Source organism: Gouania willdenowi, chromosome 14, assembly GCF_900634775.1.
Source record: "Gouania willdenowi chromosome 14, fGouWil2.1, whole genome shotgun sequence".
Taxonomy (NCBI): Eukaryota; Metazoa; Chordata; class Actinopteri; order Blenniiformes; family Gobiesocidae; genus Gouania; species Gouania willdenowi.
Genome location: NC_041057.1, coordinates 27793173 through 27848659, shown reverse-complemented (window position 1 = coordinate 27848659; position 55487 = coordinate 27793173). Strand labels below are relative to the sequence as shown.

At 37.7% G+C, this 55487-nt stretch overlaps 2 protein-coding genes and 1 long non-coding RNA gene across 3 annotated transcripts; 2 read left to right on the top strand and 1 right to left on the bottom strand.

Annotated features, from left to right (window-relative positions):
• The first annotated feature begins 2846 nt into the window (after positions 1 to 2846).
• On the top strand, positions 2847 to 24184 carry mogat2 (monoacylglycerol O-acyltransferase 2). The gene is made up of 6 exons (XM_028466096.1): positions 2847 to 3075; positions 6984 to 7162; positions 20163 to 20367; positions 22535 to 22709; positions 23502 to 23701; positions 23806 to 24184. The coding sequence occupies exons 1-6, from the start codon at positions 2982 to 2984 to the stop codon at positions 23958 to 23960; spliced, it is 1008 nt and encodes a 335-aa protein (XP_028321897.1). The 5' UTR covers positions 2847 to 2981; the 3' UTR covers positions 23961 to 24184.
• LOC114475369 (uncharacterized) lies at positions 18471 to 33342 on the bottom strand. Its single transcript, XR_003675463.1, has 2 exons — positions 33123 to 33342; positions 18471 to 20409 (listed from the first exon to the last, which is right to left on the bottom strand). It is a non-coding gene; the product is annotated as an uncharacterized LOC114475369 (long non-coding RNA).
• Positions 33222 to 54048, top strand: dgat2 (diacylglycerol O-acyltransferase 2). Its single transcript, XM_028466095.1, has 8 exons — positions 33222 to 33523; positions 34768 to 34896; positions 35053 to 35160; positions 37912 to 37982; positions 47891 to 48095; positions 49956 to 50130; positions 50881 to 51083; positions 52793 to 54048. The coding sequence occupies exons 1-8, from the start codon at positions 33484 to 33486 to the stop codon at positions 52945 to 52947; spliced, it is 1086 nt and encodes a 361-aa protein (XP_028321896.1). The 5' UTR covers positions 33222 to 33483; the 3' UTR covers positions 52948 to 54048.
• Positions 54049 to 55487: the final 1439 nt, after the last annotated feature.

Below are 55487 nucleotides of genomic sequence, written 5' to 3'. Positions count from 1 at the left end.
TAAAGCACATGTATCCAGTGTTGTATCATAAATCATGTAGAACATCATAAATAATAACACTGCTTAATTTGAGCTACTTTACTCTCTCATTCTTTAAGTAACAGGAGGTTCTGAACATTTCAAGCTGCATTTTGGATTTCATCAGTTCATGTTTTGGTACTGCAGCAAAAATGAAGCAGAAAGCGGCCGCCGGCCTCATTTTATCATCAATTTACAAAAATAAACGATGCATCGACACAGTTTTTTGTAGTCAACATTACCAATTATGTTACTATTCGTTTTTGCATTATTGTATATGTTACACACATTGTGGTTGGTGTGAATCTGGAGACGTTCTATATTTTAATTAGTCACAAGTATTTAAGTTAAAAAGAATACTTGATGAGTCAAACCACCACTAGGAGGCACTTTAAATGTATCTCTCTTTTTTGTAGCAAAATTACAGTGTGCACTTAAATCTTCAAGGTGCAGCTATTTCAGTTCAGTTATTTACTTGTTTGTGTTCTATTTGTTCATGTAAAACCCTTTTATCAAAATAAGAAAAAATGTCAAAAGTAATTTTGCTCATGTTTACTCCTTTATACATGTATAAAGTGTCTTTGTCGGTATTAGGGATGTAACGGTGTGAAATTTTCACACCACGGTTATAGTGACCAAAATTATCACAGTTACTGGTATACCGCTGTATTTTTAAAATTTCTTCAAAATGTTGAAAAAACACTGATAAATTGAAATAATTTCAACAAAATGTATATTTAAATAGATTTGTTATATATTAAAGTCTTAACAATAACAACCTGAACAAAACACTGCAAAGTTAACATTAACTAAGTATAAAAACTGTTCAAGATAAACATTAAATACAGTAAATAAAAAAGACTTATCAAAACTGTGCAACATTAACAATAGTCACATCAAAATCTATAAAGAATGCAACATTAACAATAACCACAGTTAAAAAAATTGTTTTTTTTTTTATATAAAAACAGCTCAAAATAAACAATATAGTAAAAATAAAACTAGATTAAAAAAAATCTCAAAACTGCAATAATGACCACAGTAAAATAAATTAATAAATAAAATTAAAAAACAGATCCAAAAAGTGCAGGTGTAATTTTACATGAAGTAAACTTGAATAAGTTTATACCACTACTACCTTTATTTATTAATGAAATACAGCAAGAAAGTGTCAGACACTCAGTGAAGTCACTGACGGTGGAAAAAAACAAAAAAAAAAACATCTCCGACAGGCAGAGACATAACGTTCTCTACCAAACACCACGTCTGAACGAACCCACGTTTACCACAACTCTGGTTAATAAGTACAAAGTGTAAACCCAACTAGAATATTTGCATTTCCTGAAGAAAATGCAAGTGAGGATGCATGTGCTGAATTGCTTCGCATTGCATTAATCTATTGTTAGCATTCGCCTAACGTTTGAACTAACCAAGAATTAGCAATTAGTTTGAAAAAGTAGAAATGGGTTGGAAAAATTGAAAAAAAAGTTGAAATGAGTTAATGAAGTTGAAATGGTTTGAAAAGAAAGTTAAAATGGACTGAAAAAGTGGAAAAACGTTGAAAAAAGGTTGAAAGAAGTTTAAAAGGGGTTGAAAATTTTGAGGAAAGTTCAAATGGAATGAAAAAGTTGGAAACCCCTAACCTTTAGCATTAGCCAAACAATTGCATTACCCTAGAATTCGCATCAGTCTAGCAATAGCATTAGCCTAACATTAACATTAGCCTAGCGTTAACAGTAGCCAAGCATTAGCATTAGCATAGCATAGCATAGCATAGCATAGCATTCGCAAACCAGTAAAACCAGTTAAAATCCCAGTATGGAAGGAAAAACCAGTTAAACCAGTTAGACGTCCAGTTTATACAGAAATATGTGTTAAAATTCCAGTATGGAAGGAAAAAGTAGTTTTTGGAAGTTATGACAATGTGTTTGCAGATTTTGTAGGATTAAAACAAGGGCTGCTACACTCTGAGTTAACGAGCACTCCACTCTAATTTCAGGAATATGAAGAGTTGGTGGGTGTGCTTGAAGCTTTATAGGTCAAAAACAGTTAAAAATGGAGAAAATGTGATGATAGAAGTTAAAAGAAAACAAATTTGTGAACATCTAGAGGGTTAGGAGACCCCACTATAAGAGCTGGACCCTCTGAATTTAATTCCATGGGGTGAAGCAATGCAGAAGCTAAGTTGGTTATGTTACTGTTACTTAATTCAAGTACAGCATTTCTGCAAATTAAAAAAACAGAATTCATGTAACCTGTTGTTATGCTTTGCTGTTATTTGAAAAACATTTTGTTACGTCTTCTTTTAAAGTTATATATAAAAGAAATTACCTGTTATTTCAGCCACTGCTTATATTATAATATATAATTAGCACTATATAAATAAAGTTGAATTGAATTGAAAAAAGCCTCATAATGAATTGTAACACCTTATTTGTCAGATCACAATGTGGCTTGTTACACTTCCTGTGAATATCCATCAATAGGGTAACCCTGCATACTTTGAAGAGTCCTTTTAATGTGGCCGAGCCTCAGACACACCTGTGTAAATAATCCTGCTGTCTAATCAACATCTTGATATGGTTCACAGGAAAGATTATCTCATTAGAGGAAAGTTTTTTACAAACAATAATATTTGAGAGAAATGGGCCTTTTGTGTTCTAGAACTTTGAGTTCACCTCTTTAAAAACTAAAGTGTTGCATTTCTATTTTAGTTCAGTGTAAACGTGCAATAATGCTTTTTAAATCCCATGCCTATACACTCTGTGTGTTAACACTCCTGCAGGTCAAAGGTCTGCCACAGCAGATATGGAATGACAAATCAGATCGGTCGCTGAGTGTCTGAGATAAGACAGTCAGGAGGAGGTGATGGTGGAGAGCCTGCAGGGTCAGACTTTGGACTCGGTTCGCTCGCTCTGCTCCTTCTGCACTGTCCAAGTCCTCTCTGCTTTCTTTAGGGAAACATGAAGGTACAATTTGCGCCTCTGGAGGTTCCTCTGCAGAGGAGGCTACAGACGGCCTCAGTGCTGCAGTGGGTCTTCTCCTTCCTTGCTCTAGGTAAGTCCCAATGTGTTTGCATTACTTTTTTTGGGAGCTGAAGAAAGATTTGGATGCAAATGCATATTTACTACAGTCCCCTTTTTTCAGTCTTGATGTAGAAACATGTTGTAGTTGCTCTCTGTGAAGCAGAACTTTGTATGATAAACCATGTGTTGCTTCATGTTGCTTAAATGATGTTTCACCAGAAGAAGGAGCCAGAGAGCATCTAAACAAGCACCAGGTCAAAGAACCCTATCCTCATACATTAACAGCTCAACTGAAGGAATATTGTATACAGTACAAGCTTTACTAGTAGGAATGAGAGGTGATTTAAAAGCTGCGTTTGCAATAAAAATCAATGTAAACACATTTTTGGAGGTTGACATGTTTGACCAACTGTGACAAATATGGTCTTGATTTGCAACGTGCCTACCAAACCCAAGTGGTCATGGCACGTCACTGATGTTTAGAAATAAAGAACTGTGAAATATTAAATTGGATTAATATCATACTTTCACAAACTTAATCACATGCGAGATTCCTTAATAATGTCATCTCTAGAACTGAGCATTCATTTCATAACTCATAAAACTGGTATTTTCACTCCAAAACACGAACGCCTCTTTTCCATCCCTCTCATTTAGTCATAGCCATTTCCATTAATGCAATTTGTTTTTGCCCTCTTAACTTGAACATTATGAACATATTTTACCAACGTAGCCGGGCCAGAGTAACAGAAGGTAAAATTATAAACGCATCAAGCATCTTCCACACATAAAGGCCAGTGGCCTCATTTTGAACACATTGTGTCAGATATCTGTGAAGGTTCTCAGTCATCCAAGATAGAAAAAGAAAGGATCTCTGGTCGTAGTTGACACAGGCAGATTATTGTTAGGTCATCAAAAGATGATGGGATTATACAGATCAGAGAGGTGAAATCCTCGGTTCAAAGTTGATTCTATTGCTTCTCAGGTCTTTCTTTTCTTTCCTGTCTGTTCTGGGTGACTTGGTGGGTTTGATGAAGATCCATCTGTGATATCTACAAGTTTTAAGGGCTTCACTGATGTGCTTCTGTTCTTTCACGTTCCCACCTTCACTTGCAATAACCCTCCAGTAAAGAATGGTGTAGGGTCCTGAAAACTCCCTCAATGCTCACTGCACAGTCCAAGAAGGCTGGTTCTGTTCTCCTTGGTATCCTCCTGAATGATGACTTGATATCTTGGTACTTGATGTGAACTCAGATGTCCGAATCCATACTAAAAGTGAAAAAGGCGTGCACGTCCACATATCTCTCAGCACTTTTTCACTTAGAAACCACAATCCATCTAGAAGTTTACTCAGGTCAATTCACTTCATATCTGCCCCTGACACACCCCTCATTCCACCATGAAAGGTCAATACAAAGCATGTCATAAATGATTATTGCATCTTAATGAGCTTGCTAACAATTGGTATTTAATTGTACACTCGTCATACTTTTCAAAGAAAAGGAAAATTAATTTTAGAACATAGCAGAGGGGCTTGTGGATAATGGGGGCCAGAAAAAAGTAAAGTATTTGGTGGTCACAGTAGTGACATCACTAACAAAATTAAAACGCAGCTAGCATGTCTTCACTGCTGTAAATAGTGTGAGTTTCACTCACTGAAATGTGGCAGGGGTGAAGGCCATGAAAGTTTTCCTGCTCCAGACAGACCTAAGTCCACGCGAGTCAAGATGAGTAAAGTGCAAATGTAGGTTGATTAAATGAATCAGACAAATATTTCAGCATAATCACCTTTGAGCATATTGAAATTCAAAAAGTAAACTGGACCTCTGCTCCGTCTCTTGGCTCTGTATTTGAGCTTTAGAAATCCAGGAGCGTGATGCAACTTTTTAACCATTATTTTTGGGACATTACTTTTGGCTGCCCAACTAAAGTCACTGCGCAATCATGTCCTATCTTGTAGTAAAGTGCAATGGCGGACCTTATAAAGCTGTGGATTTTTATAGCACCTTATTTTTGGTCACTCAAAGTACTTTGCATGGCATTATTCTTTCACTCCACACTGGTGGTAAGCTACTATTCTAACCACAGCTGCCCTGGGGCAGACTGAGGGAGGACCTTACACAGGAAAAGTCCCCATTGCGGCGTTAGGCACAAGGATTAAAAGGCAAAGCAAGCAGAAAATGGAAGGCCGACATGGTGAAGCAACAGTTTAAAGGCCCAAACATACTTGGGGGGAATGGACACCACGGAAGTCTGTGCAAACTCAAAGTGGACATCCGTGACCCAGTGCTGTCCAACCCACAAACTGGTGTCAGAAGGAGAGTAATAACAGATGGGATAAATCATGTGTAAACCTAAAAGGAGCGTATCCACGGTGGAGAGGACATGCACAATTTATTTTCAGACTGGACGTGGAGTGGTGTGAGTCTACCTATCAGACAGAACCTTCTTTGTTCTTGTTAAAAATCTCTCCTCTCCTTTTGATACTGATTTATCTTTTAACTCTCATATGAAACAAATCACAAGGACAGCCTTTTTCCACCTCCGTAATATCTTTAAAATCAGGAATATCTTGGCCCAGAGTGATGCTTATAAACTAATCCATGCATTTCTTACATATAGACTATATTATTGTAACTCCCTACTGTCAGGATGTCCTAGTAACTCACGAAAAAGTCTCCAGTTAATTCAGAATGCTGCAACTAAAATACTAACAGGTACTAACAGGAGAGAGCATATTAGTGCCCTATCATCCAGGCAGAATACTCCGCTCTCAGTCTGCTGGTCTTCTTGAAGTTCCTAAAGTATCTAGAAGTAGAACAGGAGGCAAAACGTTTAGCTACCAGGTTCCTTGCCTTTGGAACCAGCTCCCAGTCTTAGTATGGGAGGCTGCTACTCTCTCCACCTTTAAAAGTAAACTCAAAACCTACCCTATTTGCTAAAGCGTATACAGTATAATAGCATTAATCTAAAACGGACTTGGTCTCGTTGTTTTGATCACATTCACAGACCATTACACGCAATGGTCAGTACCTCAGACCATTACGAGAGATGATTACATTCAAAACCGACTTTTTTACTAAAACGTACACCGTATAATTGCGATGATTTAAAGCAAACAAGGTCCCCTCTGTAGTGATTGCTGAGATCACTACGTGCTCCCACGACAAGACAAAAACTCGTCTGTAGTTTTAGCATTTCAGAGCATGGTGGAGGCTGCAAGACGTCCAATATTAATATTAACCTAACCACTAGGAACAAGTGTATCATACTATATCATGTTTTTCCTGCAGTCTGTGCCTTCTCCTCGCCCTCCGAGGGCTCTCTTTTCTGTTTCAGGTGTCTTGACGTTGGAGTTGGCAGTTCCTGATCGATGGTTCGCAGCTCAACTAGTCTGGGACCCTCGGATGGTCTATCCTTCTATCCCTTCTGTTCACTAACTCCAACCAGTCGAAGCGGATGGCTGCCACCTCTGAACCTGGTTCCGCTGGAGATTTCTTCCTATAAAATAGAGTTTTTTCTTCCCACTGTCGCTAAATGCTTGTTCATGTGGATCTTGTTGGGTTCTTTTTCTTACTATGGACTTCATATTTTGTTATAGCACAACTTTGTTGTAATTTGCGCTATATAAATAAAGTTGTGTTGAGTTGAGTTGAGTCTGCTCTGCCCTGCAGCTAGGAGTGCTAGGAGATAACGAGGATGCCTGTGAATTCAAAACAGAGAGGGGATGGGGTAGCATGGTTAATTCCAATAGGTAGAATCTCACGATTCTACATAATTGAGCTTTAAGGGGTAGCCACTGTCACATGCAAGGTATAACAGAAGAGTGATTATAAATCAGGCTCTAAAAGCTGTAATAAAGCCATAGTATCTAATACAGCACTAAGCAGCTAACAGTTTACTCATTCTTACACATATTTTTCCTTTTCTCCTCCTCAGCACCAACATGCATTTTTTTGTTCATCTACCTGCTTTTCACGCGGTTCTGGCTCATCAGCGTGTTGTACGCCATCTGGTGGTACTACGACTACGACACTCCAGCACGTGGAGGCCGCCGGGTCCCCTACCTGTGTGGCCTTAAACTTTGGGACTACATGCGCGATTACTTCCCCATCAAGGTGAGAGAGACAGCTGTTTGTATTGGCACCAATACTTCACAAGCAGTATTTGGAATAACGGCGTTTAGAATAACGGCGTTTAAAATAACGACGTTAGTAACGGGGTAATCTAACGAATTACTTTTTACGCTGTTACAACGCAGTTAACGTTAAATGCTGTGTGTTACATGCATTGATTGAATAAACTGTGGCTTCATACGCAGCTGCAGTGAGGAGGTGGGTTAAAAACAAGGTGAGCAATTATGATTGGCTTAAGGCGGCGTCATGTTTCATGGTAGCCAATCAGAGCCAGTGTTTTTACACATGTGCCAGCACACACACACATACACACACACACACACACACACACACAACCACTATAGATTTGATGAAGCAGCAGAGATGGTGAGCGTTGAAAAGTCCGATGAAAATTTGGCATTTTTAAGGTGGCGATACAAACACTACATTAAATTAATTATGGTCAAAGGCAAGGCATGTGAAGTGTACATTATATCCAGGAGTGAAGACTTTGTCGGCATCCGTTGTAAGCAACTCAAATTTAATGAAGCACCTCACGACGACACATGCATCTAAAAAAATCTGAATTCTTTGACATATAGCAACTTTTTTAAAAATTTTTTAACAGTAACGCAAATAGTTACTTTCCTTGGTAATGAGTTACTTTTATTATAGAGTAACTTAATTACTAACTCAGTTACTTTTTGGAACAAGTAGTGAGTAACTATAACTAATTACTTTTTTAAAGTAACGTTCCCAACCCTGTTCACATGTAAGTGCTGCTAAAGGTATTCCAGTAACTACACAGTGCATGTCCTCCTCTGTGGGCCAGGTCATAGGAGCTCAAGACGTGAGCACATTGACAGTATACTCACCTCTGATCAGGAACCTTAAGAATTGGATGGTCAATATGAAAGGCTTGAATTTGCAACTACAGGGTGAGAAGTTTATTAATTTGACAGGGACCAGTATAAGTCAAAGGTGGTGGTTGAGGCCGGTTAGCTTTGTCTTTCTTTGGATTTGTATCAGGCACTACCTGCTGTGTTGACCTTATATAAGGAATCCATAGTCAACCCAGGGGTCATATACGTACATCTATATCAATAAACAGCTAATGAATACTGTTTGACAGGAAACACAAAAAAACATGTGCACAAATGTTGTACAGCTCCATTGGTTGCCTAGTAACCACTAAGTGAGTCATTAGAAAGTAATTATCTGACATATAATTTACATCTGTATGCATTAAACATCTTTATGCTGCTAAATTGGTCACAGCGGGGGCCACAAAAGTGTGATTTTCTGATCTGAGGGCCACATTATAAACATGTATGTCAGCATTTAGAATAACGACCAATCTAAGCATTAATATTGTAAAGAACAAAGTGTCTGTGTGTTTCTTGGGGTCATTTTTGTGGTTTTATTCATTTTTGTATTTGTGTTTGTATTCGTATTTTGTACTTTTTTGTTGTTGTTTGGGTTTTTTGAGTAACTTGGTTGTATTTTGCTATCTTTTTGTGTATTTTCCTGTCTTTTTGTGTGTTTTGCAGTCGTTTTGTGTATTTCTATTGTTTCATTTCTTCTGTCATTATGTGTGCTTTTGAAGTCTTTTTGTGCATTTACTTTGAGAGCCAAACAACATTAGACCGAGGGCTACATGTTGCTGATGTCTGTTCCACACCTTAAATTCAAAGATGAACTGATATCAGATAATGTATGTACTACTTTACACAAAGGTATAGTGGTCATTTTCTGGGAGCCAACAGCAGCTACGTGCTGTACCTGTACCTGTACGTTTTCCACACAGTTTCCTTGGTCCCAGACCTAAACTGAGTAAATACTCAGAATTGTGGGTGGATTATAATAGGATTCATTCAAATTTTTAGTACAAAACTCATTTTAGGATGAAGAACACAATATTTTATCATTTGGCTCTTAGTGTTGGTCATGCTTTACGTAGGAGAGCAGCCAAGCTTATCTGCACTGAAAGAATACTTTATAAAGAGATAACCTCTGCTCATTTACTTTATGATAAATGACTAAAGTACACTGGCCCTGACCCTGCTAAACTCTCACTTAACAGCACGCACACCTGACCCGTGCACTGTCACCTGTATCCCTCTTGTGGTTATGCAGAGTAGTTACTGGGAGATGGAATTGCTCCAAAGGCTCTAATCAGTAAAGACAAGCAGCCTTGTCGATAACATCTGCCAAATTACACAGAAATACTTATTTTCTGTGCAACACTTAATCCTTTAACTGCACTAATTAGATGGCACAAAAACAACAACAAAAACATATATTTAATTTTTCTTCTTTGACTCATTCATCTCAGAGTATTGGGACTCCTCCCCCTGAAAGACACAAACCCATGCTTCAGATCATCATAATGACGTAAATAGATGTTGTGAGACAAGTTACATAAAAACCTGAATGCAATTCCCGTTGAATATTTCTAAATCAGTCTAGTCTGTGCACAAATAAAGTTTGTTAACTTCTCAACTACAGCCAAACACGTAATCAGATTTCATAATCTCAAAACAGCCTTTATCCTTTCAATATTGGACTCAAATAGAACTTTAAACTTTATCTGTCCTCGAGCTATTACAGTAGAAGAGTTTCAATATCCAGTAGGTTTGAAGGATGCAAACATCTGCCTTTCTTGTCATTCCTTGGACCACTTTTGATACACACTGACCTGCAGTTTTAAAGTAACCTTCACCCAGTATCCATCTAGACTTCCCAGTTTGACCATTCAACTTTCTCAAATATATTCATAGTTCCTGCATCTACCTCAGCTTTCATAGCATCCATTCAGTTTATGTATCCATTCAGTTACATAGTTTGTTCATTTAAACTGACAATCTCTCTGTTTTCTCCTGTTGCTATGGTGTTGCTATGGACGCAGTTCAATATTAAACGTGTTAAACGATGTAAGGAATCATCCCACGAGTTAAGGGTATATAATATTTAATCTTTTTTATTATTATCTTTAGCCTTTGGAGCTATCGGCAAACACAAATATCTCTTCCGTAATTTTAGCAAAAATAGAAGAATTTTTTTAAAAATATAGTTACTTTTATAATCTAAAAATAATCATTGTTAAAAAAAGATGGAAATACATTCAAATGTCAATAAATAGAAATAAGAATGATATTAATGAATAAATAAATAATATAAACAGTATGGCTTTCATCTTAACACGGTCCATCATTCAACTTCCTTTCCGGTTCGTTCTCGTAGCATCCTTAGCAACACCATAGCAACAGGAGAAAGCAGGAAGAATGTACTTTATGTTGAACTGAACAAACTACAGATTGTATACATAAACTGAATGAGGATTATAAAAGTGATGAAGTGCCATTGTTAAATCCAAGCACCGTACCTTGGGGGATAGAGCCTTCGCCACAGCTGCCCCCACCTACGGTGGCTGGGAAGTGTCAGGTGAATGCATTTACAGAAACGAACACAAATGCAAACAGGTCACAACACGAATGCAAACCGGCCACAACGGAAGTGTTTCCGACGGACCGGTATTACAGTCGGACAGGTATTATGATATGAAAAATATAAGAGTATCCTAATCAACTTTCACTTACTTTCATACGCGTTTCGATGTCTTCTTCTTGTTCTTACCTGTTCTGGTGGGTTAAAAACATCCACCAGAAACGTGTCCGTCTGTAATACCGGTCCGTCGGAAACACTTCCGTTGCGGAAACCCGGTGGCCGGGAAGTGTCTGGTGAATGCATTTAAAGAAATGAACACAAATGCAAAAAGGTCACAACACGAATGCAAAATGGCCACAACGGAAGTGTTTCCGACGAACGGTATTACAGACGGACACGTTTCTGGCAGATGTTTTTAACCCACCAGAACAGAGAAGAACAAGAAGAAGACATCGAAACGCGTATGAAAGTAAGTGAAAGTTGATTAGGATACTCTTATATTTTTCATATCAGGCTATCATATCATAATACCCGTCCGACTGTAATACCGGTCCGTCGGAAACACTTCCGTTGTGGCCGGTTTGCATTCGTGTTGTGACCTGTTTGCATTTGTGTTCGTTTCTGTAAATGCATTCACCTGACACTTCCCAGCCACCGTACCCACCCTCTATGGTTATTAAAAATTGCCAAATACATTGCAACTTTTCCGCAACTCCTTCGTCGCATGTACGTCATCTCATAGGGACAATGTCAAGGGTGTGCAGTCGACCTTTTTTGGCACCAAAATGTCAAGGTTAAGGTTGCACAAATTTAGATACGGTGCTACATTGAGCAACATTTCCTTTCAATGTGTGAACTTGACCTTTGCTCAATGTCATATTGAAGGTCAAGGTCAGTCTTCTGTGTGACTGGCACCATTTAGCATGCCATATTAGAAAAACTACTATAACTCTCATATACAAAGTTCAAACTGCCTCATATTCAGTGTTGGGAACGTTACTTTTCATCGGACTGCTCCACGCTCACCATCTCTGCTGCTTCATCAAATCTGTAGTTGTTGTGTGTGTGTGTGTGCTGGCACATGTGTAAAAACACTGGCTCTGATTGGCTACCATGAAACATGACACCGCCTTAAGCCAATCATAATCGCTCACCTTGTTTTTAACCCACCTTCTCACTGCAGCTGAGTAAAAAGCCGGGGATATTTTCGGATAACAGTTTATTCAATCAATACATGTAACGCACCGCATTTAACGTTCAGTAGCGATAACAGCATTGTAACAGCGTAAAAAGTAATTAGTTACTGAAAAAAAAAAAAACGCCGTTACATAACGCCGTTATACCAAACACTGCTCATATTTAATACACATGTTGACTGTCCATCCCTGAACAAAAATCAATGTCAAAAATCAAACCCTTTCTATTTCCTACCTCAAGTCTCTCCTCCCTGCTCCCCCCTCCCCCTCCACCTAGGTCAGGGGTCAGCAATCTTTACTCTCAAAGGAGCCATTTTGCCCAATCTCACCAGGATTAAAGTCCTTCTGGAGCCAAAAAAAAAAAAAAAAAAAAACCTTCTCAATGCAAACAATACAGTGTATAAAATTCTATAAAGTTGAAATAATATCAAATAATTCTATGAGTTAATGAATTTAATTTCTTGCAACATATCAAGCAATCTATTTTCTTCCAGAATAGTCTTTTTGTTAGTTTTGTTATCTTACCAGGGATTTCATTACAACTTAAGGTTAGCCACAGGTGCAAGTTATTGCACAGTGTGATTTATTTTTAGGTTAACAAATTGTTTTTATCCTAATTTTATTTGAAGTTAATGTCATTATTCATCAATACCCTCTGTAAGAAATAATAATTAATTATTTTATTAAGTTTTTGAAAGCTATCTAGAGCCATTGCAAAAGAGTCAAAGAGCCACATGTGGCTCCAGAGCCGCAGGTTGCAGACCCCTGACCTAGGTGTAACACTGCTCTCCCTTTTTATATCCTCCCTATAATAAAATATTTCTTACCCTTCCTTAGGGAGGGCTGGTGATGGTCACAATTAAGCAATAAAATAAATCAATTTATTCTATTGCAATAACAAAACATGCATTGCTGTCTCATAATGATTGCACTTCTTGTAGCGTTGGCCTTTGACAGCATGTGCAGACAAGATAAAAAAATAAAAAAGAATAAATAAAAAGATCAAAAAATTACCCATCATGCTTTGCGTTCTCAGATGGCGCCACTTTTAGTGGCGTCTGACGCTAACAGCTCTAGCGGAAAGACGATATGTCGTGTTGACTTCAAAATAGTGTTGGATGAATCTTATAAGATGGAAGCAGGTCACTGATGAAGAAAAAACAGGCTGTGATCAGTGGGAGGGGCCTATAATGTCACTGGAAAATCCTTTGCCATCACATTCTAAATTCTGTATCTTGGCTATTTTTTAATGGATTTGCATCAAATTCACTGGTTTTCCCTTTATACTGGTTTTTTTTTTTTCAACTGGCGCTGTTTAGCACGCCATAATAGAAAAACTGCTATAACTCTCATATACAACGGTCAAACAGCCTCATATTTGATACACATGATGACTGTCCAGCTCAAAACAAGAATCAATGTGAATATATATATATATATATATATATATATATATATACTATATATATATATATAATACAGTATATATATACTTTTTTCCGCCTATAACTTGGCCACAAATTGAGATACAGTGCTCAGACTAGTACCATTATTTCCTTTCAATGTGTGACCTTGACCTTCATTCAAGGTCATATTTCAAGGTCAGTCTTTTGTTTTTCCTGCATTATTGTTTTCAATTTAATTAGTAAAAAGAACAACATTAAGGAACATTGCTCAATAAGATGTCTTTCACATGAACAATTCTTACCGGTACTTTTAACCAGTTTTATGATATTGAATTTTTTTCCATAAATTTTGCAGTTTCAATTTTCAATTGCCAAATACATATTCGTCTTGTGAATACAGGTCATGCCTAGTTATTATTATCATTATTATTATGATAGCATTTTTTAAATTTAGGGAACGTTTACCATGTTTTCCGTTTCTCAATGGGACTGACTCGGCAATCACGTCACCTGCAGTATGACCCATAGAACAGACTGGGCAGATGATGCGTAGTCATTTTACGCTTTCAGAGGCGTTTGCGTGAAATGGCTACACATTGCGCAGCGTACAAGTGTAATTACTACATGATTTGATTGAGACTGGCGTGGCACAATGATAGCACAAAACATTATTTTTTTTTTTATTTACTCAAAACCTGCTTTGTTTTTTTTTTACATAGAGCCTATTAGATTCAACAGGTTTACCTGGCTTCCATTTTCACTGCTGATCAAATAGTTTGTGACTACATTATTATTAGTTTGAGTTTTCAAAACAAAGAAAGGGTTTTATTAGCTCAGACAAAAGTTGTCAAGTCAGCGATGAATATTGTTTCCAACATTCTGTAGAAACACGGCAGAAAAAATGGAAAGGTTAAAAATTACTGATCTGATTCAAGCGATATTTGATCTAACAAGAAAACACAAAAACATTCATTCATTTATCTGTATTTTATTTGGTTTCCAAGTATTTTAAAGGCTAATGTCAACTTTTTCCAGATCATCACTGAACTTCTGAATCAGCCTGTCTAAAGGTCTAATTAATCATCTGTCGATCATTGTTGAACCAATGCTGAAAAGGAGAACACATACAGCATTTTGGTGTGAGAAAACAGATTAATACAGACATTAAAAAGTACAGTTACTGTAAGTATTGATTGTTTTGGTATTTTGGGCCATTTGTGGCTCAGATAGTATAGAGAAGTCCAGTGTCCATGTGTCCCTGGGCAGAACAGTGAACACTCAGTGGCTACTTCAGTGGTAATTAAAGCGCAACAATAAAATACAAATCAGGTATATTTACCATTTCATTACATCATGGACACCCGTTAGAAGTGTTTTCTGTTTCTGAGAAAAAAGGCTTTAAAAATCTATGTTTCAGACCTATTCAGTTCAAAGTAAATCACTACTGGCATCATCTGACTGTATGGCACATTAGGCCTGAAACAAAGAGTCCATGTACGGGTGAAGTAAACCAGTGTCCTTTGAGGAGCCTCATTGGTTTCATTGGTGTGTATTTTACCACCGTTTCAAATTACACCCTCTTCTAATGGATATTCACCAGCTGATCGATGTGCGCTAGGCTTGGTTTAGAGAGAGGACAGAGTGACTCCGACAAGAGGGCGGGGCAATGCATATTCACATACAACTATATGTAAACAACAAAAACACACACAACTGCTCACATTAGCCCAATGTTTGTGACAACCTAGTCGAAAAGCAAGAAGTATTCTGAGGTCCTCCCAAAGTCACTTTCCAATGGTAGAATAGACAAACCATCACAAACCACCCACAATGACTCATATTTGGAAAGTCCAATGGATCCATGCATGCATTAGGCCTGTGTGAGGAGGCAGAGTAAAAGATAAAGGTAGAACATGCAATCTCCACACAAAAAGGCCAGGGATGGGGTTCAATGCTAAATACTGCACCAAAGAGTGACCCAGGCTTGGGCAACAGGCGGCCTGGGGGCCACATGTGGCCCTCAGTCTAATTTTTTGTGGCCCTGTTAGAGCCCGATTTGTAACAACAACCCAAAATGTAACAAGATCTGAATTGTTGTAAAAAAAAAAAAATTTAATAAAACTCAAAATGTAATAACTGATCAACAATGTAATAAGATGCTGAGCAACATGGACACACGTACATATTTAAGCATACGCATTTGTGTCTGATACTACTCTATACAAAAAATATAAAAATAAACTCATGAACATAATCAGAATGTGTAAAAAAAGAACATTATATAAATAAACTAGAATACAACAAAAAAATAACACAAGGTATATGGAAAATATTAAATGGTATCATTAGAAATAAAAAATGATAACCGATACACCCCATACTTTATGGAAAACAACAGTATGATTAAGGATAAGGAGGAGATAGTAAATAAATTCAATCATTATTTTATAAATATTGGACCAAAACTAGGCAGAAGGGACGAAAATAAACGCAGCAGATTATGTCAGTTCAAACCCCAACACAATGTATCTGAAACCAGTAGAAAGAACAAAACAAGCAAAGACGTTGATGATGTAGACATGCAAACTTTAAAGTATGTGATTGATAGAATCAGTGCACCAATAGTAGATATATTTAACTAGATCTACTTAACTTTCAAACGGTTTTTGAAAGTGTTTCCTCAGCTGATGAAAATGGCACCTATTCACAATCTACAGGCCAATCTCAATATTACCGCAGTTCTCTAAAATATTAGAAAAAATATTTATAAATAGATTTGATAGTTTTGTAGAAATGAATAATTAACAGATAGGCAGTATGGTTTCAGGAATAATCGGTCAACAGCACAAGCACTAACATAATTAAGTGAAGAAAAAAGCGACAGTATTGATAAAACTGAATATACAATTGGAGTGTTCTTAGATCTTAAGAAGGCATTTGATACAGTTGACCACGGTATACTTATAAGAAAAATGGAAAAGTATGGTTTCAGGGGTATTGTTTTGGACTGGATAAAAAAGTTATTTATGCAACAGAAAACAGTTTGTACAGATATTCCAGAATAAATCATGCTGTTTAAATATTAAATGTAGGATACCACAGGTGTCAGTTTTGCGGCCGAAAATGTTGATAATGTATATCAATGATATTTGCAAAGTAACTGAAAAACTAAAATATGCTTTATTTGCAGATGATACCAATATGCTTTGTACTGATGGGGACTTGCAGCAGCTCTTGAGGATAGTCACTATGGAGATGTGTAAATTTAAAAAAAAAAATGGTTTGATATTAATACATTATCATTAAACCTAAATAAAACACATCTTATGTTTTTTTGGAAATCAGAAAAAATATATAGATGTAAAATTAAATATAGACAATGTTAACATAAAAAGAGGGAACAAAGTCAAATTTTTGGGTGTGATCTTGGACCACAGGATCTGAAATACATTGAAGGGAAGTTGGTGAGGAGTATTTCTATTGCTATCCTGGGCAACACAAGGCACATTCTTAATCAAAAAATCTTAATTTTACACTTGTTTTACCATATTTGAGTTACTGTCTATAGAAGTTTGGGGAGATACATACATGACGGACATCCAAACATTATTATTAATCCAAAAAAGAGCCATCAGACTGATACATAAAGCAGGATTATTGTTAAAAACACCAGATTTAAAACTCACACATCTCATCAAACTCAAAACTGTCCAAATGATTTATAAAGCAAGTAAAGGTGCACTTCTAAAAGGGTTACAGAAAAGATTTTTAGAGAGAGAAGGGGAATATCATGCAAAACTACATTTCAAGATCAAATATGCTAGAACAACATTGAAAAAGATGAGTTTAACAATATCAGGGGTTAAATTATGGAACTGTCTAAAAGATGAAATAAAACAAAGCACCAACATAAATTCACTTTTTAATAATAATAATAATATAATAATATTATTATTATTATTAATAATAATAATAATAATAATAATAATAATAATAATAATAATAATAATAATAAGCGGAACAATTTTACCAAGGACAGCAATAATATATCATATGTATATAATGGTATAAAATATATTAATACTTAAACATAATAAAAGGTTTTTGTTGATTTATATATTGCCACTCAAATTTTAATTGATGAAATTTGTGTCGTAAATAGTATTATTAATATTATGTACACGTAATATACATTTATACATGTATCTGTGTGTACGTATGTATTTATGTTTGATGTAAATGTTTATACCATACATATAACACAGCAGAATATATATTGTGATAATAGTAATATAAGTTAAATATTTTTTGTGCGTCAAGAACCTTGTTTTATTTTGTTGTGATGGGGTAGGAATGTATACGCTTTGCTTCAACCTACATCCTTTTGGCTAAAGAACTGGACTATTGAGTGTAGTTTTTTCTGTACTTTTTTTTTGTTTGTGAAGAGTTCTGAAAAAAAAAAAAGGCAATAAGCCCCATAAATAATTGACTTACTCTATAATGTAATAAAATTGTTACGGTATTCAGGGGAAATGTTTTGCCTGCCCCATAATGTAAAAATGAACCTTAGTTTTGGGCTCAGCACTTTTGTTACATTGTTGTCCAGTTATTACATTTTGGGTTTTATTACATTTCAGGGAAATCAGGGAGCGCAACCCTGCAGCAAATGCCAAATCTCCTCTTTGCCAGATATTGTCTGTTATCTGGATCAATGATCCTGATTATGGTACCGTGATCATTCACACTTTAAAGACATTCCAAGACATTTCTATCCCTATTAATAACCATACAGTAAGTCAAAATGTAAGGAATCTCCCATTTTCTTTGAAAGATTGATTGCGCAATCCGTATCCGATCTGGATGAAACTTGGAAACCGATCTTTGTTTAAAGTTTTGTCAAAATCCTTTAAGCACTTTTGATATAATCCTGCTAACAAAATAACAAACAAACTGCGGTGAAAATATGACCTCCTTGGCAGACGTAATTATTCCAAAAACACACAAGATGACGACATTAATAACAAAAACATAAATCACTACCCCAATATTACTCCAAAAACACACAAACCTTTTCTTCTTTCCTGTATTAATGCTCAGGTTGATCGTTATTTGTGGCCTCTTGCTGTGATAAAAGTTGCACATGTATGGAGTAAATCTTTGTTTTTTTATGGTTGCAAAAAAAGAGAAGAGAATTTGTTATATTTGAGGAATATTAGGATAATTAGGGTGTACACAAGTCAGAAGTGGAAGCCATACATTACAGATGGGGAAAAAAATTGGATTTATTAGCAGAGAAAGTGATGGATGCCATTATGGTTATGGATGCAGCTGAAGATCTAAACCACTACAGGTTTGATTCTACCACAGAGGTTAGAGGGAGTACACGGTGGAGCTTTTGTAGTGATTTTTCTAATTGAAAGTATATCACCTTAAAGACCAGCAGTTTAAGAGCGTAACATCAACGTTAAAAATCAAGATTTTAGGGAAAGTGAAAAAGCCAGTGTTCACCAGTGGGAGGAGATTATATTGGACAATTGATTACTTTTTTGTTTCCATTACCTTCTTTTTGTTTTGTTTTTAACAGTTGCAGGGCATATGAGTGAAAATCGAGCCAATGATTAACAATATGACCCTGGGTTCACCAGCCACAAGGTGCACAGACACAAAACAACGAATTTTCTTGTTTCTACGCAACAACACACTGGCTTTATGTGGGTCGACTCACAAACCATAAAAATAAGCATCAGAAAACATCTAGTTGAAGACCTGACCTAAAGAAGATAGTGAGTGGTGGTTTTCCTATCTTGGAGGTTAAATGCTTCAAAACAAACTACAGTAGAGAGCATAATTGCCCTTTGGTCTTCAGCATCCCTCGGTATCTCCTCTCTATAGTGATAAAATCACAAAAACACAGGCTCACAGGTGAGATACCTTATCCAGCCGTGGATGAAGCTTTCTAACTCCGCTCTGTGTGAACAACTATCATAAACAAACTGCTGAACTGCACACTGTGGTTGAACTTGCTAGCAACAAGGGAATGCAGGCCAACAGCAATTACACAATCTTGATCAAGAACACAAAAACTTAACACCACAGATGTGAGGTATTGTGGGAACAAAAATGTTCAAAGAGTTTTTTCGTTTAAGTTAGTTGAACAAGCATTTAAAAAAAAGCTTTTTGCAACAAAACGTGCTTGTTTATATTCATTTACAATGGGATCAAGTAATGAATTGGGATAGTGTAACATTTATTTCTCAGGTTTACGTGTTTTCCCTAAGCTTGTGTTTGTTTTCTCTAAGTATGACAATAACTCAGATCAACTTCACATAACAACAGTTACCTAATCTTTAAGATTCTTTTTGAAATTCTCGCAGGAAAATGTGTCTTACATTCAGTTGCCCCAGTATATGAATGCTAGTGGTAGTAGCATAGATGTGGGCTGAATGGAGCTTGTGGGTCTAGTTCTCGTGGTCAAACCTATTGTTTCTATGTAGTCTTCACATTCAGCTTTAGCTACAGGTGCTTCATCCTGTCTCATATAACATGATGTACGTTACTTCCAACCAGTTCAGTAACTGGCTCTTTGAGGGAAAGTGCGTGTGCATGTGATCTGCCAACCTGTCCAGGGTGTATTTTGATCATTATGCATCCGAGCACAAGTGTCTTCTGGACTAGTTCTGTATTTTACTCTTGTCAACTCGTGCATGTTGCGGACAGAAAACAGGAGCCTTTAGACTTTAGTTCAAAAGAGTCAAATAGAGTGTTTAAACTGGAACATCTTGACTGGATGACTTTTTTTATTTGAACTAGTGGAGCTGATGATTTGATGATCACATATAATGCAGAGTCATGGTCTCAAACTTAGTTCTTGGACCGTCTCAGTCTTGCAGGTTTTAAATGGTAACATTTGAAGATGTAAACCTTGATTATCCTTTACTTTCCTGTTGTTGGTAGTTGGTGAAAACTGCTGACTTGGACCCCAGACAGAACTACGTCATTGGTTTCCATCCTCACGGTGTATTGGTGGCTGGAGCCTTCACCAACTTTTGCACCTATTCTACTGGTTTCAAAAAGCTGTTTCCAGGTATCACCAGCCACCTGCTCATGTTGCCACTCTGGTTCCGCGCCCCCTTTTTCAGGGATTACATCATGTGTGCAGGTGAGTGCTGAAGTTAGAGATGTCCATTCCAATCATTTGTTCCTAGGATGTAGATATGCAAACAGTATTTTAGGTAACCAATGCATCTCTATGATATACAGTATAAAGCATTAATATGTATGAATCTTTAAGAGCATTACATTATACTTTTTCTAACATGGTCACTCTATTGAAGATAAAAATTAACTGTTAAATGCATAAGCACCAACAAACCATCAGACATGAGCTTAGAGCAGAGCGACACTTTAGGGTGCTTGCACACCGACTGTAGACTGCAATCACCTCAATCACCCGTGACCAGTCGCTTGACCATAGAGGCGCTTTTTGGTCACTCCATCATTTCATCGCTCCAGTGACATGATGACCAGGGGACTGTGTGTGTGTGTGTGTGTGTGTGTCTGTGGAGCCGGTGACAGGGGAGAGAGAGGGCAGATTACTTCATCTCTGGCCGCACTTATCATAGACAGCGCCGCTTTTACGATTTAAATGATCAATTTACGGGGTTACTAAAGGATAAGTTCACCCAGAATGTAGGCTTATTCAAAAAGTTAACCGCTTTAATTTTGCCTCGGTAAGTTGAGGAAGCGTACAGCGCTCCCGCTGCAGTCATCTCACTGTAGTAGGAGAGAGGGGCTGCTTCCTCGACTCTACAGACAATGACAGCCGGGAGAGTTGTCGATTGAAGTCGCTTGAAAAGTTCCACTTTTTCAACTTTGAGCGACTCGGTCGCGCAAGACCTTGTCCCCGGAATCGCACAAATCGGATTGCTTGAAGGGAGGTCGCATGAGGTCGCGTCATTTACATTGATTTTGAATGTAATCTAGTCGCTTCAGTCGTGTTCGGTGTGAATGCACCTTTAGACCAGATATGAGTAACTGGGGGCCACATGGAGTACTTTAATTATGTGCGGTCCCCAAAGTAAAGACATGTACAAAATTACTCCAAGAACACACAAAAGGAAAAACATATACTACCTCCACTTGTTTTATGTGAGCTGAGGTTGAAATCACTTGGCTAAAGTTGATAACCAGCTTCGTAGTACAGCTGCTCTGTGAAGGCCAATGTTTGGTAAAGCTGATATTCAGAGTTTCTGAGAAACGTCTCGACGTCCCGCCCTAAACAGCCTCACTTCCTCCCACTGCCTCTCCCAATCTACCAGAAGCCACACCTCTCTGTTCTGCATGCGCATCGCGAAACATAACAAGGTTGCATCGGGTCGCATTGATATAGGTCTATGGATCAGGTAAGAGCCAAAAGCATATTTACCTTTTTGCTGTTGTGACACGCGGCCTTGTTTCCGTGCACAGTTCCACAATCACTTTGATTGACAGTCTCAAAAACAGGAAGTCGAAGCCTATTGGCTCGGCGCACTTGGCAATCATTTCCATTTGTATAGGGGTCTATAGGACGAAAGAGGAACTTATATACATTAATGTATATGAATGACTACCAGCAGTAGACCATAGTAAAAAATTAGTTAGGTATTTTTTTGCATTTCAAAAGAATCAAACATAAACGTAGATTTTTCAGAAAATCCGGATATTAGCTTTAAGTGAACCGCGCTAATGGAGATATATTGCGGATATATTTATCCGGCAATGTAGTACAGGCCCAAAAATTACACAATTGGACCACAAAAAAACACTGTACAACACAAATTTAAAACAACAAAAGCAGACCAAAATGCCTCCATATTGTCCAGCATTTACAGTTTGTATAGCATTACTGCTCCATTACAGCTCTTCAGCTGCTCCAGTGGTGGGGTAATGGTAATCAAATGGTCAAGGGTTTACCATTGCTCCAACCTGGAGCAAGTCCTTTAAACCCAACTGTTTGTAATTGTAATATAAAACAGCTGTAATTAATCACAATGCACTACATGTTATCTGAACCACCTCACTGTTGATCCGCAATGCCTGCTAACCGCATCAATCACACTCCCTAATGTTACAGCTTTGAGTGTGTGTGCTTTACATACTGAGAAAGAGCAAAGCCTAAAGGCGCACCATTTGTGGCTGTGTGTATGAGCCTGTGCACGTGACCCACGTGTTCACTCACAGATCAGGTGCCTCATTTATAAAAGTGTGCCAAGGACATCATTATTTCAGTGTTTGATGATAACACATCATAGCATTTTACTGTAGTAATTTGTGTACCTTTATTGTAGGTCTAATTCCCTCTGACAAAGAAAGTGCCTGTTATCCACTTCGTCAAAAGAAGGGTGGCAACGCGGTTGTGATAGCTGTTGGTGGAGCTCCAGAAGCTTTAGATGCCCATCCTGGGAGTTACGATGTCCTCTTGGCCAAAAAGAAAGGCTTCATCAAAATGGCCATGGTACACGGGTAAGTGGAGATAGTAGAAAGAGTTCTGTGTAATTTAGAGGAATTTTGTGGCAAATCTTTGTACGTATGCACGTATATATATATATATATAGTTTAGGGAACACCTATTAACCATTATTTAGTTGCTTATTAGCATGCATATTAGTAACATATTGACTTAATTAGTCATTATTAAGTACTTATTACTGCCTTATTCTGCATGGCCTCATTATACAACCACTAAGTCATTAACTAAGAGTTTTCCCTCAATAACCTCAGAATTATTACTTATTAGTATTAAGTAAGGAAGTTGTTGTATGTAGGTGTTCCCTAAACTAAAGTGTTACCATATACTGTATATATATATATATATATATACACATTATATATATATACACACACATATATATCTGAATTATTTTGTCATTTACTCAATAATTCTTGTTTCCTCTTTCATTTTTTTATTTTACTTTCTCCTGAGGGCCAAAATGGATGCCTGATTCGGCCTGCTGGCCTTGAGTTGGACACTTGTGTACTAGAACTTCAGTTTCTGAACCAATAAAAAAAAAAAAAACATGCACTCCAGGACATTGGGTTATTTCATCAGTAATTGATTCACAATGTGCTACCATTTCTCACTTATCTTTTCAATTATAATAGAAGTATCCTCAGCCTCACTTTCATTTAGGTCGATTAGATTAGATCAGATTTTATTCTGTTACAAAAACAAAGTCCATAGTTAGAAGATAATGCTACGGTCTAAGACATTTTGAACAGACATCTAAATAATGCTCTTGTTTGAACGTATTTCAGCGCTCATCTGGTGCCAGTGTTTTCATTTGGAGAGAATGAAGTATTTGACCAAGTTGGGAACCCTAGAGGAACCTGGTTGAGATGGGTACAAGAAAACCTGCAAAGCTTTATGGGAATTTCTCTGCCACTGTTCCATGCACGGGGTGTTTTCCAGTACTCTTTTGGACTCATGCCCTATAGAAAGCCCATCACTACAGTCGGTAAGTAAACAACCAAATGTCTTTATTTGGATATTCATAGTGAGACCTTACGTTGGTGAGCCATTGAGAACTTTCTGCTGAGCACTTTGTACTCTCCATTATAGTTGGACGGCCTGTAAAGGTGGAGAAGAACGAGAAGCCAACAGCGGCGCAGCTCGACGCCCTCCACCAGCTCTACATGGATGAGCTCAGCAATCTGTTTGAGGAGCACAAAGGCAGCTTCGGCGTGGATGAGGACATACATCTGAACTTTGTGTAAAGAGGACGAAGCAGGGAGGGGGAATGAATGCATATTTATTTGTCACACTTAAATTCTGCAGATTTACATTTTGTTGCTCTAGAGTGACCTGCCACTCGCACACTTTTACGGATGATGTCCATGTCCACTAAACAAAACACGCAGGCTGCTTTTTCAGCTTTGGATTCTATGATTTTTTTTGGTAAAATGCCTTTGAAAAACAATAAAAATATATTATTTAAAGGTCCAGTATTATGCTATTTTTCACACATTACCATTTGTTATAAGAACCCCAACAACATAGTATTTGAGCTTTATTTTTCCAAACTCACCTGTTTTTAGAGTTTTACCCTTCTGAAAAATCACTTTCATGTTGCTTCTAAAAACAGGCTGTTTTGGACCTTCATGCAAATGCATGAGTGGGCATGTCTGTAGACACAGACTCCATGCCTCGCTCTTGGAGAGGGTGATCACCTTAGCAATTTTCTTTTGCTATCCACACGCTCTGGTTATGGTTTTTAGCCAAAAAATGACACATTACAGTAAATGACATGCTATTTAAGAGGCTATTATGATTGTGAGTCCGACAAATGCTGCTTCAGGGTGTGTGTGTTTGCGGCATCAGCAGCGGAGTAAACTGTCATCTGAGTCAGCTGTTTCAAACACTCACAGGAGTGTTAAGCTGCTAAATCACTTTCTTGTCATCCTCACCGCTTCTAACCACAGGAATAGTCCATTAAAGGTGATAATAATTTGTTTTGTCCAACCGCTGCGTCGTATTGGGTCACAACGTCAGATCATATCAAAGGCGATACGAGGCAATATAACTGCTACTAAAAATGGAACTGATTGTGAGTACTCACACTGCGCTTCAGATTATCTATACACTGGATTATCTATATACTGAACATAAATATATTATCTGTGGATAAAGGGACTAGTGGTTAAGGGAGAAGGCTTGTAATCGTAGGCTCACTGGTTTTAATCTCCCTGGTCCATCACTGTGGGATGTTGATCAGTCCCTTACTGTATATTAACCCTAACTGCTCCCAGGGTGCTACATCGTGGCTGTCGACTCCTCCTCAGGGAGGGGTTAAATGCAGAGAACACATTTTGTGTATGTAGCTTTAAATATATGACAATACTCTACATTAAACCGCAGTGTTTGTTTTGGCTCTGAGAGGTCTGAGTTTGAGAGGGAGGAGCTCACATTCTTAAAGGGTAGGAGGAGCCAGGATTTTCAGGAGGAGGAGTTTCCCCCTTATGACTTAATTTTGGGGCAAAAATCCAACTCACCCATTTGGAGCTGACTTTTTACAAAATGTGGAATAACAAGGGAGGGAATAAACAGAACATGTTCAACTTTGGCGCTCTGAATGAGGCTAAAGGAATGTAAATCACTGTAGCAAAACCGTTATAAAATGATTTTTTTCATAATACTGCCCCTTTAAAGGTTGTGATAGTGCGTGCATTCTATTTTTATTACACAATGTTTTTATTTCTACCCTAAACTTAACCATTTCCACCTTGTTATAATGGAAACAACAGGGTTTTTCAACCTTGGGGTCATGACCCCATTGGGGGCCACCTGGAATTTAAATGTGGTCGCCTAAAATGTCTAGTAATTGATCAAATTAATTACCGAATAAAGATATATCTATTATTTAAGTTTTGGAAAAATATTATTCTTTTTCAAATTAAAGTAGAATACAATGTTAAACAACTGTATTGTACCTTTACTTTCTCAAATATAAATCTAGTATAAAGAAAACATATAAATATCAATTCATTAACTAATTAATTAAATACAGCACAAAAATTTAACTTTGTGCACAAATCCTGGTTACTCTGTATTAGTAACACAGTATAACAAACACGATTAAAAACTGATTCTAGAATATGTTTTTAACTCTGGGGTCACAAGAAATTTGTGATACAAAAAAAGGTTGGGAACCACTGCTGTACAAGGTCACAGAGCTGGTGCCTATCACTGTATATATTAAGAGTACACCCAATAAACCCAGGATAGGACTCCATCAGCACAGGAAAAACATATAAAGCTTGACATTCACACTCCCATTTATTGTTATGGCACATTTAAAGACTAAAAACAGATCTGTAATCTCGATGTAAAAAATATCCCAGGTCGATTCTGGGAATTAAATTCAGGGCCTTTTTGCTGTGAGGCAGTAATGGCACAGTAAGGGTTCAACGTCGTGCTTTAGAAATCAATTGGTGTTTATATATACTGGTTAGCTCAACTGGTATGTCATTGGACTTGCACACAAGAGGTCCCCAGTTCTAAAATGAGCAATAGACCATCTGCCAGCGTGGGTCCTTGGGCAAGACCCTTCACGCTACTGCCTACCTCATACAATGATGAGAGACAATGAAATGAAAGACATGCCGGCTCAGACGTCGCTTGGCCAAAAGAGGTCTGCGTCAGAGCAATGAAAAATGGGCTACTGGAACAAGACTGAAATGGGCGAGATGCGATAACAGGGCTCTGTTGGAATGCTACTACTCCAGTAACCCTAGTCAGAGTGGCTACATGCAAAGGATGTGGGAGAAATGGTTACTACGAAACCCACAGTCCAAACTCATAGCAAAACACCTAGTAGCTCAGAGTTCCAACATCCACAAAAGGCAACTGCTATCCCAACATCAGATTGATGAGGTACAACACCAATGCTACGGCAAGGTGGAGCCATGCGGCCAGGAGATAACACCAAACCCCCCTCCGGAGATTGGGTACGAAACCCCATTAACCGCAATCATGCTGAACAAGCAAAGCTGAGGTGCCGGAGGTTCCGTCATGGGAGCACAAGCCCCTATATGTACCTTCTCAACCTCTTTCCAGAATTTGCTCAGAGTAGGACATGTAAGACAGGCTTTTTCCTCTCCAACATTTAGTGCCATGAGCAGAGTATTTTTCACATTCATACGGTGTGATAAAGTACCTCATGTTGATCACCTTCCATGCTAATTATCTCCAGTATTTGAAGAAAGTCGTCTTTAGGTTTCATGCAGGAGTTTTTACCATTCCTCTACCTCGATGCTAATGTTTTCCCATTTTTCTCTTACCTTATTTTCAATTAAACATTGCTCTTGTAATATTTGATAAATATTGGAGAGATTTCCTTTAGCTTTCTTTGTGTAACATGGAAAACTGGCCCGGAGTTTGATTCTTGGCGTGTAATACAATCACCATCAAAGCATCCTTTAAACTTTCATAAGATTCTCTTTCATAGTTTCATTGCATGACTAACGTAGTGAGAACTTCATGGACCGGCGTTTGTGCCTTTAAGGCAGTCAATGATCTGAAGTGGAAGAGTCACGTTGAGCAACGATTCACACGCACACACACACACGGTGTTTTGTTATTTTAATACGTAAGGGTCAGATAACAATATTATGGACTTATTTTTGAAGACTTTGGTCAAAGTACAAGAGCAGCGCATACAGCGATGGCTGGATAAGCTCATATCTTATCTCACCAAATTCTTGGAAGAAAAACATGTTGTTATAACTTGGCTCTTATAACAACAGAGAACAACAGTTAATAATAAGTTTAATACTGTTTAAAAATATAAAAGCTCAGGGAAATTGTATTTTGTAATTTTAATATTGATTGTGCATTTTATTCACTTTGTACCTTTGTACGTGCTCTATGAACAAAGTTTGTTGTTATTATTATTATCTGAAGTGTTTGACATCCAGCGCAGTAATTTAATAGATGCAAGCTGCAGGCAAAAGTCATATATTTAGATATCTGCTCCACAGATACAGAGTGCATGACATAAATTATATGAGTGTGAAACGCTAATGCAACACTAAAGTAGTTTATTAATAAGGACATTATGTAACAGATAGACACATTGCCAGTTGAACTTATTGCATCAAGACAAAACAACAAAGGCAATTGATTATTAAAAAAACAAAATTTAAAGGTAAAAAATATTTCATGATAATGGTGTAATATTGGATGATTTCATCCTCAATGTTGTATAAGTTTCACAGCAACGGCAGCATGTCAAATCAGTGTAACCATTTTCATTAGAAACAGTTGGTGATAGGTGCTATCAGATGGGATGGCCTACAGCAGACACCAAATACAAAAGGTTTGATTCTTCTCCAGCAGACAACAAATAATTAGTTATAGAGTTAAAATAAGAGTTAAAATCAGAGTTAAAATCAGAGTAATATAATCACGACTGTGAAGATTCACACTCTTGGAGTTGTGTGTCTTTGTGTTTTAGATAATCCCATATTCTTGTCTACAGATTGAAACCCAAGTCATTTGTTGACAATGTGTAAGTGTAAGTTCTCAAACTATTATGGCTCAAGTACCCCCTTTGTCCAACTTCAACATTTAGCTTAGAAAACTATTTAAAAACAATTATATATAATATATATATATATATATATTTCTTGCATTTTAGTTGAACTTGATTCACAGTCACAAAAAATACAGTTGTTTAAGATTTTTTTTGTTGTAATAAAATAATAATAATAATAATAATAATAATAATAATAATAATAATAATAATAAAATTAATAATAATAATAATAATAATAAAATTATTTACATTTTTTACAAATTTCAGGTGACCCATTGGTTGAAAAACATTGATTTAGTGGCTCCAGAATAGATTTATTTTTTTTTCATTTCCAGTAATATCACGCCTGGGGGGGACCAAGACACACTTTATTTGTTATTTTACCTTTCTCTTTCTCTCTCTCAAGTACCCCTTGTAGTGCCATCACGTAACCCCATTTTAGAAACACTGGTGTAAGCTACACTGTTTCACAGCTAAAAAATGACACAGGCGTGCACTCTGGTCCTACTGTGTTTCCCAATCGTCAAAACACAAAGAAAACTAAGCAGTGTTTCTGTAAAGGACTTCTGACTGGTCTAGTCTATATCATGACTTCTGCTCTAAGTAAGATCTATTAATGGGATAGACGGATCAGGAATAGGTCACTCCTTTAGTGTTTTTGATGCTAAAATACACACTGAAAAATAATCCGTGTAAGAAATTTGTTGGCTAAGAATTTTTTTGTACTTTCTGAATAACTTTTAACTTTTAAGTTGCATTTCTAAATTGTGAATTCAATAACCTGGTAAGAAGTTAACCAGCATCGTAGTACAGAACATACAGAATAAATCCTGAAAGTGAGCGCTGCCCTCTGTTGTTGTTCTTTGTTCCAATAGAATAGATGCAGCAGGTGCACGTTGCTGCCCCCACAGTTCAGCAAAGGAAGTGTTTGTAAACTATAAATAGTCTATCGTTTACTGTGTGGATTTATTTTATCTATTTATAATTTTTTCTAAAAGGATTTGAGGATAGGGTGCACGGTGGCTTAGTGGTTAGCACGTCTGCCTCACAGCAAGAAGGTCCTGGCTACAAGCCCTGGGGACACTTGGGTTCTGTGAGGAGTTTCTATGTTCTCCCCGTGTTGCGTGGGTTTCCTCCGGGTACTCCGGCTTCCTCCCACAATCCAAAAACATGACTGTAAGGTTGAGTGGAGTCTCTAAATTGCCCGTAGGAGTGAATGTGAGTGTGAGTGGTCCCTGCGATGGACTGGGGTCCTGTCCATCAGTGTACCCCCGCCTAGCGCCCAGCGTAAGCCGGAGATAGGCACAGGCAGTCCCTCGCAACCCTGAAATACAGGAACAAGCGGGTCTGAAAATGGATGGATGGATGGATTTAATGATGATGATGACCATGTATGTATTAGCTATGTGGTTCTACTTTCAGACTAGTATGAATTGTAAGTCAGGGAGCGGCGCTTTAGTAAAGTAATTTCTTTTAAATAGTAAATGAACTTGATTTATAAAGTAGGGATGTAACGATTAACCATAAGGCAGTTAAAAATCGATTCATAGGGGTCACGAGTCATATCGATAATTTAAAAATTGAATCGCAGTACTTTTTTTAAACAGCAGAGGGCGATATATCCTTCTCTTGCTTGAACTACGTCACTCACACGAGATGTGAGCGTCTGCGCCAGAAGAGCAAAATGATTGGTTGGAGGCTAGCCTATCATTTACAGTCTGTGGAGCAAGCCTTAACATGGCTGCTGCGGAGCAAAAGTTTGAAATTCAGGATGCACCGCCGTGTTTTAAGTCGGAGGTGTGGAAGCATTTTGGCTTCCCCAAGACGGAAAATGAAAGAGGTGAGGAAGTAACGGACAAGACAAAAACTGTGTGCAAATATTGCAGGAAGACAGGGAACTATACAAATAGCACAACCAACATGATGCAGCATTTAACCCGACACCACAGCGAGAAACTCCAGTCACCTCCCCTTGTTAAAAAAACATTAAAAGGACAAACCACACTGACGGGCCGGTTTGCGGCCCCGCTCTCCCAAACGAGTGCAAGAGCCAAAGAAATTACGAGGTGCATTGGTGTTTTCATGGCTAAAGACATGAGGCCGTTTTCTGTGGTTGAAAATTATGGATTTCGGCTTTTGATAAACACGCTTGAGCCCAAATACCATATCCCATCACGCCCGCACTTCAGTCAGTGTGTAATGCCTGCGCTTTACAATGAAACTAAAATAAAGGTGGCTCAGACACTCAGAGATGCCGCTAGCATAGCGATAACAACAGATGTTTGGAGATCCAGGGCTACACAGAGTTATATCACCATCACAGCCCACGTAATCACCAGCGAGTGGGAAATGGCTAACGTTGTGCTTCAAACACGGCCCCTTTTTGAAACACACACGGGGGTGAACATTGCTGAAGTGTTGAAGTCGGCGATTACAGAATGGCAGCTAGAAAGGCCTAATCACACAATTTCTGTCGTTACGGATAATGCAAGAAATATGGATGTTGCCGTTAGAGAGGCTGGGCTAGCACCTCACGTTAAGTGTTTTGCCCACACGTTAAACTTAGCCACTCAAGCGGGTTTGAATGTGCCCCGTGTCAGCCGTTTGCTGGGCAGAGTGAGATAGATTGCAGGCTTCTTCCACCGAAGCCCCACAGCCACTGGTGTGTTAATGTCTAAACAGAAGCTGCTGCAGCTTGAACAGCACAAGCTTATCATCGATGTCACCACGCGATGGAATAGCAGTCTGGATATGATGGAACGCTGTCTCGAACAGCAAGCAGCTGTGACGGCAGCTCTCCTTAGCCCAGATGTCCGACAAAGTGCACGTGAAATTGACACCATGGATGGCTCTGACATCAGTGACGCTGAGGACATAGTTAGGCTTCTTAAACCTCTGAAAAAAGCCACGACCGTGTTGTGTGACGAAAAAAACCCAACTGTGTCTCTCATTGTGCCATTAAAGCATATGATCGAGCATAGCATGGCATCCAACGCGGAAGACTCCCTCACTGTAGGCAACATGAAGAGAGCTATCCTCAACAACCTCTCGGACAGATACAGTGGGGAATGCAAATACCTGTTGGAGTGCACCGCATTAGACCCCAGATTTCGAAGTCTGCCCCACCTAGAAGAAAACCAGCGACTGGATGTGTTTCACAGCCTGAAGGAAAAAGCTTTGCAGCTGCACAACCAGGTATTTAATATTTATTTTACTCTCTTTCTCTGAATATGTACATTGATTTTTAATGACTTGGTTTATTTGACTTCTTATTGCCTGTATTAAATTTATTATGTTTTATGTTATTTATTTATTTTTATTATGTTGTGTTTGTTATTGCCTGTATTATTATGCTATCTAACTGTTGCTCCTTTTCTATTACTGCTATTTAGTCCTATTTCAATGTGGAGGAAACGGATGGGGATGGTGCCAGTGGCCCTTCATCTGCAGCAGAACAGTCTGTAGACCACACAGACACAGTAGGAGATGAGCTGGCACAACCTCCTCCCAAGAAGACGGCCTTGGAAGACCTCCTGGGAGGGACTTTCCCCAAAGCAGCACGTTCCAGCAATGGAATTGATGCAGAAATGGATAAATATAAAAATGAAACGCCCATTCCCCTCACAAGTTGTCCACTCAAGTGGTGGAAAGAAAAAGGTCCGCTGTACCCACTTCTTTCCCCTCTCGCAAAAGCACGTCTCTCCATACCCGCCACCTCTGTCCCTAGTGAGAGGGTCTTTTCAACAGCAGGGGACATTGTGAATAACCAGAGGTATCAGCTTCTCCCTGAACATGTAGACATGCTGATTTTTCTTAAAAAGAACATGTGAAATCCCAGTTAAGAGGAAAGGGAGGAAAGAGAGCGAATGAAAGCCATAGTTTGTTTATTTATATAATTTCTTTGTTATGGGATTTTTTTTTAAATTGAAATTGTTAAGGCACAAAATACATTTTCAGTTGGACTTAAAAAAAAAAAAAAACTATTATGCAGTTTTGCATTGTTTATTATAGAACCAGAATTAAAATTAATAGGCTTCATTTTCATTTGTATTATTCCTTTATTTATTTCATTCAGGATTTATTTTTAGTTAAATTGCATTGTTTTGAATAGCTTATTAAGGGATTCATTTGACAATGAAAGATAAAGGAAAATATAACAGTATTTTCTAGTTTGTTTGTTTTTTTGAAAAAAATACAAATAAAGGAATATTTTTCAGTCATTTGTTTACAGTCTCATTTTTTAAAATAAATCGTGAGAGAATCGTATCGGGGACCCAGTATCGTGAATCGAATCATATCGGGAGTTGAGTGAATCGTTACATCCCTATTATAAAGTGTTTAATCCCCACTGAAGTAGTCTCATAGAGGTTCACAATATCAGCTCATTCATGTATTCACGCAAAGTAAACATTAAAGGTGCTAGTTGAACAATAGGATCAACTTTTAAGTGTCTTGCCCAAGGACACTTCGACACACAGACATGTATAGCACTGGGATTGAACGCCCAACCTCTCTATCAGGACTGACCTGAGCCAAGGTCACCCTATTTTATTTTTGAGTTTTTATATTTAGTTTGAAACTTGAAAAGCTCAAGTCAAATTAATTTTAATTTATTAATTTGGTAATAATATTCATAATAAATAATTTCTAAAAATAATTTAAAAATTAAAATATCGTATCGATCTGGTTCGTACCCATCCCTAAACTATACCAAAAAGAAAATGGTGAAATTATCTGGACTGACACTGTTTGTCTGCTGCATTTAAAAGTCTGAATACTAAATAAAGAATCAAACAAACTAGATAAGATTATTGTGTATGAAGAAACCAATATTATCACTCACAATGCAGGTCTCATGGAGGTAGGCCGACACCTGGGACACACACCGGAGCAGACCAGGGTCAAGCCCCGCCGGTCAGCACCCACGTGACAGCGGGGATAAGTAGGCAGTGACGGACACGCAGAGCTCAGTCCTCTCCTGGTCCTCTCCTGGTCCTCTCCTGGTCCTTCACCCGCGGGCCGGCTCTCCTCTCCTCTCCTCACCTCACCTCACCGCCCGCCGTGCCTCCGGCAGCCCTGGCCCCTCCCCGCTCCGGTTAAATGTCCAGGCGGCTCCGTGGAGCAGCGCTGTTGGAGCTCTGAGCCCGGGCTGCTTCAACCTTCATACCGACACCAGCCTCTCAGCTTCGGCCTCAACCACAGCCATGAAGACCATCCTCGCTGCTTATTCTGGAGTCCTCAAAGGTGAGAATATAACACTACACTTTACATAGATTTATCTACAATAAAGTGCATCTTTAGGGTTATACAGCAACAATATTTAGATTGCTCATAATGTTCATTTAGAAATAATTACCATTTTGTTTATATTATACTATTAATACTTACTATAGGTTTAAACGAAAAAATAATGGAACAAATGTATAGAACAGAATAAGTCATATTACAGTGGATTGCAACAGTCCCTGCAGGCTGTGTTTGATGTGCTGGTTTCAGTCTTTGGAACATTGAATTATATCCCTCATTTATAACCTTGAAGATGTTTAATTTAAGACAAGCTTCCGTGTTTTTAAATCTAAACTAAAAAAGTGTTTCTCGAATCATTTCTCATCCATCCATCTTTATTTTGCTTATGAAACGAGAGATGCCTCCAGTGCTCATGATGTGTGGGAAATGTATTACGTTTTATTAACCAATTAAGCTTTTGTTTTATTGGATAAAACCTTTGAATTGGCTTTTTGTTCAACATTTAGATTGAATGATTATTTTATGAACTGCATGCAAAGTCCTTCATGTGTTTTTTATTTTATTTTTCTTTCATATTTGGCTTTCGTCTTTAATAATGTAAAAAGGCTGTTCCAGCATGTTCTACAAAGTGAAAAATTATTCATTGACATTGACTTTTTGTATGAATCTTTAATTAGTAGGGGGAAAGAAACTATTTAATTTAATGATGCACAGATGAGATTTCTAAGAAATTTCAACCCGTTTAAAGAAGGAGCTCATTGGTTTGGACTAACAAGCACATGGCCTCTTTTGTTTACTCTGTGTGTGCTGCATCAATAGATCGTGTGTACCTCTGCCACTTTGTTCCAGCTCAGAATGGGACTCTGAACACAAACTAGTAAGCATGCAGGGGCTTTTTTTCACTCTGGTTTGAGTGGCCCACATTCAGGCTGCAGGATTCTTATGGAGTCGTTCACAGCTTTTTACCTCCTGAGTGCCTGTGCTGGGTTATTTTCAGTGAGCGCAGATGGGATTAGACGACGGTGTCGTTCTGGAGGAGAGATCTTCCTCTTATGGGCTTTGGCTGCTCTTAATGGTCTGGTGTAGTTTTGTTTGACGACTGGAATGATGTGTAACGGAAAGATTATTCATTTCTGTTCTGTTTGCCCAGCCTTTTGCAATACTAAACTAATATGTCCTCATCAGACCCCCTATGCTTGCCCATGCTCAACTCGTTGATATTTGGTTTGTCTTTGTTTCAGGAACCGGCACCAGCATCCTGTCAGCCCTGCAGGACCTGCCCACAGCGATCTGGCCCTGTAGATCGAAGATGGAGAAACATCTGCAAGTCATCTCCGTGCTGCAGTGGGTTATCTCCTTCTTAGCTCTGGGTGAGTGAGAGATGTGCACGTTAGCTAAGCTGTAGAAAGCACAAATACCCTGTAGTCTTAGCTCATTAGTAGCCATAATCAGGCCAAGGCTGCTTCCACCACTGTGTGTTTCACGTGTTGTTCAAATGACTCTTGAGTGTGTTTGTGCTGCTATAGGCGCCGTCTGCACTCTGCTCCTGATCTACATGTTCTGGACTGACTGCTGGCTCCTTGCTGCCATTTACACAGCGTGGCTTATTGTGGACTGGAACACACCCAAAGAAGGTGAGGAGAAAAAGATGAAAACCAACCAACAAACAAAACAAAACACCGTAATTGCCGTACTATAAAGCGCACCGTGATATGGGCCACATTTCAATAATTTAGCCATCTTCTAAGATAAATCCACACAAAGGCCGCAGCATAACATTGGCAGCCCCTTATTGGCTGATGAGGGTGCCCTTCAAGCGACTCAGCCAATCAGAACGGGCAGGTAGGAGGATGCTGTACTCACGTTAGGTTTGACAGAGATTTCTGTGTTTCAACTGATAAGTTTCCATCTCCACATGAAGTTCTCCTCTACATATCACTACATATACGGCTTTTGGTGCCTCACAGACCACTAGGAGGCACGCATGGACAACCACACTCTGAGGAACGCTTCTATAATCAGATTTTTCTAGAAATAACTCCTCATAAGTTGTTGCAATGAATCCTAATCGATAGGCTAAAGCTCCAAATGTGTGACCATACATGAATGGACGTACAGATGAGCTTCTGCTGTTAGCGTGACGGTTTAGAGATGCCTACACTGAGACTCTCTGTGTAATTATTATTGGGAAACGATCACACAAAGGATAGCTGTCTAATGCTCTAACTGTGGAGAAAGCGCACAAATAAAAGTGACTTTCTGTTTGTCTGCTGAATCATTTGAGACTTGGAAGTATCGTAATAGGTTTTAAACATCTGTAGAAATGAATTATTGTCTTTGGCAGCAATTAGATTCATACTTATGGTAAGATGAAGCCTGATAAGTTTTACTACTTTGTGCACCCTGTGAAATTATAAGTAACAGTTGACTAGTTTACAATTAAAGCTACCATACTTGAAAATGTTTTCTTCGTTAATTTGATACATTACGCTAGAACGAGAGATCAGGGATCATATTTTTATTCATCACTAGTACTACTGACATTCAATGGGAATTTGCGGAAAAGTCTTTCATAACTTCTTTACATGTCTGTTTTTGATCACATAAGGTTCAATTGTATATATTATTGAGTGCTAAATAAAGTGGAAAATAAACAGCATGTTGACAATGAATGTAGAAGGGTCAGCATGGTAACAGCAACATGTAAGCATCAGTGTCAAATATATTGTGTCTTTTGGAGATTACATTAAAAATTGATATTTTTCTCCAGGATCAATTATTTATTTTAACCATGTCTGGATACGTTGTCATAGGTTCAAACTAATGTAGTGTGTAGTGCACTTTCATTTGCTGTTAAATAAATGTCAGTGACTGCCTGACTTTGTGATGTGCATCATTTTTTGGAACCATGACTCATATATTGTTTCTAGAACTGTTTTGTTATTTGGACAAGGAAAATGATTAATAAGTAAAATTGTCACGATCGAATCACCATCCTTGTAGTATCACAAAAAAAAAGCAATTCAATTCAACAATTGTCATCTCGAAACACTATCAAAATATAAATTCTTTTTTGGAAAAAAACGAAATCTATACATATATACAGTAGATATGTATATGCATATCTATATATGTGGGCGATGGCCTTGGAAGTAGCAATTAGAATCTTGATTTTATGTGGATCTGGTGAAGAATGGAAGTCATTTGGTTGAAGGAGGGGGTTCTGGAGTTCAGAATCAGAATCAGAAATGTTTTAATGGCCAAGTACAGTTTTTAGGACAGTACAAGGAATTTGACTTGGTAGTCGGTGCGCAAAACAAAAAACAAAGCAAAGAACATATATATATATATATATATATATACAGTGCAGCAGGTAATGTCTTCATGGAGGTGGTGATTGGGTGGGGGGGAGTTCAGTGGATGACTGGGGGTGTGTTCATGTGGATGGTGGCAGAGGTTGATCCTGCAGCTGAAATCTGGACCAGTTTGTTGGGGAGACCAAAGAGAAAGTCTATAAAAAAAAATGTATTAATCATTAATAAATTTGAGGTCTGCTGCACAGACAACACCTTTAACACATTCTACACATCATAATAAATATACATAATTACATATAAAAAAAAAACATCAACACATCATTGTAATCAATATGGAAATACATAGATAAAAATACACATTAGCTGTTGTGGTGGTCTTGATGAATGATAAAGCTTTACGGTTGTTCATCAAATGCGGACACAGAGTTTATTTGGTCAAAGGTTTTTGGGGAACAGGCCTGGGATTCAGAGGTAAACAAGATTTCAGCGTGTGTGTTTCAGTGAATCTGTTGTTGTTCAGTGCTATCAGTGCTATCAGAGTATGTTGCTGATAGCGGTAGTCATAACATAGTGGAAACTCCTCAGGCAGAGACCTTGGTGAATGCTATCAGTGTACGATGGTATCTGGCCTGCTTAGGGCAGTCTGACCAGAACTGACCAGTAGAGAGTTCTGTAATTACATATCATCAGCAGTCAGATCAAAAAGTGCATTCCACTTTTAATGCAAAATTCAGCATAGCTTGACATCAGATTCCCTTCTGAGCACGGGTGTTCATATAGGTTGTATGTACATAAAGGAAATATGCACATCCTTCCTGATTTAAGTAGAACATATTCAGAGTGCAGTACGAGTAAAATATTTTGTGCACATCTGAGGGTTGTTTGTTGAAAAAGGTCTTGAGGGGGGGGAGTTACAGTAGTCAAGGTGGGAAGTTACCTATGGAGTATGGAAAAGGATAGCATTGGTGGAGATTCATCTTTCTTAGCTCTTAATGTCTATATAGCAGTTCTAAATCATAGAACTACCATGTAGCTCAGAAAAGACTTCTGATCATTTTTTTTGTCCAGGTGGCAGACGGTCCTCGTGGGTGAGAAGCTGGACAGTTTGGACATATTTTCGCGACTACTTTCCCATCAGGGTAAGTAAAAGTGACATAATCAAACTCAGAAATCATAGGATTTCTCTTGCTTCCTGTTGTTGGATCAATGGAATGAGTGCACAATCAAACTATTGGCTGCAATGAACAGGTTAGAGCTTTTAGATAAGCTTATCAGCGGTGGATCCCGTATCAGCAGTCCGCTCCATGCTGCGTCTTGTCTCGGGCTGATTGTAATGTGTGTGACGCTCAATGGGAGTTTCAGACTTTGGACTACTTGATTGTCCAATAAGCAGTGCTAAGCTGTTTTTGTCTACAGTGGATGGTGGTGGTGGTGCGGTGCGTAACCCTACTGTGACTCTAAAGGTCAGCAGGCAGAGTTGAAGTGTGTTTGCTTGGATACAGTGTTATCCAATGAAGACTCTAATCTGGTAGTACATAATGTACTCAGGCAGTGGTTCTCAATGTTTTTTGGCTCAAGTACCCCCTTTTCTCTTATTTCTGAACCCAACTACCCCCTTATGTCCGACAACAACATTTTACACAGAATTCTGTGAAAAAACAACTATAGCGTAAAATAATGACATGAATGAGTGATAAAATTTTAAACCTGTTTATATTGTTAAAAAAAAATATATACTACTAAAAGACCTCTTTACAGTTAATTTGGGTCATTTTGCGATTACGTGACTTGTGGCGATGACGGTGTTCTGGTGAAGACATAATCCAAGATGGCGGCGGCCCGGACTCCAGCCGAGACTATTTAATAAGAGCCTTGAAAGACATGTATATAATGAAAAGTTGGATAGACTGAAGCATAAACACGCAGACTTTCACACGGACACACACTGACTTATTAAACACACACGGACCTCGGTAAACGCAGTAAACGGAACAGGCTTCACCGGACAGCTGGCACTAGGACCCGGAGGCGGAATAAATGTGTCCCCATACTACATTTTAGTGTTCTGTTCAAGACCACACTATCCGAGACCAAGACTTGCCCGAGACCAGAATGCACCAAGACCAAGACTTCCGGGAGCCGAGACCGAGACCAAGACCATAAACATTTTTTTTTTAATTTAAAAAAATATATAAATAAATAAAATTATGACAAGTTTCGACAGTTAAATAACATTCTCTCTTTAATTTTTATTTCTTTTAAATACATTTGACTGAGAAAAAAGGTGCCTGCAAAAAATTAACTAAAATATTAAAACTACTACTGCTACTGATAAATTCACAATTATTCTACATATATGAAAACAAGATTTTTATGTCAGCTGAATGTACAGCAAGTGTTTAAAAGCATTTTTGCCAATAAATAACATGGTGAAACTGAATAAAAGAAACTCAAACCCTGGAAAGTCATGTGACAAATCAATCAACAGTTCTTGTTGAGAAAGATTATTATTATTATGATACAGTGGAAACAGAAACTATAAAAAATAGTTATATTGTGAACCTATTTATATTGTAGGGAAGATATTATATACAAATATGTAATTGGAGTCTAAAGCCACAAAAAACACCACTTTAAAAAGAAAATAGACTAATATAAGACCTCTTTACAGTTGTTTGACTCATGCTGGCGATGACGCGCTGGTGACGACATAATCCAATATGGCCGCAGCCCGGACTACAGCCGACACTATGTGATAAAAGCCTTAAAAGACATGGATATAACGAAAAGAGTGGATGGACAGAGGCATTAACATGCAGACTTTCACACGCACACACACGGACTTATTAAACACACACGGACCTCGGTAAATGGAACAGGCTTCACCGGACGGCAGGCACTAGGACCCAGAGGCGGAGTAAGTGCGTCCCTGTACTGCATGTACAAGCTGTAATATCACCAGTTTATCATTTTACCTGTTGTTAGAGCTACTATCTTTACCAGGGAGCAAATATTTATTCCTGTTGATTGTTTTCCAGAGTTTTACTGGGCTTTTTACTGGTGATTAGTTTCTATTTCCCTTCGGCTCAGTGGTCCAAACTGAAATCGTAGCCAGACACACACACACGCACTCTCACAAACGCACACAGAGACTGCAGTCGCTACAGTCGCGTTCTGAAGGCGCCTTATACAAACCCTGCGTAAACAAACGGAGAAAGCCGCGGAAACAAACTAGTGCGAGCACATAGGAATCCAAAAAACGAATAGAAAAATGATATAGCTGAAAGTATTTAGAGGTAATTATCTCTTGGTGGGTCAAAATAAATAATAATAAACAACAAAAATAGAACCCATCAGGGTCGAGACAGTTCATATGCATGTTAAACATATCATATATAAAATCAGGGGTTCTCAGTTTTCATTTTTATATCAACAATACAACAAAAAAGAAAAGTACAACATTCATCGCGACAAAAACGGAAGACCACAAACACCTGCATGCGCGACGATCACTCCCTTTACACCATGTGCACGCCACTTGAACACAATACACTTACAAACATACACACCTACAACTACTGTATATACTCACACAATCAACACAAATGTCCTGTACACACTGCAACTTTTTCACAGCACCCCCATGTCTTCAACCTCAATCATTCCTATTATCAATAAAACATTATAATTTGTTTTATCACTTTTAAAACTCAATAAACATTTATTTGTAGTGTGATTTTAACTTTATCAAAACGCACAAGCAAAACCAAACAACCAAGAAAAGTTCAATGCATCTTAACTGATATATTTGTTTGCCTTTACATTCTGAATACTGACAATTATGCTTCTGGCTATGAAACTATTCTAGAATAAGACTTTAATAAGTTGTCACAGATGTGTAGTTTCACAATAGTAACAAGTAAAAGCATCAAAAATAGCAACAGCGCTAAAAACTAAGTAAAATTATACAGTTCTTGTTGAGAAAAAATATTAATATTCTGGATACAGTGGAAACAGAAAGTAGAAAAATATTATTTATATTAGATTTATATTTTGAACCTGTTTATATCGGTTCAAAATATAAAAAAGGGGCCTGAGGCTATTTTTTTCCTGACAATGCGAGCCACAAATGATAATTACATGCAAATTAACAAAAAAAGATTATTTTAGGCTATTTTGGGTTAAACATATAACTTTGCTGTTGATTGGTGACATAGAACACAGACTTCCACTTTCATATTTTAACTTTGTAAAAAAAAAACAAACAGATTTTTTCTGACATATTATACTATACTATGCATTATAATTGTTTGACCCAAATTTAAAACAACTTCTTATATCAGAAAGTGTTCTTAAACCAAAAGTTTTAACAAAGTTGCCAAAAGCATTTGAACAAGTTTTTGCAGTTTGCAGTCCCTCCAGGATTTTGCAGCCAATTTCTGTGATTGTTGTGGCCTAGAATACCTGATTTTATGGCAGGTTTTTCAAAAAACTGTGGCACAAGTTGTGTCATTTTGAGTCTTTATTATTTTCTATAACTTTGTCTAAACTGGTCAATTTGGCAAACAATTCCATCACATTTTAAAGGTTTTCAGTGCGGAGAATATTACATAGAGAATCAGTTAAAGTTGTTGAAACGAAACCAAAAAAATTGTAAAAAAAATAAATAAATGGGTCTTTTCCTGTGAGAATCTCATCAATACATTTGTGCATCAATTTTTAATTTTGCCCCGGTACATTTAGGAAGCCTTACTGCCCATCTCACTGTAGCGGGAGGGAGGAGCTGCTGCATCGGGGGGTGCGAAGTGTTCATGACAATGACATAACCAAAAGGGACCTTTAGGGGGAGCGCTAAGCACAAGTTACTTAGTTCTTCTTTAAAGCTGCACTTGAACCATGACAGAGGGGCATGGCTGAATTGAAACTGTAAATCCCGTCCCCTACTCTGATAATCCCTCCCAGTCTCCTCCTCTCACGGAAGTGCACAAAATTGCGCACGAGAGCTGATCGTGCACTACCGGTAAAACTCGTTGCCACGCAAAAGGACGCACACAAATTATAGAAGAATGGAACATTAGATTACCTGTCTAGAAAGAAAACAGCCACTTGAGCGTCCAAAGTTAGTCTATGACTGAAAACAAGTTGGTACCGTGCACGCACTTCACCATATATCGCGGCAGCCAATGAGGAGGCTCCGTCATGGTCTCTGCTCACCCCTCCTTTCTCTAAATCCTGTGATTGGAGCTGGAGGGGGTGACCGCCAAGACTTTGTCTTCCGGGGTTTTGTTTACTAAAATACTTCATAAGGCACAGACAGCATTCAGACATACAATCTTTTCAGAAATGATGACTTTTACGATATACTATATGATGCTAATAAGAATTTTTCTTTAATTAAAGAAAATAATTCGAGTACCACAGTTTTTAGTAGTTGCGATCACAACATTGCAAATTCCTGGAGGGTCTGAGTTTGGTTCACAAAAACCAGCTTAGGTTTACAGCTGGGACTAATAACGTTGTTAGAGCTCCTCCCTAAACCGGCCTCCCCTGGCCCTCGCCCTGCGGGGCTATTAACAAAAATCATTATTGTAAGAAAATGTTTAGGTGAATAAATCACCTTTGCTCTATCAAAGTGGAAGCATCTCATCTAATTTATGCTTTTCGAGTCGATCACATGTCATTCACAAAATGAGTTATCACCTTTTAAAGGTGGCTTATATTTAATTAAAAAATATTTTATTTTTTTTTCATATCACATCTGAATAAGAATACCTTATTTATTATTATCTCTTGCCACAAAGTGTGGAAGGGGATATAGGTTTGAGCTCCGTCCATCCGTCCGAGTTACAGCTTTTCTCAGAAACCGTTTAAGAAAGGATAACCAGGCTTCAGGTTATCAGTTCCTAGATGGAGTTTGAAAATGAAAAGTGCGCGTTATTGCCCTGGTTCAGTTTTTTATTTGGTGGGGGATGTCTTCTTTTTTATGTTGGTTTGAAGTGTTTTTTAATGATCTTGGGAGAAATATCAGGCCAGACTGTAGTTGAATTTTGTAAACACAGTCCATCGTCTAAATCTGCACTGTCATGCTGTCATAAGTGTGTGAACCTTCAACATGAGTTGGAAGCAAAGCAGTCAAAGTCTAAGTCAGTGATGATGTAAGAATGAGCGTGTTAGGATGGCAGTACTGCTGTTGTTGTGTTGCAGTGAATGTTGTCCTGCCCTCACATTTCTGCGTCTCCCTGTGACTGAAGTGTTTAAAGCTACGTCCATCTCTCCTGGACTCACGTTAATCCCTCACATTCTCACTCCATCCATCGTGATCTCCTTCACTAATGGGATTATGCAACTGTTTGACTGGCTGCTGATCGAGCTTTGTGTACACATTGCGATGGATCCAAGTCAACGCTTCAGATCAGAACATAGTTGTGTGCAAATTTAGGTTTTACAGCAATAGACTGGAGCTGAAAGCCATCCATCCATCCATCCAGTTTCTGCTGCTTATCTGTGATCAGGTCACCTAAAAGGTCCCTGAAAGTTTATTGCAGAACAGACGCACACTGGAGCAGTTTTATGATTGTACCTGAGCAGGCCAGAGACATCGTCTAGTTCATACTGATAAGAATGTCCCACTTTTACCCTGACATAGTGACACGCCCACTGGCTCTATGGTGTTTGTTCACCCAGGTTCAGTGTTTAGAGGACAATTAAACAAAAATAGTGAAGTAAATATCACCGTAAAATAGGGATGTAACGATTCACTCAACTCCCGATACGATTCGATTCACGATACTGGGTTCACGATACGATTCTGGGACTGTACTTAAATGACTGAAAAATATTCCTTTATTTTTTGGGGGGGGAAAAAACTAGAAAATACTACTATTTTCCTTTTATTTTTCATTGTCAAAAGAATCCCTTGATGAACTATTCAAACAATGCAATTTAACTATAAATAAATCTTGAATGAAATAAATAAAGGAATAATACAAATGAAGAAGCCTATTCATTTAAATTCTGGTTCCATAAAAAACAATACAAAACTGCATAATAGTTTTTTTTTTTTTTTTTAAAGCGCAACTGAAAATGTATTTTGTGAAAAACAGTCTGCACTATATTTGCGTCAGATATTTGTTTGAACCAGCAGAGGGCGATGCTAACCCAGTGGTCGGTTGGCATGCAGCTAAGTGCAGTGAAGAAGAGATGCTATGCTAGCAGACAGAGCTAATAGAAAAACGTGACTTTTACAGATATTCACTTAATATTACAGACATTCTTTTGGTGCTAAAGGGGTAAGGAATCATTTATGAATATGTTTAAGAGTAGAAGGCGGCCAGAAAGAAAGTATTAGCAGATTTCGCCCGCCGCCATGACTTCTGGTTAGCGCCCTCTGCTGGTTAAAAAAAGTACTGCGATTCAATTTTCACAGCATCGATGTGAACCTTGATACCTATGAATCGATTTTTAACTGCCTTACGATTAATCGTTACATCCCTACCGTAAAAGTTTACTAATGTTTTCATTTATTTATTAGAAAACCCACAAAACACAAAACAAACAGAAATACATCAAACCAGGAAAAACCTAAATAAAATGACAACAAAAATGCACAAAAAGACTTGAAAACAGATGAAAAAAACACAAAAATACACAAAACAACAGGACTCAAAGACTGCTAACCTCCACCAAGCACCAAATACTCTCCTTGCCAGATATCTTCAGTTATCTAGATTAGTGACTGATCATGGTTCTATGATCAGAGTCTATGGGTCATGACTATAATGAGGCTTGGAAGACATTTCTAACCCATTAATAACAATATAGTAGGTCCAAATGTGTGGACATCTCCAGTTTTTTATAAAAATCGCGATGGAATTCTAAATCCGGATCAGTTCCGGATGAAACTCGTTGGAGTAAATAAGGAACTCATAACTGAATCAAATTCCATAAACATCAGTCAGTTACGAACCGAGATATGAATTTTAGAAATGTCGCCAATAATAAGAGATAGGGATTTTCGAACTGATCAAGATCAGTATATTGATCCAGATCCCCTCCAAAATGTGTTTGAATCCTCCATGGCGTAAGGTCTTTTTTCTTGTTAAAATTTTGTAAAAATCCATTGAAACCTGCTAACAGACAAACAAACAAATGAATTAACACTCCTTGGCGGAGATAAAAATAACTAATATATTATGCTTTTTGAAACAAACACAGACTTCAGAATAAATACTTGTAATAGTAATACAAAAAATATGGGCTACTATGCTATGAATAAAAATGTTGGCTCATAATGTATTAATATTACAAAAGTTTTTGGTCTATACCTTAACAAATTCTAGACATTTTCATAAAGTCCTGTTTTGACTTTGCCTGACAGTGTTTTTTTATTGAAAGTGTACGGTTACCGAAGTACAAGTACGTAGCGTTTTAGGGTTAGGATTAGGTTATAACCCAATATCTCACCAATATTTAGGGTTAGAGTTAGGTTTAGGTTTAGGTAAGGTTTAGTCTTAGTCACGTGACCTAAACTGGCCAAATAGGGGCGCTGCGTATAGATAGAATGTCGGTATATTGATATGGCAACCGTACGGATAGCCACTGCCTTTTTTATTCCACAGTTCAAATACAGCTGTGCTTGTTAAAAGGTGACCTTTGTTATCACCCTGATGTAAAGCCACCGCCATTACAGAATAACTTGTGCAGTAATTTCCAGTATTTTCTGTCCTGTGTTCTCTCTTCCATCAGCCTTATTCCTTTCTCATGAGTGTTTGTTTAAATCTATTTATGTATTTGTCATATTCTGGTCAGTGTAGCCTTTCAGCTTTGTCTTCTAATGTGTTTTTAGTCCATCTTCAATCAAATCTATTGTTGTCCTGGTGTCAAAACACACCATGTTTTACATTGGTTATCTTATAGAAAAAGGGGGGTTTTCTTCACATACCCATACATTTGCTCACGTGGTTTGCTCTGCTATATATACAGTAGAACAGTGGTTCTCAATCTTTTTCGCCCCTATACCTTTTCATATCATTAGTACCCTCTCTATAATTTCATACACTTTTTGATTTGTGGAACAGCGGGCTGTCCTAAACACCTAACTGTAATTGTGTCTCGAACATTGGTTCCCTAAAGCTTATTAATCTACAAAATCAAGACAATTAATGTTATTTAATGTGGAATTTATTTTATTTTTTTAAATACCATGTAACTTTTGTGTGAATGCTTCAGCATAAAATAATCCTGTTTCAAAAAATTACAAGAAAATACTGTATTTTATTAAACAATAGTTTAATTGTTAGTTTGTTGTGAATTTGTTCAAAAATTGCCTAAAACAGAACTAGGAATATTTCCTGATTATTTTTTAAGTAATTGTTAAATCTTTCTGAGTTCCCCCTGCAATGTGATCCTCTACCCCTATGGGTACACGTACCCCTATTTGCAGAGGTGACAAAGTAGAAATACTTTATTAATTACTGTACTTAAATAGTTTTTTTTGGTATCTGTCCTTTACTTGAGTATTTATTTTTTTGGCAACTTTTTACTTCAAAAACCTTGATGTTCTGATTGACTCAGATCTTACATTCAGCAGTCAGATCAAATCTATCCCAAAAACATCTTCTACCACCTAAAGAACATCTCCAGAGTGAAAGGTTTAATGACTCAGAAAGATCAGGAGAAACTGGTCCATGCTTTTATCTCCAGCAGACTGGACTATTGTAATGGTCTTCTGACAGGAATCCCCCAAAAGAGCATCAAACAGCTACAGCTGGTTCAGAACGCTGCAGCTCGGGTCTTAACCAGAACAAAGAGGTCAGAACACATTACTCCAGTTTTAAAGTCTTTACACTGGCTCCCAGTCAGCCTCAGAATAGACTTTAAAGTTTTGCTACTGGTGTATAAATCTGTGAATGGGTTTGATCCAGAATACATCAGTGACATGTTAGTCAGGTATGAACCCAGAGGGTCTCTCAGATCTATGGACACAGGTCAGATAGTGGAGCCCAGAGCTCACAGTAAACATGGTGATGCTGCTTTTAGTTGTTATGCTGCAAAGAAGTGGAACAAACTGCAGCAGAGCTGAAGTCAGCATCTAATGTGAACATTTTTAAATCAAAGTTAAAGGAACTATTTTTCTCTACTGCGTATGATTGAGAGAGAGATTTTTGGTCATGTTGATGATGTAATGTGTTTGTTGATGATTTTAATTGATTTTACTGATGATTTTAAATGTTCTTATTGATTTTAAACAGTTGAATGTTTTATCATGTAAAGCACATTGAGTTGCCTTGTGTGTGAAATGCGCTATACAAATAAATTTGTAACAGATTAAATTTATTTCCATGTACCAGTTTTCTACAAGTTCTTAGAAATGTTAAACTCAATGCTGCTCTGGGATTTATTGAGCATTTGCACTTTTTTTTCTTGACACATTTTATTTACAAATTGTATTTATTGTGAGTGCTAAATTCTCCGGGTGTAAAGGTAAAGGTAACAGATTTAACTTGTTTCCACGTACCAGTTTTTAACAAGGTTTAAAAAAAATGTGTAATTTGCTGGTTTAAAAACCCTCTCATTGAAGAGACATTTACTTTTTACTTTTTTTTAAAAAAAATTAAGTACATTTAGCCCCCGTGTAGCATGTACTTTTTTACTTTTACTCAAGTAAGGGAGCCACTTCAATACTTTCACTTTTACCATAGTCGTTTTTTTATTCAAGTATGTATACTTTTACTTGAGTACTGAAGACTAGTTCTTTAGCCACCATTGCCTATTTGAGAACCACTGCAGTTTAGAATCATTACCAAACGTGGCAGCAGCTCTAATTTGGCCTATTTCTTTGAGTAAAGCAAGGACGGTCTCCCATCCTGAAAGTGTAATATCTTTAAAGAGATGAAATGAGCACAAGTTCTAGTTGAGTTCATTAAGATGCTGAGTAACCACTTCTGTTCATCACTGTTTCTTCATGTCTTACTCCGTCTTGTGCAGCATTATGTCCCCTGTTTGGAAGCCGGCCTCACACTGGCTCTTTGTGCTTTTTGTTCTTCAGCTGATTAAAACACACGACCTGCTGCCCAGCCGGAACTACATCTTTGGATACCACCCTCACGGGATCCTCTGCTTCGGCGCGTTCTGCAACTTTGGAACGGAGGCAACCGGGTTCTCCAAGAAATTTCCTGGCATCAAGCCTTCCCTGGCTACCCTAGCGGGGAACTTTCGCATGCCCGTCCTCAGAGATTACCTGATGTCTGGAGGTCAGCCTGATAGAAGTTCATAAAAAGTCTGATGCGGTAGATAACTCAAAGGTCTGCTAGAAACCTTTGAACTATTGCACGGCTGAAGCGGCTTTTGTTTACTTAGATATGCTGATTCTACAGATTTGTGGAGCTGAAACTCCCCTCAGGAGCTGTTTGTTCATCAGGCTCATTTTTGCTCTCTATCAGTTACTGTATTGATACACTCAGGGTCAGACATGGCTAGCTTTCATCACAGCAGTGATTGTCTGATCCCAGGGCCACATGATCAACATTCATATCAGCATTTAGAATGATGACCACTCTGAGCATTAATACATACATAATTAATGTTTTTGTTTTTGGCTTATTTTGTGTAACTAGTACAGTGCCTGCCGGAAGTATGTATTCATATAGTGGGAGGAGCTTAAGTAGAGTTGTCAACTATGGCCAAATGAGTATGTGTTTGAAGGTTGGATGTACAAAGAGGTGTACATACTCTGTACTAGTGTTATAAAGGGGTATTATTGCAGGTTTCTCTGGTTTAATTCTATGGGACATGTGCACGATAAATTGTTAAATAAAATTTGCACCAATGGACTTAAACAAATAGATAATAAATGTCCTGGAGCATCCCCTGTCCTTAGACCCTCCTTTGGCAAGGAAAAACTCAGAAAAACCAGAGGGAAAATTAAATACACACCAACATGTTATGTACATCCAACATGCTACCATAGAGATGAGAGACAGAAAACAGGTGGGTTTTACACCAAAGGCCCCTCAGCAGATTCTTCTCATATTCTGCCTGTGGCACGGAGCGTGCATTGTAACAGCCTCACATGCTTCCCCACATGCTTTTGTTTTGCTTTTTCTTATTTAAGTAAGGTGCACATTAGGTTATAAACACGTGAATGAAAATATCAGCGTTTATAATCTTTCCGTGTACGTTATAGTAGTAGTAGTAGTAATAGTAGTACAGGGTTCTCAAGTTTTGAACTCAGTTCAGAGTGAGACTTTGGCTGCAGTGGCGGGTTAGGTAGAATCTGATAAAAAACATAAATTTGTACAACCAAACCTTTTTTTTTGAGGGCATTCATTTTATTTTTTCATTTTTTTTGCTCATTTGGTGTCCTTTGGTTTGTGTTTTGCGTGTTTTTGGAGTCATTTTGTGTAACTTCGTTATTGTTTTTTTTCATAATTTTGCTCAATTTTCATAATCTTTTGTTAGTTTTGTGTGTTTTTGAAGCCATTTTGTGCGTTTTTGTTGTCATTTTGAAGATTTTTTTGGCTCATTTTGTGTAATTTTGTGTTTTTTTGTATGTTTTTAAAGTCATACATTGTATATTCATTGTCATTTTTTATTTTTTTGCTCATTTGATTTCCTTCGATTTTTGTTTTGTGTGTTTTGGAAGTCATTTTGTGTAACTTTGTTGTTTTTTTTATATCTGCTCAATTTTCATATTTTTTTATGTATTTTTGCTGATTTTTTTTGTCAGTTTTGTGTATTATTCTTGTTATGCATGTTTTTATTCTTTGTGTATAGTTATAGTTGTGTGTATTTTTGGAGAAAATTTGTGTATTTTTGTTGTCTTTTAGAGCCATTTCTGTCATTTAAAAAAAAATGATTAATTTTGTGCATGCTTTCTGTGTATTTTTGTTGTCCTTTTTGTTTTTTTTGTCATTCTGTGTGTTAACTTTGGGGGAAGCACAAAATTAGACCAAGGTGGTCCCGGGGCCAGCAGTTGCCCATGTCTGCTCCTGGTTATTCTACAAATTGTTAAAAAAATGGAAGTGTAGACAAATCTTTAGACCAAATAATCAATTTTATTTGATCACATTTGCTTCGAGCAGCTTCCCTAACTAGAGTTTATCCTCTTTCAGGAATCTGCCCTGTGAACAGGAACTCCATCGACTACCTGCTGTCTTGTAACGGAACGGGCAATGCTGTAATCATTGTTGTTGGAGGAGCAGCGGAGTCACTGCAGTGTGCGCCAGGCAGGAACTCAGTCACCCTGAAAAACCGAAAGGGCTTTGTGAGGCTGGCCCTCCAGAAAGGGTGAGCCTTCATTAGAGCACACTAAAAACTGCCTTTTAAACAAAACAACCACCTGATTCCTTCTTAAATAGAGCTGAGGATTATCATATTGTTGCATATTGGCTCCTCGTCCAAGAAGCTTAAAGCTGGTTGGAAAAGACGGGCAGCTATGCTATGTGAACTCACAGTTATGAAGTTAGCATTCCAGCAGGTGTTAGCCCCAGAAAGAGAAATACAAGGTCAATCCAAACATTTCCACAGCTTATGAACTAAGCTTATGTTATAACTTCATAACAACAATTAACAAATAAAGAAGTCGGCTGTGTTATTATCTAATATCAATATGTTTTTAGGTGCACTGTTAGCAATAAATGCAGAGAAATATTGGAAAATGATTTTTGATAAAAAGGAACTTGGCCAGTGTTTGAAAGCTAGCTCTAGAAGCTGTAAGTAGATTTAAAAAATACCTATACATAATGGTTATACATAATGAGCTGATTGTTTCCATCATATTAAATATACACCACACTTGCATAACTGTACATATTTGACTTTGTACACATGAAACCAAGTGAACTCCCAATGTATACATAAGAGCTCCAATCAGGACTAAACTACATTTCATAGAAAATATTAACTTGGAGGGTTTGTATTGATTTAGTCTTTTAGTAAACAAATATGACACATTTTCACATTTTAGCTGTGGAATCAAAAGTTTAGATCCACATTTTTAATGTTGCTGTTGTTATTTTTTAATTCATGCTTCCTCAGGTCGGACCTGGTCCCAGTTTATTCCTTTGGTGAGAACGACGCCTACAAGCAGGTGATCTTTGAAGAGGGAACTCGCTGGAGGTCGTGGCAGAAGAGGCTGCAGAAGATATTTGGCTTCGCCCCGTGCCTTTTCCACGGATGTGGCCTGTTCTTTGACAACTCCTGGGGCATCGTGCCTTTCTGCAAGCCTATCACCACCATCGGCAAGTGCGACATCCAATCTGTAGAGGTTCTCACATACCAAAGCAGTGGTTTACCTGGCAACATTAGTAGAGCTTCTGATTTTTTTTTTCAAATTTTCCTAGTTTTAGAGTTTATACTTTTCTGCTTCAGTTTACCCTTTTCCATTTTTAGTTTTATTTTTTTGGGGTGGGGGGGGCGATTTCCATGGTTATATTTATTTTGTATTTTTTTCTGCACCAGGAACAATCAACAATGCAATAACCCGACAGCATACATCCAGAGAACAACATTTACAAATTCTTACAGTAAACTGTTTGTGTGTGTGTGTGTGTGTGTGTGTGTGTGTGTGTGTGTGTGTGTGTGTGTGTGTGTGTGGGGGGGGATATAAGATATAATAATAAATATGGTAATAATTATAATAATAATTATAATAACAACAAAAGAGAAAAAAAGCAAATAAAGAAAAAAACAAATAACAAAATAAGAAATATCTACATTGACTAGTTTCTGTTTCATCACCTTTCCCTAATCGAAAGTGATTACAGGCTATTAAACTCTGAAATCATGCACAATACATTTATTTGAGTTAACTTTTGTTATTAATTTCATATTTCTCTGCTGTATTTGTGCTGACCACCCATTTTAAGGTGTAAAATTGCGAGTAAATGTGTGATATGGTCCCAAAATATGTGTATGAGTCCTGAAATTTGTAATATGACATCTTTTTATGTCATTTTTTGTGCAAAAATTAAGATTTCTGTCTCTTTGTCTACCCGTTTGCGTTGAAAAATAGCGTGTAATTACATGATATTGTCTCAAAACATACACGTGAGGGTATATTATTGATGACAAGCATTTTTTAGAATTGTTTTGCAATGTCTGAAATGTAAACGTGTTAACAGAAAGTCTGGATGAGAAATTGCTCTGTACTTTTAAAAACCTTCTTATGCAACATATTTGTCGTGTTTCTGCTCCCATAGCTGATGGTTGGTGACATGCTCTGAAGTGTCTCAGTCAAAGAAAAAGACTATCTTGTATAATATTTTGTTTACTAATCATCATTTTTTGGACACTTTCTATAATTTTTACATTATAACCGCAGGGGACTTCTTTTTTTATGGACTATGAGACAAGCCAAGAGATACCCTAAACCATTGTTTCTCAAATGGGGGTATGTGTACCCATAGGGGTATGCGATTGCACTACAGGGGGTATTTGAGAGAGAGAAAGTGGAAAATTAACAAATAAAGAATTAAAAATATGGTGTTTTATAATGTTTAAAAGTGAAAAATGTTAATCATAAAAATGATGATAGAAATGATCTTGATTATGATCATGGTGCCAGGATAATTCACACTTTAAAGGCTTGGAAGAAATGCCTATCACCATTAATAACCATACAGTACGTCCAAAATGTAATGGATTCTTCCATGGTCTACGTAAGGTTAAAAATTTGTCAAAATTTGTTAAGTACTTTTCACGTAATCCTGCTAACAGGCAAATAAACAAATAAATAAACACTGGTGAAAATATAATAAATAATCCTTGGTGGTGGTAATATACCAACCATGAAAATGTTCTATTGTATTGACCGATTAAATATATTTGTATTAGCTTTTAATAGCTCTAAAGGTAAAATCAGGCCTTTTGTATATATGTCAATGTAAAAAACAAAAAAAAACATTTAAGTCTTACACTTGTAAATAATCTCCCTTGTGTGTTTGTACAGTTGGGGAACCGATCACAGTGCCAAAGATAGAGAACCCGACAGATGACACAGTGGATATCTACCACAGAATGTACATCCAGTCCCTACAGTGCCTCTTTGATAAGTACAAGACTCGCTTTGGGCTGAAGGAGAGCGATGACCTGTACATTCAGTGAGACGCCGGGAGGCCCACTGAGGCTCTGAACTGTAGCAGCATCTCCAGAATCCTCCTCTCGTCCCACCTCAGTGCCTGGTTCATCTCCATACACGACGTGCACATGTGCCAAAAGAAAGCATTGGTTCCAGTTCTCTCAGGAAAAAAAAAAAGAGTGCCTTCATCTCCCTTTTCAACTTTTCAATTGAGGATGCTCATGTTTGGACATCTTATCAGTGCAGAGAAGGCCAAGCTTTACTAGAGGGAGCTGGAAAGTAAGAAAAAACGTGTCAAGGCTCTAGTTGAAGCCATGCATTCACGTAGCTCCTTGCTAAGCTTTGTAGGATCCTATTACATGCTGAAAGCACAAACAATGCAAACAAAAGGTGCCATGTTAATACTGGCAACATGAGCCCAAAGGTTAATTGAGCCAAAGACATCTGATGTCCTGAAACATGCGTAGATCTCCCCCTCATGTAGCCCACAAAGGCGATTTCTTGAGAATTGCCATACATATCAGTGCCTGGGATTGTGAAAAGCCATGAAGTATTAATTGTTTTCTGTAGAGTGGATCAAGCCTGTTTTAGGTGTTTGTCCCTCAAATAATAACTAATGCACTTTTTGTATTGCCAATCACCCTCTGAGGTTTGTCCTTGAGTCCGAGTACTTTGTTTTTTCCCTGGTTTCCATGTATGACCTGGATTCGTTTTCCCAAGACGGTAAAAACTGTCAGGATTTCTTGAATCTTTAAGCTTTTTGAAGAGTTTTGATCACTGAGGGAAAAAGATGGCGTATCGTTGAGGATGTGAAAATGTAGTCTGATGATTTCTCTTTGGAAATGTGCAATGGCTGATAAAAAAAATGGTAACACCTGGTAATTTGTCATCGCAGATAAGCTGTATGTGATGGTTTTGGAAAATGTATAGAATGTGAAGCTTGTGTCGTGTTGATGGGATAAAGACCATCAGGGCACCAAAAAGCCTCTGAGTTTCACCACCGTGATCAGAGAGCAAATGTTTGTGCAATAATAAATGTGCATGCAATAAACAACGCAGGGTCTGATGAGTCATCATCTGATTGTGGATATTTAAATTAAACTTTTGTATATTTTCAGAAGGGGAAACACTGCGTCTTGTTTTTGTTTTCTACACTCATGCTCTGTCACCATCAAACACACAATTTGTCCAAATATATACAAATATACAGCCTGTGTTTCTGTTCTAAAGTGGCATAAGAACAATAAGACAATGAGGGCAGTTCTCCATGGTTTCATTTTGCCTGAACGTAATTCCATTATAGTAATAAAGTTTCTGATATGTTAAAATAAGCCACACAACCTCAGTTTAGTTTACAAATCTAACTTCTATTATCTATTTTGTAACTTCCCGTCTTTGAATTGATAGTTTAAACCTTTATCATTTTTGGTTATGCAGCGGGTAAAATAAGTATTGAACGCGTCACCATTTTTCTCAGTAATAAATATATTTCTAAAGGTGCAAATGACACGAGATTTTCACCAGATGCTGGTAAAAAACAAAAAAATAAAACCATGAATGTCCATAAATTAAATTAAGTGAAAAAATTTGAATTGACAGGGAAAAAAGTAAAAAAAAAAAAAAAAAAGCACGTAAAGCCAAGACAGCAGCTGAAATCAACCAGATATTAGAAAGCAATCCTGCTTCTAATCAGTGCAAATTCACATCAGCTGCTTCAGTCCCAATGGATGGCCTGTGAAAAACTGGGAGAATATAATCTGGTCAGATGAGGCCAAAATTAAACTCTTCGGATGCCATAATAACACACATCATGTTTAGAGGAGAAACATCATCATCATCAATAACTGTACATCATCAATAACACCAAACCAACAGTGAAGTTTGGAGGTGGGAACATCATGTTGTGGGGCTGCTTTTCAGAAAACGGTACTGGCAAACTTCATATAGCTGAAGGAAGGATGAATGGAAAAATGACATTCTTGAAAAGAATCTGCTGCCATCCTTTAAGATGATAAAGATGAAACCTTTCAGCAAAACAATGGCCGTAAACACAACTAAGGAAACTTTCAACTGGTTTCAGAGAAAGGAAATAAAGCTGCTAGAATGACTCAGCCAATCATCTGACTGGAACCCACCTGAAGGTCTATGGAAGGAACTAAAGACCACAGAACCTACAAGATTTGTAGACTTTTTATGTGGAAGAATGGAGCAAAATCACATCTGATGCCTGAATGCCACTAGTTTCTCATAGAGGAGGCGTTGTGAAGCTGTCGTTACCAACAAAGATTTTGGTACAAAGTATTAAATACATTTCAGTAAGTATACTTAATTTAGCTGCTGTATATTTTTTTTAGAAAACTCAAGGTAAAATACAAGCTTAAAGTAAGAAATGTTTGTTTACACATTTTACCCTCCTTCTTAGTGCTTGTGGTGGAGGTAAGCTACATCTGTATCAGCGTAAAATAAGTGAGGCTCCCAGTTTCCACACAATCAGCAGGACCAAACCTGACTTTTTTAAATATATGAATGCCAAGTACTTTTTTTTTTTTTTTTTTTTTAAGGAATG

What these genes read in the sequence shown, in the direction of transcription:
- mogat2 (XM_028466096.1), top strand. Translation starts at nt 2,982, where the DNA reads ATGAAGGTACAATTTGCGCCTCTGGAGGTTCCTCTGCAGAGGAGGCTA. An exon ending in CTTCTCCTTCCTTGCTCTAG is followed by an intron (nt 3,076 to 6,983) that starts GTAAGTCCCAAT and finishes TCTCCTCCTCAG; the next exon opens with CACCAACATGCATTTTTTTG. An exon ending in GGATTACATCATGTGTGCAG is followed by an intron (nt 20,368 to 22,534) that starts GTGAGTGCTGAA and finishes CCTTTATTGTAG; the next exon opens with GTCTAATTCCCTCTGACAAA.
- dgat2 (XM_028466095.1), top strand. Translation starts at nt 33,484, where the DNA reads ATGAAGACCATCCTCGCTGCTTATTCTGGAGTCCTCAAAG. An exon ending in TATCTCCTTCTTAGCTCTGG is followed by an intron (nt 34,897 to 35,052) that starts GTGAGTGAGAGA and finishes GTGCTGCTATAG; the next exon opens with GCGCCGTCTGCACTCTGCTC. An exon ending in AGGCTGGCCCTCCAGAAAGG is followed by an intron (nt 50,131 to 50,880) that starts GTGAGCCTTCAT and finishes ATGCTTCCTCAG; the next exon opens with GTCGGACCTGGTCCCAGTTT.